A 72089-nucleotide genomic window follows, 5' to 3' on the forward strand; every position below is an offset into this window, starting at 1 on the left:
TGTTTCATTTTCTAAATTGGTCATGAGCTCTAATGGAACATGGTGGTTGACAGCCTTAAAGAATCCGAACTCTATACATGCGTTGACTATTAGTGTTTTAGCATCAGGGTGTGAAAGGTCAACCTCTGGAACACCTTTCAATACAGTTGTTGGTGTTGGTTTGCATGTGTTTATGGGAAATAAGTCGTTTAATGTGGCTTGTTGGGAAGAAAGAACAACCATCGTTGTACTTGTTTCTTTGTTCTCTATTACTATCACAAAAAGGAATACAAGAAGAGTTATATCACTAGCACGTGTGTGTGAGAGAGATTGAAAGAGAGGGTTCGGATTTATAGTGCTTGAAGGTTGAGAGAATGAGGAAGCGTTATGAACTAAAAAAGCTATCTGGCTCTGAGTGTTTTGGGGGCATTTATACTATCGACTCACATATTTAAATATGAGAATCGTTATATATATATATATTATATATATATATATATATATATATATATTATATATATATATATATATATATATATAGATATATATATATATATATATATATATATATATATATATATATATATATATATATATATATATATATATATATATATAATATATATATATATATATATATATAATATATATATATATATATATATATATATATATATATATATATATATATATATATATATATATATATATATATATATATATATATATATATATATATATATATTACAAATATCTTTCGGTTTAATTTGAGTTTTAGGAGGTGATGTATGTATTTAATAGTTTAAGATTTAGAATGATTTAATTTTGGTTTCAATTTTAATGTAGTATTTCTTGGACAGTATTCCATCACATCGATATGTGCATATAAATTTAATATCTTTTGTACATAATTGGAGTAACTAATTTTTTAAGTTGAGAATAGCACAATAAACAATAAAATTCTCAAATTTTTTTTAAGTATTCTTATGATTGGATTGATGGAACATAACGCAGGAGAGCGGAATGAAACATGACGGAGCGGAAAGAAGTGGAGCGAAATAAAATATAGATCTTACTCCATTGTTTGATTACTTTATTAAAAATATCTCATTCCATCGCATACACCTCCAAATTGGATGAACAAAAAATAGAGATTTGAATGGAATTGGATGAAATGGATTCCATCATGTTCTATTCTATTCCATACATTATTTACAAATCCAAACAATAGAATCTCATTAGTAACCACTCCACTCCATTTCATTCCATACTATACCACCAATCCAAACATACTCTATTTTTTACCATAAATACATATTCATAATTATTTTTATTATTATTTATCTCATTTTGGTATATATGTAACATTAAAGTAGATGGATAGGTACATTGTAATTTGCATACGGTGTTATAAATTGGTGTTAATATATCAATGTTTTTTTTACATTGTTATGTGTTTAGAATTGGATTATTATCCTAGTATTTAAATACATGTTGTATTATTGTAAACTCTAACCTTCATGAATAATAATAATAGATTACAATGTTAAGTTTTTAACCCCACATGTTTTAAGAGAGAAGGCAGATCCTTTCTCTTTAAGTTTAACATATATTTTCTCTTCTCTATTCACTTTAAGGTTTGTGGTGGCGGTAAAACCCAGATCTTTTTGGACCCTCTCCCAAACCTTTCGTTTAGTTCCTCTCTTTCTGTCTTCCGATTAGAAACTCACTCAGACGTGGTTTCAACATGGAGAAAGGAAGGGATGTCTCTCTGTCAAAAGAAGAAGAAGAAGGTGTCACAACGACGACTGAAGAAATTAGTGAAAAGGAGGTCTTTCAACGAATCCTAGCAGGTAATCTATGGACAAACAACAATTTCAAATGCGAGGGCCTTTATGAGTACCACGGTTGGGCCGTGGAAGCTCAAGAATCCAGTTGAAACCCAATAGCTCAACAAGAACATGTTTATGTTCAAATTCTCTACAAGATCTTGAACCAATTTTAAGGAATGGCCATTGGAGTTTTGATAGAAATCTGTTGGTATTGGCTCTGGTCTTAGGCGAACATCAGGATTGAACATGCATTACAGAGTTTTTTGGGTGAGAGTATACGATATTCCCCTTATAATTCGATCTGAAACACTGACAAAGAAGATTGGTAATATCTTGGGGTCTTTTGAGGAGATGGATTTGCAATAAGCTCACTGGAATGGCATATTTCTTATAATCAAAGTTTATATGGATCTGAAGCAACCTCTAAAGAGGGGTACAATGGTGCGGTTCAATGACAAAAATCTCAGAGTCCATTTTAAGTATGAGAAACTACCAACTTTCAGGTTCGTGTGTGGTAGACTAGGGCATCAGATGAAGGATTATGAAGCATGCTTGAACTAGGGGAAGAATGATATTGGGATCTGGATGAACATGAGCTATCAAGTGGCTTGTGGCTTAGGGCTTCACCCTTGCCGAAAGTTTTTGAAGAAAAAAAAAGAAAGGACTCCGCCTCAGGTTCATCCTGTAAGACACTTTTCAATGTTTCATCCAGCCACAGTAAATGTGATACAAACTGGAAAGGGAAAATGGGGAACTGGAAGTGAACCATGAAAAAGAAGCTAGGCATCAGGAGCTGGTAGGGGGAGGTAATAACAATCTTGAAATAAAGAGTGTTTCAGAATCTTTGGGAACTATTATTATTACTTCGGCAAGTACTAAGAAGAAACATCCTAAAAAAACTAGAACTTCTAAAAAGAAGAAATGGAAGCGACAAGTAGTGGGAAGGAAAGCAAAGTCAGGCCAATCAAAACTCTTGGATTTTGAATAGGGTAAATGATAACTGATTGATGTGCTAATTTCAGAGGGCTCGCCGGAAGATTTTGATAGTGGAGAGAAGAAAAGGAAGAATATAACTGGCCCATCGAACGAAACATCCAAATAACTAGAGGTGGTGTTGGAAGCCCAACATCTCCCATCCCAATGAAAATATAAAGCTGGAAGTGTATGTGGTTGGGGTTCCCATGTAGTCGAGCCTTGCAGAGGATCATTCAAATGAAAAATACCAATTTGGTGTTCATTATGGAAACTAGGCTCAAGGAAACAGAATCACAAGCAATTAGATTGGAATGTGGTTTTGATAATTTTCAAGTGGTGGATTGTGAAGGAAGTGACAAAGATAGAGAAAGGAGTCTTGCCCTTCTTTGGAATGGTAGTGTTAATATCTATATATCATCTTACTCCGTCAACCATATAGGTGGCTTTGTGAGGGATAAAAAAGATAACCAACTATGGTATTTCTCTAAAATTTATGGATTCCCATAAGAACACAATAAGAAGAAGACTTAGCTCCTTTTACAAAACTTGTCGAAAAATAACAGAGATAGGTGGATCTGCTTTGGAGATTTCAATGACGTTATCTATGAGAATTAAAAATGGTAAGGAACAACATAACTATGAGCCAACTATCTCGGGGAAGACATAATTTAGAGTTGTGCAGATTATCTAATATTGGCTTTAGGGTTACCTCTTCACATGGACTAATGGGAGGAAAGGAAAGGATAATATTCAGTGCAGACTCGATAGAGTTTTGGCTACGATTTCTTTTTCTAATAGGTTCAATCCCATCAAATTTCTTCACTTGCCCATATATGGTTTATACCACGCAACTCTTCGTATCGACTTAGAGGCTGACTCGCAAGAAAGGAAAAAAAGGAGAGTTTATATTTTCAGGTTTGAAGACGTGTGGGCAAGGGACATATGTGTGAGGGTATGGTCCGCCAGATATGGAGTGCAACCACTTTACAAGGGTGTCACAAACTTCAGGCAATACAAGGTCTGAAAGAAGACTTTAATGAGTATATATCAAGTGTTGTAGCTTCTGAGATTAGGCGAATTGAGGACCTTCTGAAAAAGGATAATTGATGGTCAGCAAATGAGGAGGACTTAAGATCTTACAAACCCCTTGAAGGTCAAATAAATAATTTGGTGAATCCTGGCGAAATCATTTGGAGGAAACATAGTAAAGCAAAGTGGATTCAAGATGGGGGTAGAAACACAAACTTATTCCATGGCAAGGAAGCTCAGAGTCGAAAAACATACTCGCTTGCAAAGATGAAGATGAAAATGGATACTGGTGGATAGGGGAAGAGCAATATGTCTCGCATCTCGAAAAATGTGATCTTTCACGATGGTCGCGGAAAAAATGATTTGAACAGAGTTGCCACCGAACTTTATTTATTACAATAAAGGAAAGGGAACATATTAATAAAATATTTAAGAGAAAATGGTCGTCGCAACCATATTCGTGTTCGGGGGTCGATTACACAAGGGGAAGGTATTAGCAACCCTCACGTCCGTTGTACTCAACGTGAACCTTTTAGTTAAATTTGCGATTGAATATTAGCTTATGTAATTTGTTTTCTTCGAGTGATAAAAATATTATAAAGAAAAAGAAAGGAAATCGTAAATTCTTTTTATTAATGGGGTGCTTGATAAGATTACGGGTCTCGCTCCTACGTATCCTCAGGTGTGATGAAGAATTCAAAATGACCTAGTTCTAGGCAAGACAAAAGATATTTTTGGTGTTTTTTGTTATAGTGCTTAGAGAGATGTGAATCTCGCTACTACTTATCTCCAGGTGCGATGGAAAACTCAAAACTACGTAATTCTTGGTAGAAATGAGTGCCGGTTGATTAATTTTAATGAACGAATGTTTAGATCACGTTCTAACGGTTAAGCATTGGCTTCTTTGCTCGCGATGGAAACTTAAGCGCTAGTTTGTATATGCGTTAGAAAGGAGTAAACAATGTTTGTTTGTGAAAAGGGTTTCGATCGCACGGGGCGAGAAAATATATGTTTGATTTGATGTATGTTTTTTATGAGGACAGTGAAAATTCGAGCAATATGGAAAGCGTCAATCATTCGCTTATTCGAGGAGTAGTAAGGTGTGCGCATCCCTTTCCTTTTTAGTCCAATTTAGTATACGGAAATTGTTTGCGAAATTCGAGTATTTGTGGTAGTTAGGAGAGCGCCTCCCACTTGCTTATTCGAGGGATAATGAGGCGTGCGCCACCCATTCCTTTTCCAAGTTTGATTAGAGTATTTTAATCGGAAAACGAAAATTCGGGCAATATGGCGAGCGCCAATCATTCACTTATTCGAGGAGTGGTAAGGCGTGCGCCTCCCATTCCCTTTTCATTTGAGGCTTAATTATGAAAAAGATTTTAAACACTTCGATCAAGCGGAAAGAAAACTCGATGTTGATCAAGGGTTTATCGTGTTAGTGAAAAAATGGTTTATGAAATGGTTTAATTTGACAAAACTATTCGACATCGGATCGAGCGTTATTTTTGTTTTTTTTGAAAAGTGATTAATTTTAATCTTGAGTTAGAAATAAACTAAGATGGAAAAATAGTAAAAAGGAAAGCGACAAAATTATTACGCGTCATGGGGATGGGGGGTGCATTTTTTCGAATGAGGAGATAATGAAGCGATAAAAATGCAATACCATCAAACAAGTAAACATAAACACACGGAGCTCACTGTAAGAAGTCCCAAGAGAAAGCCACGGGACCCGACACAAATCGAAATCTACTAAATTTAGCTCTAAAATAATTTAAAGTGGATTCATTTAGGAATCACTCTATAAGAAGCCGAGCAAAATTAATATAAGCTTAAACTATCATGCGACGAAATTGAAACTATGTGAAATGTTGAGCATGATAATTCATATATGAGGGTATGTACTCGGGAGAGATAAACCCTAATTACTCAACCAAATATTATTGAAATCGACTAATAAAAAAATTAAACAAATCCACTTAAAACAAAATTAATCACTTAAAGTCTAGTTAACTGAATCGAAAATAATTAATAAATTAATTAACTATTAACTTAAATACTTAAACAAAATAAATAATAATAAGAAAATAAAAGAACATAACCAAAATGGGTACATGCAAGTAGAGATGTGTATAAAGAATTAAGGGACCAAGGGCCCAAATCGCACAATCAAAATTAACCTTAATTAAAAAAATAAAAGAAAATGATAAATTAACAATAAGGAAATAAAAATCATGTTGGCAGAAAGAGGTAGCGACCATGACTTTTTTTTTCAAAATCTAAAGTAGACTAATAGCATGGTGACACGTGGCAATGTAAATAAAAAACAAAAAGAGAAACAAGCACCCTTCATGTTTTAGTAACAGCAAGGAAAAACTAATTTCTCAACCCTCTCATCCTCTCTCAATTCTTTCTCACAGCGAATGCAACAACAAAACTCAAAGCATAATTTTTTAATAAAACAAATCAAAATAAAAGTAATAAGGAATATGAATACTACAACGTCAATGACAGAGTGAAAAAGGAGTAGAGGCGTGGTTGATTTTATTGGTGCATGGTTGAGCGGTGTGCGTGTTGTTACAATTGCTTTCTGATATGTTTAACAAGAATGTGAAACCATGGAGGTTGAGTTTGAAGGAGGTGTAAACAATGTGAAGTTGTTCTATTTTTCGTTGTTTCACTATGGTTGGGAAATGAAGTGGAGATATACTGTTTTCGTAGGTGGTGATTTGGATATTGATGAGGTGGAAGACGGCGGCACATAAGTTATCACAATGGTTTAACAGTGGAGTTTGTTTGAGTTGGTTTTGGTGAGGTGTTATGTGCGGTTTGTATGGAGCTTGGTGGAGGGAGTTCAAGTCGTGGTTAAAGAAGGAGTTTACCACAGTAGAACTTGGTGGTGAAGATTTTTGTGAAGTGTGAAATGGAGTTGAATGTAACTTTCGATGAAAGTAGAGAAACATTTAATGGTGGTAGTTAATGTTGGTTTTAGAAGAAAGATGGAGGTTGTTATAGGTTGTTATTGAGAGGTAGAAGGTTGTGAAGATGTGGTTATGGAGATGAAATTGGAGGAGAAAGGTTGTAATAGAGTAGTATGGAAATTGAGGTGATGATTTTGAGAGACGATGGAGGGAGGTGACAAATGATGTAAGGAGTGTTATGGAGTGGAGGTGTTATGGTTGTTTTATGAAGAATGTGGATCTTATATGTTGAAGAAAGGGGTAACGAATTGAATGGTAAGAGAAAATTTGAGAAAAAAAGTTATGAGGGTCCAAGCTTTTGTTTATGTGAGAGAGAAAGAAGGGTCTTTGTGGGTTTTTTCAAGAATGAGTAAAAGTGAGAGGATTACTCTACTTATTATTATATTTAGAATAAGCCAAGTTATTCGCGAGTGTTCATTGTGTGAGAGAGGTTTTATTATTATGGTGAGTTGTCACACCTTTATTGCAGAGAGAGAGAGAGAGAGTATCCATTAGAAAAATGGAAAAAGGAGTCATTTGTATGTATGCGCTGGACTCTCCTTATTGGAGAGAGTTTTTGTTTTTGGTGAAATTTGAGAAAGGATGAGATTGGTGACCCAATGCTAGCTGTCAAGCCCTTGGTTGTGAGTGGTCAGTTCGAAAAATGAGGGGAGAAAAATATTTTATTCGGCACGTGGAATGCAATGAATGGCTAATATAAAAACCAAAAAGAGGATAAGACTTGTCACATTTTCTTCCTTACTCTATTTCTTACTTTTATTTTTTATTTTTTTGGTTTCCTTTTATTCACGTAATTCTAATTGGTCAAGAGGGAAAAGTATGGATGATATTTGTGAGCTCTTGATTAATTTGAATTAATGGACAATATCAAAACAAAGAAACACAAATTGTTAATCAATTTAAAATACTTAGAATGCCCCTTCTAGATGCTTTAAGAGATTTAAAATCAATTAAGACAACTCAAATTCACACATTTCTAAATAATCACAATAAAATTAAAATGACAACATGAATAGTTCTATTTAATTTTTCTGAATTTTTTGACAAAAGAATATAAATAAAAGGACTTAAAACAAATAAAAAGCACGCGCACAAATGCTCGAAAAATTAAAATGAATGCACTAAAATTATCAGCACAAAATATACTTCTGGAAAACAGACAGACTTTGATCAAATTTTAAATTAAAAAATGTCTGGTTAAAAAGGCTCAGGCTGATCAAAATGCGACAGAAAAAGGAGTCGAAAAATAAAACGAGCACGCCAGGTTAAACTATACAAGCTGTAGATTAATAAAACTGACGTCTGCAAAGTCGATCTTTAAAATTTTTGCCCACTAATTTTACTTGCATTTAAGAATTGATTCAACCGGTCTGTCTGTAGATCCAAAAATTTATTTTGGTCGAAATTTTAGGCATTATACTGGATGAAAGGCATGTTATTCTATGCAGATGATGGAAAGTAAAGTCGAGTCGGAGGCATGAAAGTTTTTAAAATACCCAAAATTGGGGTATGACAGTTGCCCCTATTTAATTACCTTGAATCAAAAGGTATGAATAAGCGGTATTCCTACTTTTGTGGTGGAAGTTAATTAAATACGAAAAGACCCCAGATTTTATCCTTAGAGGCGGATATGAAATGTAAAGATGAAATATATTGAAGACATGCAGCGAAATTGGGAAAACAAGTGAAATAGGATGGGATTCAAGATTGGCACTAACTCGTGAGTTAACATCTAGGAGAGACCAATGATTGATGTCGATTCGGGGGTCAAAAATAAAGGCAAGACATCAACTCAGGGTTGAAGATAATGGATAAAACATCAACTCGGGGTTGAGAAAACAAAGACAACATCATCAACTCGGGGGTTGAGAACAAATAAAGAGAAGTCATCAACTTGAGGGTTGAGAAAATAAGGACAACATCATCGACTCAAGGGTCGAGAACAAATCAAGACAAGTCATCAACTTGGGGGTTGAGAAAATAAGGACAACATCATCGACTCGAGGTTCAAGAAAATAAAGGTAACATCGACCCAGGGGTCGAGAATATAAAGGCAACATCAACTCAGGGGTCAAAAACAAATGAACTACATATCAACTTGGAGGTTGAGAAAATAAGGACAACATCATTGACCCGGGGGGTTGAGAAAGTGAGAGACAAAGACATCGACTTGGGGTCGAGAACAAATCCACAGTATGAAGGCAAGATTGTCATCGTCAGTTCGGGGGTCGACACTCAAAGCAAAATAAATATAGGATTGCCAATGTCAACTCGGGGGGTCGACATCTAGATCAAAAGTCAAAGGAAACATCGTCAACTTGGGGGTTGACAGGCATTGGTATCTAGTTGTGAAAACATTTCGGAAAGGACCCCCTTTGGAGGAGGTTTACTAGTCAAGCGTTGCAGGGGAAAATCTCATAAGAGACTTTTTAGGGTAGCCTCTGCTTGAGGAGAAAATAGCAAAAACACTGGGGAATATCATTATCAACCATAAAGTTGAAGAATAACTTACTGGGAAATAATTCCACGAGCACACGCAGGGTAATATCTCTTTTTAAAGAAACACTACCGACTTGAATGAGGATTGTCCTAGACACTTATGATTTCCCTGGATCCTATTATGTATGTTGATTTTAGGTATGATGTTCCATTTTGAGTGGAAATACCATGCATGGAGATGCATGCAGAGATGCAATTTTGGGGATTTTTAGGTGCATGTGGGAATGCGAATGAATTTATTCATTTCTGATGAAGCTTCCCGTTTCAGTGGGAGTGTTATGTATGCATGTATATAGGCATGTGGTGATTGATAGGATTATGTTTAATGAATATTCCTATTTCGGCAGGAAAATTATGCATGAAGTGATGCATGTGTTGCATGTGGGAATGCAAATGAATAATTGGATATGTTTTTTTTTAATTGTTCTCCTTTTTCGAAGGTGAGATATTTTATGGGTACCAATGTCAATTAGATTTGGATTTATGATGATGCCAACATGGTGTACTTTTGTTTTGGGAGACCAACAAAGATTGAACTTTTTTTTTCTAGTTGACAATATGGACTGGACTTTTGGTTTTATGTAGTTGCCAATATGGATTGGACTTTTGGCTGGTGAAATGATTTGACTTCCCGACACTCGACATTTGACGATGCAATGATCGGATGATGGATGTGGATGATCTTGGTGTCCCAAGTTTGATCCCTTGCCGATAGGTTGCATGTTTGTTCTTGAGAGAGTCTCAACTTCTTTTCCTGATATGCCTTGATGACCTGCAAACGATTTTCTTGTGCTTAGCGACGTGATCAAAGCATGACGATTATGCTTTTGCTCTACCCTAAGGCTTTTTTTTTCAAGATATGATGCTATATTAGTGTGACACTTATTTTGATCACAACGATTACTAGTGTTTGGCACGGTATGCTTGACCAACTTGAAAGTATGGGGATGACCTGCCCCATTACAACTTGTTTTTCCCTAGTTTGTAGGGCCTTTGAAGGAATTCACCTTTGAAAGGAAACCCTGGGAGCGATTATACCATGACATGGCCTGAGATAATTAGCCCTAATGTCTTAATATTTTGAAATGATTTGCCTTCTTGATCGACGGATACTTAGAGATTTGTCTTTGACCGACAAGTTCTCAGGTCAACATAATTGTTAGATGCCATTCCCCTGACACATAAGGTTATGATGTGGTCTTGATTTGGATCAATACCAACGAATCATTAAGTTCTTGTCTGATTGCTGCTTGGAGTTTCCTCGATGCCAAGTACTGACTTGCAGTTAAATTGTTGATTCATAAATGGTAATTTTAATGCGATGCTCATGCAAATTTTGAAAAATTATTTATTGGAATGATGTGGTAGTGTGTGACAAGTGGACCATTAGTACAAATGTATTGCTGATTTAGCTAGTGTGTGAAAGATATAGCGAGAATATGATATCAATACAGAAGATTAGCGAATCTCTAGGAGTCAGTTTACGCAACCTTACTATAGTATGCTTTCAGAATAAACTCTGCTTCAATTAGGTATTTAAGGTTTGTAACATGGTCTGGTTCACAGTTATTGAAACAAAGGATATAAGGCTCAAATTTGCTTTAACCCCACCCCTTCTTCGTGATGATCTCCAGTCCTACGTTCAACTAATTCTAACATTTGCATTCAACTTCCAAGAGAGTTCAACGATGCAAGAGTCAAAATGATGATTCAAGGTTCGCTTGAAATGGAAATCACCTTATTTTGTTCTTGTCATGTATGTTAATGACCCTTTAATTTTGATATGGTGATCACTGAATCTTATTTTATTTTTGTTGAGGATTTTTGCTAGGGAGTTGTACGAATTTTGATTGATTTTTTTGTTTTGATCCCTAACTTTTTCCAGGACTGCTTTTCAAAACATTTAGTCCACCGAGATTGTCCTAAATTTTTCCAGTCACCGTTTGGGTGTTCGACTTAGCGGGCTTTCTTTCCTTTTTTTCAATTTTTTCTGAAGGGTTGTGACTGCCAAGTCATTGGTCATTAAAGAACAATCGATATAACCTTTGGATTTTGCTTGGTTTCTTCGACAGTTCAGGACGTGTGTGAAGAACGGTATGTCATTGATCCATAAATGGGATGCGTTTCACTTGTAGTTTTTAATGTGTAGTATGATTAAATGAACACTACCCTTCCCCGGGTTAAACGTAATCGTTTATATATTCGAAATAAACATCTACTTCTAGGCTCAAAGTGATTAACTAGGGATTAACTCCTTATCTCTCCAGTGTTTGGGGATTTGAAACAATGAATGTATATCATCAACATGATTTTATTCGAAAGCATACTGTTAGTAATTATGTGTATTTTGTTTTCTTCATTCTCCCTCTAATTTTGCTAAAATAACAATTTGATAAAGGAAGTGAAGTGGAGAATAATTTTTTGTGATTTTTGCAATAAATGAGAAAATATGAGTGAATATGAAAGGATTCGTTCAAAACATGCATGATCACTTCATTAATAATACCATTAATAAACAATAATGTAAAACAACAAGTAGCATTTAACAAAAAAAAAAGAAATTACACATGCAAAGTAATGATATGGGCCAAAGATTTCCGGCATTGAGGAACTAAGCTTTCCTTCTTGATTTGTTGTTGGGCTAGACTTCTTCATAGTTGTTAATCGAGACCAGTATGATAATCATCTTCACACCTATTCTAGGAAATTTCTTCCATAGTATGTGTCATACCCCGATTTTGCTCCTGAATTTTTTATGTTTGTTTGGCATGCTTGGCCTAACCTGACTTTGGTTTTACATGAGGTTTGGTTTTGATCCAAAGTCATGGTGTTGTGGTTGTGGATATATCTATGGTCTGGGTCATCTGAACAACCAAGTTTCTTGTGTTTCTAGCCACTTGCCAGTCATGTTATTGGTTCATGGATACTATGTCAAAACCCTAACCTTATGGTCTTATTTCATGGTTCTGTTCATACACATTATCAGTCAAGTTATTTTCTTTTCAAGAGTCAAACATTCAAGTTATGATTAAACCAATTGTGAAACCAACTTCAAACCATTTTTGTTAATCCATTTCAATTTTATTTCATTACATTTGATTCCATACAAAAAATACACAAAAATTGACACTTTGACCAATTGTTGACTTTGGTCAACAGTTGACTTTTTGGTCAACTTTGACCGAAGTCAACCCAAATCCATTAAACCTCAATTCCATCCTAACCATTGTTTCATTATCCATTTACACAAGAAAATACAAAAAATTGCATTTTTGATCAGTTGTTGACTTTGGTCAACAGTTGACTTTTTGGTCAACCTTGACCAAAGTCAACGCAACCTCTTTGTATCCTAAAATCCTAAGTCTTCCGTCATGACCCTAATCCTCATCCCTTGCTTCATGTCCATGTTGGCCTTGACTTTACCTTGTGGATTTGGTTTCTTCACTTTAATGCCAACTTGGTCATGCCTTAAACTTTGAAGTTTCTTGCCTCCTACTGCATTTGCCTTGCTGCACCAACTGCTGTAATACCCAACCTGCACAAACAAAGTTCCAGCAACATAAAAGTCAAGCCTTGAAATTTTTCCAGCATGCCTTGAATTAAAACCACAAGTGCTGTCAATGACCAAACCAGAACCTGCTATGAAAGGACATCTTTTTTCTTCCATGAGATACATACCAACATGACCTTAAATGTGCAAGGCATCACAGGTCAGCAACATTATTCCAAGGTCTGCAATGCCAGGTCGATCATGAACGTGCCAACAGCAGTATAAAACCAGATTGAAGAGTGGTTTGTCTTGCTGCAACCATGAGGAGAAAACCAAAGCAGCGTAATAATGGATCAATGAAACCTGCAGACCACAACATGTTTGCAACAATTCATCACAAATCCTGTCAAAAAGTTATTGATTCTTACATGTGTCAATGCTAAACAACAGCCTACAAAAAACAAATGGCCAACCTGAAAAAAAAGACAGATCTGAGGAAAAAGGTGAAAGTTGAGCAATTGAATCCAAAAAGAAAGGAGACATCCAATCCCAATATTACATTCTGTCCTGATCCAGAATTCAGTTGATTTTGATAAGGTTAGGATAAAGGATCGTTTTGCTGCTGATCAATACTGGGTTATTTATGATGATACTGATTCTAGGCCAAGATTCTATGCTCGCGTCAAGAAGGTGCACTCACCTTTTAAACTGGAATATACTTGGCTGGAACCAAATCCAAATCTAAAAGATGAGATTGAATGGCATGATGCAGATTTGCCTATTGCATGCGGTAAGTACAAACTTGGAAGTACTCAGATAACCAAGGATATTGATATGTTCTCTCACAAAGTGCATTGTGTAAAAGGGAGTGCTAGAGGTTCTTATCTGGTATATCCCATGAAGGGAGAAACTTGGGCAATTTTCAGACATTGGGATACAGGATGGGCTTCTAAACCTGAAAAGAATGCAGAATATCAATTTGAATTTGTCAAAGTCCTTTCTGATTTTGATGAGAAAGATGGTGTTAAAGTTACTTATCTGAGCAAAGTGAAAGGGTCTGTTTGTCTCTTTCAGCAAACTGTGCAGAATGAAGTTGGATTATTTTGTGTTCCACCTAATGAGTTGTATAGGTTTTCACACCGAGTTCCTTCATTTATGATGTCTGGTGATGAGAGGAAAGATGTTCCAAAAGGATCATTTGAACTGGACCCTGCTGGTCTGCCTAAGAGTGTTTTTCAGGTTCAGGTCGGCGATCCAGGGGATGTGATGGACGATGGAAGGTTAAACAATGGAGTCAGTTCTTGCCAGGAATCATCCAAGTGTAAAGTTGACCAGGCAAAGTGTAACGAGAGTATTCCCAAAGCAAAATTGCGAGAAAATGGTGGTCCTGAAAGAGTTACACCTATCAATAAAAAAAAACCGCCATTGTCAAAAGCAGAAAATATGGGCAATGATCATGCAAGTACTAGTCAACATATGGTCAGAGAACCCGATAAGAACACTAGCCGCAGGGACTACAGTCAACCAGAGGGAAGTGAAGCTGTTGCAAGCCAGACCAACAAGAATTTCAAGTCACCACAGAAACCCAACAAGATAAATTATCACGTGGAGACATCGACAGTACCAAGATCACAAGTGAGCCACAACATCATTATCCAAAATACACACCTGGGAAGGCCCTGTATTACCTGCATGAAGTAACATATGAAACATGGCAGTAGCTTACGCCAAATCCTGCAACAGGCCTATAATGGAAATTCAACGGGCTATCCATTGGGCGCTCTACACCTGGTTTAATTGAGTGAGTAAGCCAACGTCAAATGTTGAAGTTGAAACCAAACCTTGATGTCGTACGCCACATATTTGAAATCATTGGCTGCATGACATGCCCAACATGACCATAAATCCTGCAACAACGGAAGCCAATCAACAAAAACTATTCTGTTTGGTTACATTTTGCTGAGATTGATAATTCAGTGTCTTCCAAAGGTCAAAGGGTCTTTGACATTATGATTAATGGTGACGTTCACTTTAAAAATGTTGACATTGTGAAATGGAGTGGGGATCGATATACTGCCCTTGTGCTTAATAAAACTGTTACTGTTAACGGGAGATCTTTAACAATAACTTTGAGCCCAAAAGAAGCAGCCAAGTCAAAACCAGGATATAACAGAAGCAATACGCAAAGTCTCCATAGTGCAGCACCTGAACCATTGGATCAAGGTTCAAGGGACCTGAGCTATTGCTGCATCACCAGAAATCAAAACTGTTAGACAACATTTATTACTGCAACAAAGAGACAGTCTAAAACAAACCATTGGAGAGATGAATGTTGAGATGGAGCACTTGAAATCTGAGATCAACAAACGGGAACACACTATTGCGGAGCATGAACAGGAGATGAGAAGTCTGATTTGTTAGGGTATGTGGTATCCTCTGGAAAATTGGTTTTGGATAAGAGGAAGATTTCTGTAAATAACAATAAAAGTGATGCTCAACAAACTTCTTTTGACACTACCAACCAAGCCTCTGTGGATGCCAAACTAACAAGCAAAGCTTTACTTTGGGGATCTCATGCGCTGCACCTTGACGATGTCATCTCGGTTTCTTATCATGCTGGTCTTAAACATTTCACAGTGCACTCGTATCCAATGAAAAAGGCTTCATGTGGTCTTTCTTGTTTTATTAAATCTCGAAGGAGTCGCAAGGACTTCCGTTTTGTGGCTACTACAATAGAAGAGGCAATTCAGTGGGTTGGTGGTTTTGCTGATCAACACTGTTTCATTAACTGTCTTCCTCACCCTTTAGTGTCTTCCAAGAAGCAAGCGTCCTCGGAATTGTTTCAAACCGATACCCCTCATGAATTGCTCTTCAGATGCAAAACTCCACCCAAGATGCTTGTAATTTTGAATCCACGCTCAGGCAGAGGTCGTTCAAGTAAAGTTTTCCATGATACCGTGGAGCCAATTTTTAGGCTTGCTGGGTTTAGATTGGAGGTGGTCAAAACAACATCTGCTGGTCATGCTAGAAATCTTGCATCCACTGTAGACATCAGCACTTGCCCTGATGGAATTATATGTGTTGGTGGTGATAGGATAATCAATGAGGGCGATAATCCATACCGAGAAGAAAATGCAATGATAATCCAAACATTGAGAGGCTTGTTTCTCGCCCCCAATTTTCCTACCGAGTCTATCTTACTCTTGATCTCTATCCTCTTATATCTACATATATCATAACATAACATAGAATGACAGCCCCACAGTCCAAGCAGCTCCATTTGTTTCAGCCTTGTGCCATAACAACTTGCAAAATTACATGTGAGTGGCAATCCAAAGCAGCTCAAGTCCATTCCTCTTGATGACAAAAGCCATTCAGCCAGCCTGCAAGGTCTCATAACAAAGGCCAATCCATTTCCAAATAACAACACCGGATCCCTATTATTTAGGTTCCAACCAATCACTAACAACCATGTCCTGCAGCATGCAACAACACACCAAAATCAGTCCAATTCCAAAAAAAAAAAACATATATTCAAGCGAGTTACAGTGGTGAATTTGTTTCTTACCAATAGTGAAGTTTTCAAGCTACTCTTGCAAGGTTGAGTGTTGTTAACAGAAGCCTCAAAGTTGCAAGAAAATTCACTGCAGTAAAATCACAACAACTCAGTAGGATGGTAAAAATTCACAAGCAACAAAATGAAACATTTTCACAGAAGAAGTACAAGGTACATGTTACCTTTTTCAGAGCAAACACCAAAATGGGATAGACAACAGAGCAGCACAAAAAAGAAAGCACTTCCAATTCCATACTCTTTTGAGCTCATCCAAACCCTAGCAATGGGATTATAAAAAGGGAGGAATCAGTAAGAAAGAAAACCCTAGAGAACAACAGAGACCTGGAGGCGAAAATCGGAGGAAAAAACCCTAAAATCCCGAAATCAATTACCTGGAGGCCAGCTTCTTCGCATCCTTCACCACCACCGCAGTGACACTTTGTAAGGACCTCTCTTTCTTTCTCTTTATCCTTTTCATATGCTTGTTGATTGAAAATATCGTGAGAGTTGAGGGAGATTTGTTTCTTTGAGTTTGAAAGCGTGAGAGGGTTCGTTGATGAGCGTTTTTGAGGTAGAAAGAAAAAACTCCGAGAGAAAGGCTTGAGAGGTCGAGAGCGGTACGCGTTTGGAAGAGAAAGGAGAACGAGGGGCTTGTTCTTCGTCTTCATTTCTTTTCTTTTTTTTCTTTTTTAATTAATTTTCTTTTTAAAACAGAGATGAATAAAAAAACCATAAAAATTTTAATATGTTTAATATTTTCTTTTTTCCTTTTTATTACATAGTGTATATTATTGTTATTTAGTATTCTACCCCATAAAACCAAGGCTACGTTTCTGTTTTATATCCCTCCATCATTCACTTAGGTTGTCCAGTAACATTAGCCTATCCCATTTTTAATTGATTTGTTTTCTAAACTATCTCTAGCTAGTTCTGTTTATATTCCCAAGTGTTTGTTAAAATGATAACTAACCTTGAGTGGTCTGGTGGAGAAAGGCAGTGTGCATGTTCTTGAGTGGGGTGGGTTCAACACCCATGTGTGACCTTTTTTTGGCATTTTTATTTCTCTTAGTTATATTATTTTTCTTTTAGCCTTTTTTATTCTTTCAGTATTTTGTTAATATCTTTTTATGTCTATTATAATTTCATTTGTTAGTAAATGCATAGTTCAAAAACCATTTTTAAAACTATAAAAAAATCATACTTTCCTCGATTTAATATCGAGCCCATTTTACGCCCTTGTAAGTCGATTGCTTTTTAAGCATCGCCATCAACCTCACATAGCTTACTCTTGGGCTTTCTTACAATGAGCCGGTTTCTTTGCACTTACACTCATACATTGTTTAATGCTTTATTATTCCATTCTTTGATTATTTGATTCGATTATATATTTGTTTATACCTTACTTGTTTGATCAACTGTGGCCTACTTGTATGATGTATGAGGCATATATTTATATTGTTTTGATTGCCATGACAACCCCCATTCATAACAAATGTATCCCTCTCCCATGAAATGTATAATATTCTTTCATTCTTTATTCATCTGTTAATACAAGAATTAAAATGAACATTCGATAACCATTTCAAAACAAGATCAAAACCTCGATCCAACGTCGAGTAATCATTTTTCAAAACCTAACAGAACCAGCACGTATTCATCCACCCTTTTGTAAGTCGATTGCTTTACGCATCGCCATCAACCTTGTAAGTCGATTGCTTCATGCATCGCCGTCTACCCTTATCCCTAACACTTCTCCTTGCTCCATTCGTCGATTCTTGTTCCGATTAGGTAGCACCCATTAGATAGAACCCTTTGTATGATAGCATAGGTAGGATTCCCATATCCTTTTGTATGATGACATAGGTAGAATTCCCATATTCTTTGCATGCTAACATTAGGTAGATATTCCCATTTGTAAATCCTAAACACTTAAGTACATATTGCATGACAACTCTAGGGCAGAGCTTCCCCATTTCTTCTAGACCTTTCGTGCGTCTCCGATCTTGTGGCATGTAATCCATCCTATTGCAAAGAGGTAACTGCCTAAGACTCGATTCAGCGAGCTGCGACACCTACTGCTAGGACGTGAACACGTTGCCCACTCTCCTTTGACACAACTGGTGTCCTCCTTTGTAAGTCCATGTTCAGATGGCAACCCCTATGTAGGGGAACTACATCGCCCTGATCCTTGTTCCAGACGAGGTATGTAGGCAGGTGGTTGTGCGAGACCACTCCGGGCACCTTTCTTTTTTCTTTTTGTGTGTGCTTCACAGTTATAGGCTCGAGTTCCCGACTCCCTATTAACTTGTTTGGTTGTTGTGTGCTTGGAAGCTGATGTAAGTCCAGTGATTGGCAGTCGGGCTCCACGTTTGCCCCTTTGTGTGTGTTTGGTTCGGATGCTGATGTAAGTCCAGTGATTGGCAGTCGGGCTCCACGTTTGCCCCTTTGTGTGTGTTTGGTTCGAATGCTGATGTAAGTCCAGTGATTGGCAGTCGGGCTCCACGTTTGCCCCCTTTGTGTTTGTTGGGTTCGGATGCTGATGTAAGTCCAGTGATTGGCAGTCGGGCTCCACGTTTGCCCCTTTGTGTGTGTTTGGTTCGGATGCTGATGTAAGTCTAGTGATTGGCAGTCGGGCTCCACGTTTGCCCCCTTTGTGTTTGTTGGGTTCGGATGCTGATGTAAGTCCAGTGATTGGCAGTCGGGCTCCACGTTTGCCCCTTTGTGTGTGTTTGGTTCGGATGCTGATGTAAGTCCAGTGATTGGCAGTCGGGCTCCACGTTTGCCCCTTTGTGTGTGTTTGGTTCGGATGCTGATGTAAGTCCAGTGATTGGCAGTCGGGCTCCACGTTTGCCCCTTTTGTGTGTGTTTGGTTCGGATGCTGATGTAAGTCCAGTGATTGGCAGTCAGGCCCCATGTTTGCCTTTGCCTGTGTTTGTTTGTGTGCGTGTAGCCGAACTACGGCAACTCTGATTCTCATGTTCAGATGAGATACGTAGGCACAAGATGCGATGTCTTGCCGAGTTTGACTAACGACTAACAACTAATCCTTGTTTGCCTTCGCCCTCGTTGCGATCCTTTCTCTCGCCCTCGTTGCGATCGAGACCTTCCCCTTCTCTTGCCCTAGTTGCAATCGAGACCTTTGTTCCCGTAGTTAGCTGAACTACGTTTTGCTCTGATTCTCATTCCCGATGAGATACGTAGGCATAAGACGCGACGTCTTAGCGAGAACACTCCTCTTTAACCCATAGGTAGCCGAGCTACGAAGACTCTGATTCTCATTCCAGATGAGATACGTATGCAATGGATGCGATATCTGTGCGAGTCATTTTTCTCTTGACCCTTTTAGTAAATAGTACATTAGATAAACATACACCCATTAGACAAGAAAAAACAAGAGTGGATCCCGTAGAGTACTACGGATGCGTAGGGGTGCTAATACCTTCCCTTCGCATAATCGACTCCCGAACCCAAGATTTGGTTGCGAGACCTTGTCTTTTCCTTTCTCCAGGTTTACTTCGAGCGTTTCCTTTCCCTCCTTTGGGATAAATAACGCACGGTGGCGACTCTTCTGTCTTTTCTTTCTCGCCGGTTGTTTTTTCGCCTACCGTATTTTTCGGGTTGCGACAGCTGGCGACTCTGCTGGGGACCTGGTTTCCCTAAGCGAGTCCCTCCTAGCTTTTGTAGGTTTCTTGTTTGTTGGGTGTTTATTCTTTTGTACAGTTATTTATTTTCCGCATTTACCTGCTTTACCTTATTGCATTCATGTACATATGCTTGCTGTATCTGTGGGTTGTTTGTTTGTTGGGTTGGGACTGTTCTATGAGAGATAAGCCCACTACCCAGGCTTGAGCATACACATAAGTGTTAGAATGGATAGTCATGAGGCTTGCGTGGCATGTTGCTACGTTAAGTCGTTCATGAGACCCACATTCCAGACGAGGTTTCTGTTGGATATATTTTGTCCTATGGGTGTTCCATAATGACAGATATTCCTTTAGAAATCGTCGACTCTGGTGACCATTTCCCGAGAACTCAGTCGAGGCCTCTCCTCCGAGACGTGATTATGTTAGCTCTGGTGGGCGCATTCTCGCTGCTCAATCCGAGGACCCCGAGACTGGGAACTTGCTTTAGGATGTCTTGTTGAGGGGAGTCAGCAGAGGTCTTTTATCCCGTAATAATGCCAAACCTTCAGTGGTAAACGTATTATTCTCGACTGAAGGGCTGAAGCTGACAAACTTCTGTTCTTAGAACCTACCTGTGAGGGGAGGGTTTGATCTCTACAAATACGGTTTCTGCCAGTGGTGCTGTGATGGTGACTTTGGTTCAGCCAAATTTATGGACGTTTATTTCTGGGACGCCGGAGTTCTGTTCGTGGTTTATCAGCGGGTTCCGTTTATTTCGGATCCCTGGGCTGAATCTGTGGGTGCTCACTCAGATGGTGACTCAGTTCTCCAGACATGGGTTCAGATGCCAGTTGATCAGATTGACTTTGGGTTTCAGATGGTTGTGATCAGAGTTCAAGCCGAAGTTTCGGATCCTGTGTGCCGAGATGCACAACCTGCCAGTCTTGGCTCCATCCTTTGCATCATAGCATGTTTATTTTCCAAAAAATAATAATGCATGAAAAAAAGTTAACTCGCATGTGCATATCCTTTTCAGGATCATTCATGATAAAATAGCATCCGCATCATATGCATATCATGCACATATCATCCTTGCATTGCAGACATGCTTGGGAGAGACTTCTCACTCTGGGTTTTGACTGAGACGGGATTGTTGATCATCGTCCGCACCGCAACCAGATTGAATCATCAGAGGAGTATTGATCAAGTCCAAGCTGAGTTGGCTGAGATGAGGGCAGAACATGGCCCAGTTCATGACCATGATGCAAGGAGTTTGTTCAGGGGCAAGAGGAGCTGCGTGCCTTAGCCCAGAGACAGGAAGCTGTGATTCTGCCGCCCAGTCGTGCTTCACCAGAGAGGGTCCCTGTCAATTATCAATTACTGCTGTCACTATTCCCGTCAACAACTATGCCGTGGGTGAAGATTTGAGGGGTATTATAATCAGTGGACAGCCCCTTGCTACAGAGACTGTTAATGTCAGAGCAACCCTGGCTCCGGTTCGCCATCCTGGCTCTTCAAATCCTTCAAGTTCTAAAAAGCCATCCTCTGGGGCACCCAGAAGGGGAGAAAGTGAAACAAATGTTGTGCACCGTCGGAGGAGTGTGAACAGAGGACAGTTTCGTCAGGCCGCTGCTGTGACTATTCCAGCAACTCAACAACAACAGAGAAGACCCACTCAGCAATATCAGCATCAGCAACATCGTCCTCAACAGCAGGCTTACCAGCCTCACAATGATAATCAAGCTAGTACGAGTAATGAGAGGAAGAAGATCATTTTTGATCCGATCCCTATGTCATACACAGAGCTGTATCCCTCTTTGATAGAGCAGAACTTGATTACTCCCAGAGACCCGCCGGCTATGCCTGTCAACCCTCGGTGGTGGTATAGGCCCGATCAGCATTGTGTGTATCATTCGGGTGCTCCTGGTCATGACGTGGAAAGCTGCTTTCAGTTTAAGAATAAGGTGCAGGACCTTGTCAGATCAGGGATTCTGAGCTTCGAGGACTTAGGTCCCAGTGTTAATCAAGCTTGAAGACAACAAGCCCCGGGCCGGCGGTGGCTTTTCTTCTAAGATCTTCAACAAAGAGGGTTGTTCAAAAGCAAAAGCTGCTGATGCAAAGGATTCTGACATTTGTCATCCCTGGTAGGATCTATCGCAATTGGGTCATTGTGGGCGTTCCTACAGTCGTTCATAAGTCAGAGTAATAATCACTTTGTTTAAAAAACCCTTCTCCCATGCCAAAAGGAGAAGTGATGACATTGTTGGCAACATTTTGTGCAATGATATTTTCATTCAAATAAATTCATGTTAAAACATTTGTTTTTCCATTTGTTTTCCCTTTTCGCTTTTCGCATGAAATTGGTGATCACAAAAAACCTTAAAAACAGGAATAAAAACAATCTTTTCATCTGCATAACGTTTGTCTTGTTTGATTTCCAAAAAGCTTTTCATATCAAAATCATTATGCAGGTTGTTTCTTAGACCCATTGAACACAATGATCTGACGTCATCTCCCAATTGTGAATTCCCTGTATTCGAAGCGGAAGAAGATGATGTTGAAGGGATTCCTGACGAGATTTTCCGGCTTCTTGAGCAAGAAAAGAAGATCACTCAGCTGCATCTCGAGAATCAGCAGAACAGCCAACTGGGGCATAAAAGAAAAAGAAAAAAGAAAATACAAAGAAAGAAGAGGGTGCAAAATCAAAAGAAATCAGAATCAAAAGAAAGAAAGAAACAAAAGAAAAAATAGCACCCTCAAAGTCCCAAGTTGACTGATGCTGAATGGATTCAGAATCACTACGACCAAGTGAATCCGATCGAAAGGAAGAGATCAACTGCCATGTGTCATGGTCAGTCATATCAGCAGAGAGTGAAAAAGCATTCAACAAGAAGGTCAAGCCTCGTGTGTTCCGAGAAGGTGACCTTGTGCTCAAGAAAGTCTTGTCTTTCGTGCCCGATTCCAGGGGCAAGTGAACTCCAAGCTATGAAGGTCCATATGTTGTCAAGAGAGCCTTTTCAGGCGGTGCTTTGACACTTACAATAATGGATGAAGAAGTTCACTCGTCCTGTGAATCCAGATGCAGTCAAGAAATACTTCGCAAAAAAAAACAAAAAAAGAACAAAAAGCTCGCTAAGTCGAACACCCCAAAGGGCAACTTAGGCAAAAAGGAGCGTCTCGGTGGATTGAAAACCCGAAAGGGCGATCCAGGCAAAAGTTAGAGACATTGAAAAAAAAAGAATTCGCATCCCGCTAGATTGAGCACCTCACACTGGGGCAATCTAGGCAAAAATTAGGGATTTGGCAAGTAACTGCATCTTGACAAGACCGTGTTCTATATCTGTCATCCGTCAGGAATCCTCGATGCGTCGTCGACTGAAGCTCTGAATACATCGAAATTCAGAATGGTAGAGTAAGGGTCATTATGTTCAATGTAGCCCTCTCCAATATATATCACCGATTTCAAACTTGTACAGATCTATGGAGTCTCGCCCTTTGCAGACTACCATTCCATCACATCAATTTAAGCTTTTATCCAATTATTTGCACTCTTATTTGTTTCAACTCAACAAACGTTTTGCATGTTTTAATTGATAAAGTATCATTGTTTTTCAAAATAAATAAATTTTTCAAAATTGTTCTCAAACTAAGTGGATATTCACAATGATGGAAGGATACTTAGGAGACCCACAGTGCTCTCCCAAGGGCGGTATGATTACCAACAGGTAAGACAATTGTTCGTATCTTGAGCATGACTGTATCTTTTCCCTGTAGAACCTCTCATGGTTTCTCCTCAGCGAGATTGCCCAGTGTAGTGTTGGTTGAAGTTGTTCATCTTCATGTCCCCGGCAGTGCAGTTTTTTTCTTCCAAGTCCCTATTAGCACCTATAGTGGGGCATCCCCAGTAGAGTGCTGTTTGAGCCCTATTGTGGGGCATCCCTAGCAAGTTTGTTGTTTGGACGCTTTTTGTGGGGCAGTCCTAGGCAGAGCATTTATTGAAGACTTCAACTTTCCTCTCTCCAGCAGAGCAGTCTTCCTCTCTCCCCCAGCATGGGTGCTCTTCTTGGAAGATTCAGTATTTGGTGGATTGACATCCCAGTACTCCATCATGTCCTCAAATAGATCCCTAGCGGAGTTGTTAGCATGAGGAGCTTTATCAATGCCTATCTATCTTCATTAGAGATCTGGTTGCTTCTGAGTATCTCTGATTTCCAGCACGAGTTGTTGTGGCGCGTCCGCCAGTATGTTGAACTCTTTTCTCCGGTTATGACTGACGATCCCTCCGGAAGCCTCTGGTGGCCTTCCTCCCCAGCAGGATGGTGTTGCTCCCTGATATCCCAGTCTCCAGTGGATTTTCTTGGCTCTCTGGTGACTTTGGTTTTCCCTCTGAAAGAGTGGTACCAGATGGTTGATTCCCGGACCTGTGTGTTGAGCACGTCTGTTTGTCAGCATTCATCATACATTTTTAGGTATCATGCATACATGCATAATCATAGCATTCAGATACTCATGATGCAGCTGTTGCCGTGTATCTGTTGATGGTTGTCTCCTGCTATTTGTTGATACAGATCTCTCCAGTAGATCCTCCCTAACAGATTTGAGATCAGTGTCTCCTCAGCGAGCCTGAGGGTTGCTGCCTTCCCAGTAGGGTTTGTGTTGATGATTTTCCCTCAGTGAGATCCCCAAGCGGATCGGGTTCGGAGAAAATCATCCCCAGTAGAGATAAGAATGGGTTGCCTCCCCTAGTAGGGCAATCTCCAAGCAGTTCGGGTTCGATGGAGTGCATCCCCAGCAAGGTTTGTCTTTCCCCAGCAGGATGGAAGTTGACATGGTTATAGGATCCTCAGCACAGTTCCTGGAGTTCCCCGGTGTTGTCTCTGGAGGAGACGTGTGTTTATGCATTCATCATTTAGATAAGCATAGCATATTGCATCATTAGTGCATAGCATTTCCAGGATCATGGGGCATTGTGTACAACAAAAAAAAATCATGCATCAACATTGCAAACATATCCATTAGCCCTAGGCCGTGGTGACCAACCGAGTTTGGGTTGTTGGAAAGAGTTTAGCATCGCGCCATTGGATCGGCTTCAGAATTGGGTTCATCAGCATGGTTGAGAAGTTGGTGTTTTCCCAACAAGTGACTCCTTAGTTGAGTGGGTATCCCCAGCAGTGTTACTCCCCGAAGTTGGCAGCATCTTGCAAGCTTGGGTCCATTCCCTTAGCAGAAGTGGGTGTGTCTGATCTCTCCATGTAGAGTCTACCCCTTAAGCAGAAAGTGTCTACCATTTCCTTCTGCGCTCCCCACCGAGATACATCCTCGTGGATGACGGTTGCTTCCGTTCCCTCCCTAATGGGATGAGTTTTCCCTATTGAGTTCTTTCCTCATTAGGATGAGTCCTGTTTCAGTCTGCCTTTTTGGATCGATCCTAAATTGGCTTCCTGTTGGCTGTCTCCCGTGCTTCCCTGGGGCATAAATGAATAGTCGCTCACTAATCGGCACTCATTCATCTAATCCTCAGCGGAATTTTTGGGCTTCTACCTACAAACCGGTAGTGGTAAGTCCTATTTCTGTGGTTTTCTACCTACTGGCTGGTAGTTTTAAAATCCCACTTTCACCCCCTAGCAGAGGTAACCTTTGTGGTTCATGCTGTTTGTTGGCTTCTACCTACAAACCGGTAGTTGTAAGTCCTATCTTTGTGGTTTTCTACCTACTAGCTGGTAGTTGTAAAATCCCACTTTGATCCCCTTGGTGGAGTTAACCCTGTGTGCTCATCCTATCGATGACTGGTTACTTTTCCGTGGTTTTCTGTCTACAAACCGGTAGATGTAATCCCCTCTTTGCAGTTATCAGTATCCAGCTTGCGGTATTGATACTCTTTTCCCCTATGGATACTTGCCTTGATCAAGCAGTTTTGTCCCCAGTGGGTCTTCCCCTTTCTTTTGGGTATTTGCTCCGAGTTAGCAACTTTATCCTCTTTTGATTGGTCATCTTTTGCATGCCTAGTCCTGGTACCCTGATACTTTTCTTTTCGGTCGATTATTCATTTAACAACCTACAACCCGGTTATGGATAATCTTTCATGCGAGTGTATTATCTTCGTTTTGACGGCTATAGATAATATATCTCATGCACTCTTTGGTCAATCTTTCGATTGTTATCCCCAGCATAGGTCTTTGGCATGCGTGCCGGCTCACGTATCACTGTTTTGTTATCTTCGCCGATGATGATAGACATGAAGAAGTTTTCCCGGTATCCAGACCGAAGTGGCATTCAGGCCAGTTTCCGATTTCCAGATCGAAGAAGTTCTCAACAATCAGGACGAAGAACTTGTGGTGTTCAGGCCAGTTCCCGGTATCCAGACCGAAGTGGCATTCAGGCCAGTTTTTCAGGTATCCAGACCGAAGTGGCATTCAGGCCAGTTTTCCCGGTATCCAGACCGAAGTGGCATTCAGGCCAGTTTCCGATTTCCAGATCGAAGAAGTTCTCAACAATCAGGACGAAGAACTTGTGGTGTTCAGACCAGTTTTCCCGGTATCCAGACCGAAGTGGCGTCCAGGCCAGTTCCCGGTATCCAGACCGAAGTGGCATTCAGGCCAGTTTTCCCGGTATCCAGACCGAAGTGGCATTCAGGCCAGTTTCCGATTTCCAGATCGAAGAAGTTCTCAACAATCAGGACGAAGAACTTGTGGTGTTCAGACCAGTTTTCCCGGTATCCAGACCGAAGTGGCGTCCAGGCCAGTTCCCGGTATCCAGACCGAAGTGGCATTCAGGCCAGTTTTCCCGGTATCCAGACCGAAGTGGCATTCAAGCCAGTTTCCGATTTCCAGATCGAAGAAGTTCTCAACAGTCAGGACGAAGAACTTGTGGCATTCAGGCCAGTGTTCCCGGTATCCAGACCGAAGTGGCATTCAGGCCAGTTTCCGATTTCCAGATCGAAGAAGTTCTCAACAATCAGGACGAAGAACTTGTGGTGTTCAGACCAGTTTTCCCAGTATCCAGACCGAAGTGGCGTCCAGGCCAGTTCCCGGTATCCAGACCGAAGTGGCATTCAGGCCAGTTTTCCCGGTATCCAGACCGAAGTGGCATTCAAGCCAGTTTCCGATTTCCAGATCGAGGAAGTTCTCAACAGTCAGGACGAAGAACTTGTGGCATTCAGGCCAGTTTTCCCGGTATCCAGACCGAAGTGGCATTCAGGCCAGTTTTTCCGATATCCAGATCAAAGTGGTGTTCAGACCAGATTTTCGGTGATCAAACCAACATTGATACTATCATATTCCGATGTTTAGTGCGGCGTTCAGGCCATGGGTATTCCTGTGTTACCATTTATTTTGGTGCCCAGGTCAACTTTCTGTTTCGGTATTCAGGCCGATTTTCACCGTACCAGACGGATTCTTCTTTCGGGATTGCTTCTTTGTCGATTCTGACAGGAATGGTTAATTATTTCATAAGGATTCAGGATCAAAATCCGGGTCTTAGTATTTAACCATCTCCCACAATGATCATGTGAAGAACGTCTTGCTTCACATTCTCTAGTTGAAGACGGTTAAATAGGGGCAACTGTCATACCCCGATTTTGCTCCTGAATTTTTTATGTTTGTTTGGCATGCTTGGCCTAACCTGACTTTGGTTTTACATGAGGTTTGCTTTTGATCCAAAGTCATGGTGTTGTGGTTGTGGATATATCTATGGTCTGGGTCATCTGAACAACCAAGTTTCTTGTGTTTCTAGCCACTTGCCAGTCATGTTATTGGTTCATGGATACTATGTCAAAACCCTAACCTTATGGTCTTATTTCATGGTTCTGTTCATACACATTATCAGTCAAGTTATTTTCTTTTCAAGAGTCAAACATTCAAGTTATGATTAAACCAATTGTGAAACCAACTTCAAACCATTTTTGTTAATCCATTTCAATTTTATTTCATTACATTTGATTCCATACAAAAATACACAAAAATTGACACTTTGACCAATTGTTGACTTTGGTCAACAGTTGACTTTTTGGTCAACTTTGACCGAAGTCAACCCAAATCCATTAAACCTCAATTCCATCCTAACCATTGTTTCATTATCCATTTACACAAGAAAATACAAAAAATTGCATTTTTGATCAGTTGTTGACTTTGGTCAACAGTTGACTTTTTGGTCAACCTTGACCAAAGTCAACGCAACCTCTTTGTATCCTAAAATCCTAAGTCTTCCGTCATGACCCTAATCCTCATCCCTTGCTTCATGTCCATGTTGGCCTTGACTTTACCTTGTGGATTTGGTTTCTTCACTTTAATGCCAACTTGGTCATGCCTTAAACTTTGAAGTTTCTTGCCTCCTACTGCATTTGCCTTGCTGCACCAACTGCTGTAATACCCAACCTGCACAAACAAAGTTCCAGCAACATAAAAGTCAAGCCTTGAAATTTTTCCAGCATGCCTTGAATTAAAACCACAAGTGCTGTCAATGACCAAACCAGAACCTGCTATGAAAGGACATCTTTTTTCTTCCATGAGATACATACCAACATGACCTTAAATGTGCAAGGCATCACAGGTCAGCAACATTATTCCAAGGTCTGCAATGCCAGGTCGATCATGAACGTGCCAACAGCAGTATAAAACCAGATTGAAGAGTGGTTTGTCTTGCTGCAACCATGAGGAGAAAACCAAAGCAGCGTAATAATGGATCAATGAAACCTGCAGACCACAACATGTTTGCAACAATTCATCACAAATCCTGTCAAAAAGTTATTGATTCTTACATGTGTCAATGCTAAACAACAGCCTACAAAAAACAAATGGCCAACCTGAAAAAAAAGACAGATCTGAGGAAAAAGGTGAAAGTTGAGCAATTGAATCCAAAAAGAAAGGAGACATCCAATCCCAATATTACATTCTGTCCTGATCCAGAATTCAGTTGATTTTGATAAGGTTAGGATAAAGGATCGTTTTGCTGCTGATCAATACTGGGTTATTTATGATGATACTGATTCTAGGCCAAGATTCTATGCTCGCGTCAAGAAGGTGCACTCACCTTTTAAACTGGAATATACTTGGCTGGAACCAAATCCAAATCTAAAAGATGAGATTGAATGGCATGATGCAGATTTGCCTATTGCATGCGGTAAGTACAAACTTGGAAGTACTCAGATAACCAAGGATATTGATATGTTCTCTCACAAAGTGCATTGTGTAAAAGGGAGTGCTAGAGGTTCTTATCTGGTATATCCCATGAAGGGAGAAACTTGGGCAATTTTCAGACATTGGGATACAGGATGGGCTTCTAAACCTGAAAAGAATGCAGAATATCAATTTGAATTTGTCAAAGTCCTTTCTGATTTTGATGAGAAAGATGGTGTTAAAGTTACTTATCTGAGCAAAGTGAAAGGGTCTGTTTGTCTCTTTCAGCAAACTGTGCAGAATGAAGTTGGATTATTTTGTGTTCCACCTAATGAGTTGTATAGGTTTTCACACCGAGTTCCTTCATTTATGATGTCTGGTGATGAGAGGAAAGATGTTCCAAAAGGATCATTTGAACTGGACCCTGCTGGTCTGCCTAAGAGTGTTTTTCAGGTTCAGGTCGGCGATCCAGGGGATGTGATGGACGATGGAAGGTTAAACAATGGAGTCAGTTCTTGCCAGGAATCATCCAAGTGTAAAGTTGACCAGGCAAAGTGTAACGAGAGTATTCCCAAAGCAAAATTGCGAGAAAATGGTGGTCCTGAAAGAGTTACACCTATCAATAAAAAAAACCGCCATTGTCAAAAGCAGAAAATATGGGCAATGATCATGCAAGTACTAGTCAACATATGGTCAGAGAACCCGATAAGAACACTAGCCGCAGGGACTACAGTCAACCAGAGGGAAGTGAAGCTGTTGCAAGCCAGACCAACAAGAATTTCAAGTCACCACAGAAACCCAACAAGATAAATTATCACGTGGAGACATCGACAGTACCAAGATCACAAGTGAGCCACAACATCATTATCCAAAATACACACCTGGGAAGGCCCTGTATTACCTGCATGAAGTAACATATGAAACATGGCAGTAGCTTACGCCAAATCCTGCAACAGGCCTATAATGGAAATTCAACGGGCTATCCATTGGGCGCTCTACACCTGGTTTAATTGAGTGAGTAAGCCAACGTCAAATGTTGAAGTTGAAACCAAACCTTGATGTCGTACGCCACATATTTGAAATCATTGGCTGCATGACATGCCCAACATGACCATAAATCCTGCAACAACGGAAGCCAATCAACAAAAACTATTCTGTTTGGTTACATTTTGCTGAGATTGATAATTCAGTGTCTTCCAAAGGTCAAAGGGTCTTTGACATTATGATTAATGGTGACGTTCACTTTAAAAATGTTGACATTGTGAAATGGAGTGGGGATCGATATACTGCCCTTGTGCTTAATAAAACTGTTACTGTTAACGGGAGATCTTTAACAATAACTTTGAGCCCAAAAGAAGCAGCCAAGTCAAAACCAGGATATAACAGAAGCAATACGCAAAGTCTCCATAGTGCAGCACCTGAACCATTGGATCAAGGTTCAAGGGACCTGAGCTATTGCTGCATCACCAGAAATCAAAACTGTTAGACAACATTTATTACTGCAACAAAGAGACAGTCTAAAACAAACCATTGGAGAGATGAATGTTGAGATGGAGCACTTGAAATCTGAGATCAACAAACGGGAACACACTATTGCGGAGCATGAACAGGAGATGAGAAGTCTGATTTGTTAGGGTATGTGGTATCCTCTGGAAAATTGGTTTTGGATAAGAGGAAGATTTCTGTAAATAACAATAAAAGTGATGCTCAACAAACTTCTTTTGACACTACCAACCAAGCCTCTGTGGATGCCAAACTAACAAGCAAAGCTTTACTTTGGGGATCTCATGTGCTGCACCTTGACGATGTCATCTCGGTTTCTTATCATGCTGGTCTTAAACATTTCACAGTGCACTCGTATCCAATGAAAAAGGCTTCATGTGGTCTTTCTTGTTTTATTAAATCTCGAAGGAGTCGCAAGGACTTCCGTTTTGTGGCTACTACAATAGAAGAGGCAATTCAGTGGGTTGGTGGTTTTGCTGATCAACACTGTTTCATTAACTGTCTTCCTCACCCTTTAGTGTCTTCCAAGAAGCAAGCGTCCTCGGAATTGTTTCAAACCGATACCCCTCCTGAATTGCTCTTCAGATGCAAAACTCCACCCAAGATGCTTGTAATTTTGAATCCACGCTCAGGCAGAGGTCGTTCAAGTAAAGTTTTCCATGATACCGTGGAGCCAATTTTTAGGCTTGCTGGGTTTAGATTGGAGGTGGTCAAAACAACATCTGCTGGTCATGCTAGAAATCTTGCATCCACTGTAGACATCAGCACTTGCCCTGATGGAATTATATGTGTTGGTGGTGATAGGATAATCAATGAGGGCGATAATCCATACCGAGAAGAAAATGCAATGATAATCCAAACATTGAGAGGCTTGTTTCTCGCCCCCAATTTTCCTACCGAGTCTATCTTACTCTTGATCTCTATCCTCTTATATCTACATATATCATAACATAACATAGAATGACAGCCCCACAGTCCAAGCAGCTCCATTTGTTTCAGCCTTGTGCCATAACAACTTGCAAAATTACATGTGAGTGGCAATCCAAAGCAGCTCAAGTCCATTCCTCTTGATGACAAAAGCCATTCAGCCAGCCTGCAAGGTCTCATAACAAAGGCCAATCCATTTCCAAATAACAACACCGGATCCCTATTATTTAGGTTCCAACCAATCACTAACAACCATGTCCTGCAGCATGCAACAACACACCAAAATCAGTCCAATTCCAAAAAAAAAACATATATTCAAGCGAGTTACAGTGGTGAATTTGTTTCTTACCAATAGTGAAGTTTTCAAGCTACTCTTGCAAGGTTGAGTGTTGTTAACAGAAGCCTCAAAGTTGCAAGAAAATTCACTGCAGTAAAATCACAACAACTCAGTAGGATGGTAAAAATTCACAAGCAACAAAATGAAACATTTTCACAGAAGAAGTACAAGGTACATGTTACCTTTTTCAGAGCAAACACCAAAATGGGATAGACAACAGAGCAGCACAAAAAAGAAAGCACTTCCAATTCCATACTCTTTTGAGCTCATCCAAACCCTAGCAATGGGATTATAAAAAGGGAGGAATCAGTAAGAAAGAAAACCCTAGAGAACAACAGAGACCTGGAGGCGAAAATCGGAGGAAAAAACCCTAAAATCCCGAAATCAATTACCTGGAGGCCAGCTTCTTCGCATCCTTCACCACCACCGCAGTGACACTTTGTAAGGACCTCTCTTTCTTTCTCTTTATCCTTTTCATATGCTTGTTGATTGAAAATATCGTGAGAGTTGAGGGAGATTTGTTTCTTTGAGTTTGAAAGCGTGAGAGGGTTCGTTGATGAGCGTTTTTGAGGTAGAAAGAAAAAACTCCGAGAGAAAGGCTTGAGAGGTCGAGAGCGGTACACGTTTGGAAGAGAAAGGAGAACGAGGGGCTTGTTCTTCGTCTTCATTTCTTTTCTTTTTTTTCTTTTTTAATTAATTTTCTTTTTAAAACAGAGATGAATAAAAAAACCATAAAAATTTTAATATGTTTAATATTTTCTTTTTTCCTTTTTATTACATAGTGTATATTATTGTTATTTAGTATTCTACCCCATAAAACCAAGGCTACGTTTCTGTTTTATATCCCTCCATCATTCACTTAGGTTGTCCAGTAACATTAGCCTATCCCATTTTTAATTGATTTGTTTTCTAAACTATCTCTAACTAGTTCTGTTTATATTCCCAAGTGTTTGTTAAAATGATAACTAACCTTGAGTGGTCTGGTGGAGAAAGGCAGTGTGCATGTTCTTGAGTGGGGTGGGTTCAACACCCATGTGTGACCTTTTTTTGGCATTTTTATTTCTCTTAGTTATATTATTTTTCTTTTAGCCTTTTTTATTCTTTCAGTATTTTGTTAATATCTTTTTATGTCTATTATAATTTCATTTGTTAGTAAATGCATAGTTCAAAAACCATTTTTAAAACTATAAAAAAATCATACTTTCCTCGATTTAATATCGAGCCCATTTTACGCCCTTGTAAGTCGATTGCTTTTTAAGCATCGCCATCAACCTCACATAGCTTACTCTTGGGCTTTCTTACAATGAGCCGGTTTCTTTGCACTTACACTCATACATTGTTTAATGCTTTATTATTCCATTCTTTGATTATTTGATTCGATTATATATTTGTTTATACCTTACTTGTTTGATCAACTGTGGCCTACTTGTATGATGTATGAGGCATATATTTATATTGTTTTGATTGCCATGACAACCCCCATTCATAACAAATGTATCCCTCTCCCATGAAATGTATAATATTCTTTCATTCTTTATTCATCTGTTAATACAAGAATTAAAATGAACATTCGATAACCATTTCAAAACAAGATCAAAACCTCGATCCAACGTCGAGTAATCATTTTTCAAAACCTAACAGAACCAGCACGTATTCATCCACCCTTTTGTAAGTCGATTGCTTTACGCATCGCCATCAACCTTGTAAGTTGATTGCTTCATGCATCGCCGTCTACCCTTATCCCTAACACTTCTCCTTGCTCCATTCGTCGATTCTTGTTCCGATTAGGTAGCACCCATTAGATAGAACCCTTTGTATGATAGCATAGGTAGGATTCCCATATCCTTTTGTATGATGACATAGGTAGAATTCCCATATTCTTTGCATGCTAACATTAGGTAGATATTCCCATTTGTAAATCCTAAACACTTAAGTACATATTGCATGACAACTCTAGGGCAGAGCTTCCCCATTTCTTCTAGACCTTTCGTGCGTCTCCGATCTTGTGGCATGTAATCCATCCTATTGCAAAGAGGTAACTGCCTAAGACTCGATTCAGCAAGCTGCGACACCTACTGCTAGGACGTGAACACGTTGCCCACTCTCCTTTGACACAACTGGTGTCCTCCTTTGTAAGTCCATGTTCAGATGGCAACCCCTATGTAGGGGAACTACATCGCCCTGATCCTTGTTCCAGACGAGGTATGTAGGCAGGTGGTCGTGCGAGACCACTCCGGGCACCTTTCTTTTTTCTTTTTGTGTGTGCTTCACAGTTATAGGCTCGAGTTCCCGACTCCCTATTAACTTGTTTGGTTGTTGTGTGCTTGGAAGCTGATGTAAGTCCAGTGATTGGCAGTCGGGCTCCACGTTTGCCCCTTTGTGTGTGTTTGGTTCGGATGCTGATGTAAGTCCAGTGATTGGCAGTCGGGCTCCACGTTTGCCCCTTTGTGTGTGTTTGGTTCGGATGCTGATGTAAGTCCAGTGATTGGCAGTCGGGCTCCACGTTTGCCCCCTTTGTGTTTGTTGGGTTCGGATGCTGATGTAAGTCCAGTGATTGGCAGTCGGGCTCCACGTTTGCCCCTTTGTGTGTGTTTGGTTCGGATGCTGATGTAAGTCCAGTGATTGGCAGTCGGGCTCCACGTTTGCCCCCTTTGTGTTTGTTGGGTTCGGATTCTGATGTAAGTCCAGTGATTGGCAGTCGGGCTCCACGTTTGCCCCTTTGTGTGTGTTTGGTTCGGATGCTGATGTAAGTCCAGTGATTGGCAGTCGGGCTCCACGTTTGCCCCTTTGTGTGTGTTTGGTTCGGATGCTGATGTAAGTCCAGTGATTGGCAGTCGGGCTCCACGTTTGCCCCTTTTGTGTGTGTTTGGTTCGGATGCTGATGTAAGTCCAGTGATTGGCAGTCAGGCCCCATGTTTGCCTTTGCCTGTGTTTGTTTGTGTGCGTGTAGCCGAACTACGGCAACTCTGATTCTCATGTTCAGATGAGATACGTAGGCACAAGATGCGATGTCTTGCCGAGTTTGACTAACGACTAACAACTAATCCTTGTTTGCCTTCGCCCTCGTTGCGATCCTTTCTCTCGCCCTCGTTGCGATCGAGACCTTCCCCTTCTCTTGCCCTAGTTGCAATCGAGACCTTTGTTCCCGTAGTTAGCTGAACTACGTTTTGCTCTGATTCTCATTCCCGATGAGATACGTAGGCATAAGACGCGACGTCTTAGCGAGAACACTCCTCTTTAACCCATAGGTAGCCGAGCTACGAAGACTCTGATTCTCATTCCAGATGAGATACGTATGCAATGGATGCGATATCTGTGCGAGTCATTTTTCTCTTGACCCTTTTAGTAAATAGTACATTAGATAAACATACACCCATTAGACAAGAAAAAACAAGAGTGGATCCCGTAGAGTACTACGGATGCGTAGGGGTGCTAATACCTTCCCTTCGCATAATCGACTCCCGAACCCAAGATTTGGTTGCGAGACCTTGTCTTTTCCTTTCTCCAGGTTTACTTCGAGCGTTTCCTTTCCCTCCTTTGGGATAAATAACGCACGGTGGCGACTCTTCTGTCTTTTCTTTCTCGCCGGTTGTTTTTTCGCCTACCGTATTTTTCGGGTTGCGACAGTATGGACTGATGGACCCACATGACTAGGTGGAGAACTGATATTCATATGAAGGCCTTAAGGCGTAAACAAAATCATCTTGGAATCAATTAGATCTTGCACCTTGCTTTTGAGTGCTTTACAATCCTCGGCTGAATGTCCTAGTGCACCAGCATGGAAGTCACATCGAGCATTGGCGCCAAAGCCTGGTGGGTATGGAAGAGGCACTGGATTAAGATCCTTTAGCTCTACCAATCCATTGTTGATCAAATATGGCACTATGCGACTGTATGGAATTGACAAAGGATCAAATTGTCTCTTTGGCCTCTGAGTGCGTTGGTGTTGCCGTCATATAGCGTATTATCGTTAGTATGGTTGTTACTGTGGAATTTGTTGCTGATACGGAAGAGGTCCTCAATTTGTAGAATATTGACCATGTGGAGAGAATGGTGTCTGATATGAAGCTTGTGAAGTTTCCCAGATTGCATTAATTTTATCCTCATCTTCCTTTTGGTAATCACTAAGGGATTCACTCTCAATTCCCTGGATATTCAAGGCGTCTTGGATTCTTCCACTTTGAGGCCGCTCTTGATGCGTTCTCTAATTAACACCAAGTTGGCGAAGTCTGATGATGCACTACTTATCATCCGTTTGAGGTAAGGGAATTTCAAGGTATCCCTCTATATGTAAACCAATTCTTTTTCTAAGAGTGGTGGTTCAATGTGAGTTAGTAACTCTCCCCATCTTTGGGCACACCCTTTAAAAGATTTGTTGATTTCCTGAGATAAACTTCTCAACTGCATGTGATCGGGAGTCATGTCCAAATTGTATTTGTAATGCTTAAAAAAGGTGTTAGGTAGGTCCAACCATGACTGAATATGACTCCTTTCTAACTTCATGTACCAACTCAACGATGCCCTACTCAAACTGTCTTGAAAACAATGAATCATTAGCTTATCATCGTGAGCATAAGAGGTCAATTTTTGGAAAAACATCACCAAATGGTGTTTTAGATAACTATCCCCTTGTACTTCTATGGCTTTAAGTCTTTTCTCCAGTACACGATATCTTTCAACAATCTCCACATCCTGCAGATGTTCATTATTCATCATCAGGCCTGCCCCTTGGAAATTTGGCACGGAAAATGCAAAGCTATGATACTCCATAGCAACATCAGATGAGGAATACCCATCTTGGACAGTGTGATGTTCTTGTATAGAAGAATTTTCATTTGGCATTCACACAAGCTAAGGATCATTTACTTTAGGTGGAATGACATTCTCAGTGACTGCAGTGTATTGAATGTTGTCCCCTCTCTTTGCCAAAACTATCACGGCCTCCACAAGTTCATCTATCTTGTTCTTCATCGATTCTACATCTCCTCTTAGTGCAACATGGCTTTGCTCCAACGGCTCCATGATCCTTTGAGAGCTGCTTCAAGTCTGATATGGGTGTCGGGGAAATCAGTTGCGGGTTATGGAAGGTTGATGAGTTTTTATTTGTTTTGGAAAATGATATGCATGCATGCTGATAAAATCTGAATGCATGAATTTTGTTCTTAATATGCAAAAATGCAATGCCATGTAATTCATGCTTTTAATGCAATATCAAATGTGGACCCAAGACTCTATGAGTAATGAAACCACATAACAACCTATCAAGGAAGTATCCTAACAACCGTATAGCTCTAAGATATTCTACCCAGCCCCTCACAGGGGATAGTTCTAGGGTTGAGTTATCAAGGAAATGACTTAGAGTCAGGGATCATATTCAAAATTTTCTCGCTATAGTGGGTTGGCCATATCGCGATGAAAACTCAAAACAAATATACTCTAGGTGGGATCTTCGTATTTCCTTAGAGAGGTGTAGACCACCCAGATTAATACTACACAAACTCCAATCCTGAGAACTAGTTTTTGGTTCAAGAGGTTCCTAGAGTCATGGACCTTAATTGGAATTTCAACACAATAGTGGGCTAGCCACATCATGGTGAAAATTCCAAATAGATATCCTCTAGGTGGACTCTTTGTATTTTTCCAACAAGGTGTAGACCCTTCGATTCAATACTACACAACTATCGTTTATAAGGTTTTTCTCAAAGCCAGGTACAAAGCTCATCCCATAAAGCACCAATAATCAGAGAGCCCCCAATAGTATCATGAGAACCAACATCATATCATGGATAACAATAACATAATGAGATAAAGAAAATAAAATAGAAGAAAACAAATAGAAACAATTAACATTCATTGCAAATCAAACTAAGTTAGGCTTGACTCTTTCTTGCTTGGAGCAAGATTCCCTAGCAGAGTCACTAGTTGCCGCATCTCGAAAAATATGATCCTTTGTTATGGTCGCGGAAAAAATGATTCGAACAAAGTCACCACTGAACTTTATTTATTCCAATGAAGGAAAGGGAAAATATCAATAAAAACCTTAAGAAAAAGTGGTCATCACAACGGGAACCTTTTAGTTAAATTTGCGATTCAATGTTAGCTTATGTCATTTGTTTTCTTCGAGTGGTAAAAAGATTAAAAAGAAAAAGAAATGAAATCACAAAAAGTTTTTTTTATTAATGAGCTGCTTGACAAGATTGAGGATCTTTCTCTTACATATCCTTAGGTGCGATGACGAATTCAAAGCGACGTAGTTCTAGGAAAGACAAAAGATATTTTTGGTGTTTTTTGTTATAGTGCTTGACAAGATGTGAATCTGGCTCCTACGTATCTCCATATGCGATAGAGAACTCAAAGCTACGTAGTTCTTGGTAGCAAATGAGTGTTGGTTGATTAATTTTAATGAACGAATGTTTATGTCGTGTTTTAACGGTTAAACATTGGCTTGTAAGCTCGCGGTGGAGACTTAAGCGCTTGTTTGTATACGCGTTAGAAAGGACTAAACAATGTTCGTTTGTGAAAAAGGTTTCGATCGCACAACGACGAGAAAAGATAAGTTTGATTTGTTTTATGTTTTTTAGGAGGACAACGAAAATTCGAGCAATATGGCAAACGCCAATAATTTTCTTATTCAAGAAGTAGTAAGGCGTGCGCCTCCCATTCCTTTTAGTCCAATTTAGTATTTGGAAATTGTTTGTAGAAGTCGAATATTTGCGGTAGTGAGACGAGCGCCTCCCACTTGCTTATTCGAGGGATAATAAGGTATGCGCCACCCATTTCTTTATCCAAGTTTGATTATAGTATTTTAATCGAAAAACGAAAAATTAGAGCAATATGACAAACGCCAATGATTCGCTAATTCGAAGAGTGGTAAGGCGCGCGCCTCTCTTTCCTTTTTCATCTGAGGTTTTATTGTGAAAAAGTTTTTAAACGCTTCGAGTAAACAGAAAAGAAAACTCGATGTTGATTGATGGTTTATCGTGTTAGTGAAATTCTAGTTATCAGACTTTGGATGTCACACTGGTTGTTATGACATCCAATTCTGCACAGACAGGGATTATGCAGAACTTAACAGTAAGTGCAGTAAATAACACAAGTAATTGTTCACCCAGTTCAGTCCAACATGACCTACATCTGGGGGCTACCAAGCCAGGGAGGAAATCCACTATTAGTAGTATCAATTCAAAGCTAAACTCACCCGTTTACAACTTATCACTTAATCCCTACCCAATGCAATTTCAATCTTAACCTAAGATCAGAGTTCCTACTCACTCCCCCTCAATCACCTCAGTGATTACTATCTTTAAACAATATTAAAGACAAGTTGAAGTCACACTTCAAACAACTCTTGATTGTGCTTCACAGCTTTAATCAAGATACACAGCACTCACGCTTAAAAGCTTTGAGTGACACAACACTTACAACTCAATGAACACCCTATGCCAAAGCTATCATCTACTTGATAATGACTTGGCTTACAAGATACGTCTAATACAAGACTCACAAAAATACAGCAGTGAAGTATGATGGACACACAAAATCTTCACGCCTCAAAATCCCTGAAACTGAATGAAGGAACGCCTTCCTTTTATATTGCAGTACCCTGGGCTTTTGCACCTGTATTCTCCTGAATTTAAGGTCACGCGAGTTCCCATAAATTCAACATTTAGGTTACTAACAAATAGGCTATTTGTTAGGTTCACTGAATGTAGCTTGATTGTTGATTTCCTGGTTTTTCTCTAAGCTGTTGACTTCCTGAAGAATAGCCTGAGAAAAAGCTGAAACAGAAAACTGAACAACCTACAATATAGCATATGCTGTCAGGCATGAATGTCACGACATTCAGCTTGACATCAAGGTCCATATGCTGAGTCTGTTTTTCCAGAAAACAGACTGTACAATTTTGCTGACCTGTACATGATCAAAATGACCATCCTACAGTAACAACTTACATTAATAAATGTCAAAGTGTCCAACTTAACATTTACACATTTGGCCTTAAGTTAGTTCTGTTATTCTCTTGAAGAACAAACTAAGTTACATGCTGAAGTATAGCAGAACACCACTCTGTCTAATGTTCAGTAGCTGCTGTCAATGATGAATGTCATAACATCCAGTTTGACATTCAGTCAGTAGGCCTTATGCCAGGTCTGGTCTTTCCTTGATAACCAGACTGGAAATAAATACTAAGTTCTAACAGAACACCTGCTGTTCTATTCCTTAGTATCTGTTGACAGGTATGAATGTCACAGCATCCAGTTTGACATTCAATAAAACATGTGTTAGCTAGTCCTGCAGTAACTACAATGTAGTCACACATACATGTCATGACATCAGTCAAGACATTAGTAACCATCTAGTGTTTTACCATATAATGCAGCCAATTAAACACCTACAAACTCCCCCTTTGGCAAATTTTTGGCTAAAACACTTTGATCCCCATAACAGAGTTCATAGCAGCGGAATCACACACCTAGCAGGAAATAATACTAGCTAATACACTCAGAGTGGCAACACACTCACACACATACAGAAGTTAAATAAAACTTCACACACAATTGCTGCAGGGGAGGAATCTGTCGTCCTGAGAGTCTGTTGTAGAGACCCATGAGTGTCTGTTGTAGAGACACCCACTCTGTTTGTTCAGGGGTTACTCCCCCTTTTTGTCAAAAATGTTGCCAAAGCCAACAACATAACCAGAGAATAACGACAGAGTTACAGACTTGGTTTTACTTCACAGTTTCAACCAAGTTACCATCCACTTGATCTTGCTTCACAGCTTTGATCAAGTAATCACCCACTTTTGCTTTACATTAGGTACCACCATATCAGATGCCATGATGTTGTTTCTGACATCCAGAACCACTCCTGCATGAACAACATCCTTGAACTCCTGCAGATACATTGGCCTTCTCACAGTAGGGTGTCTCCTTACCCTCTTGTATCCACCCTTGTTGCAGGTAGCATAGCTATGATCTGGTGACCAATCATAGCCTAGTACAAATTGTTTAATAGGCAGAGATATTAAACAATTTATCCCAAACATCAGTGGTTGCTATAAGGTCTCAGAGAGACATATTCCCAGTTTGCTCCTTAAGTTTTCAAACTGAGTAGCATCCAGAGCCTTTGTAAATATGTCAGCCAGTTGAAGATCCGTGGCTACATGTTCCAAAGTGATCACCTTGTCTTCCACCAGATCTCTGATGAAGTGGTGCCTAATGTCAATATGTTTGGTCCTGCTGTGTTGGATGGGATTCTTGGAGATATTGATGGCACTGAGATTATCACAGAACAATGTCATGACATTTTGAGTGACATTGTACTCAGTAGGCATCTGTTTCATCCAAACCAGTTGAGAACAACTGCTTCCAGCTGCTATGTATTCAGCCTCTGCAGTGGACAGAGAGACACAGTTCTGCTTCTTGCTGAACCAAGATATGAGGTTGTCTCCTAAGAAGAAGCATCCACCTGATGTGCTTTTTCTGTCATCAACACTCCCAGCCCAGTCTGCATCACAATACCCAGATAGGACAGGCTCAGACCCATGTGAGTACAGCATCCCATAGTCACATGTCCCATTGATGTACTTGAGAATCCGTTTGACTTGATTCAAGTGGCTCACCTTAGGCTCTGCTTGATATCTGGCACACACTCCAACTGCATAAGAAATGTCAGGTCTACTTGCAGTTAGGTACAGCAGACTACCTATCATGCTTCTATACAGGCATTGATCAACACTAGGCCCTCCATCATCTTTGGTCAACTTCAGATGAGTGGGAGCAGGAGTCCTCTTGTGCCTAGCATTATCCATACCAAACTTCTTAACTATGTTCTTGGCATACTTGCTTTGGGAGAGAAACATAGAGTCCTCCATTTGGTTAACTTGCATTCCAAGGAAATAGGTCAGTTCTCCCACCAGACTCATTTCAAACTCAGACTGCATCTGGTGAACAAATTTTTGTACCATTTGTTCTGACATTCCACCAAAGACTATATCATCAACATAGATTTGAGCTATCATGATTTTGCCTTCTTCATCCTTCACAAACAGGGTTTTATCTATGCCACCCTTTCTGTATCCATTTGAGGTCAGAAATTCGGTTAACCTTTCATACCATGCTCTAGGTGCTTGTTTCAACCCATACAAGGCTTTCCTCAACTTGTATACATGCTCAGGTTGGTTAGGATCACAGAACCCTTTAGGTTGTTCCACATAGACTTCCTCATTCAGGTAGCCATTCAAGAATGCACTCTTCACATCCATTTGGAATAGCTTAAACTTCAGGATGCATGCTACCCCCAACAGCAATCTGATGGACTCAAGCCTAGCCACAGGAGCAAATGTCTCATCAAAATCTACCCCTTCAACTTGAGTGTATCCTTGAGCTACTAGTCTTGCTTTATTCCTAGTAATTACTCCTTTCTCATCAGATTTGTTTTTGTAGATCCACTTGGTACCAATGATGTTGGTCCCTTCAGGTCTTGGAACTAGCTCCCAGACTTTATTCCTTTTGAACTGCTCAAGTTCCTCTTGCATGGCAGTGATCCAGTATTCATCAGTCAGGGCTTCCTTCACATTCTTTGGTTCAACCTTGGATACAAAGCAGGAATTTGAGTTTATTCCTCTTGACCTGGTAGTTACACCACTGGTGGGATCTCCTATGATAAGATCCTTAGGGTGGTCTTTCTGAATTCTGATAGATGGCACTTTGGTGGTTGCATCTACTTCACATTCAGGAGGAGGTTCCTGTACTTCTTCAGACTTGACTGGACTGTCAGTTGAACTGTCAAGGAATGTTTCAACATCCTCCATGACATCGGTTCCTTCCTATTTATCGTCCACAATGACATTTATGGATTCCATCAGGACATTGGTCCTGTAGTTGAACACTCTGTAGGCTCTGCTGTTCGTGGATTATCCCAAAAATATACCTTCATCACTTTTGGGATCTAGCTTCCTTCTCTGTTCACGATCTGTGAGAATGTAGCATTTACTTCCAAAGATATGAAAGTACTTCACAGTGGGTTTTCTGCCTTTCCATATTTCATATAGAGTGGAGGAGGTTCCTTTTCTCAAGGTGACTCTGTTGTGAACATAGCATGCGGTGTTCATTGCTTCAGCCCAGAAGTGCATGGGGAGCTTCTTTGCATGAATCATTGCTCTGGCAGATTCTTGAATAGTTCTATTTTTTCTTTCAACTATTCCATTATGCTGAGGAGTTATAGGTGAGGAGAACTCATGACTTATTCCTTCAGACGAGCAAAACTCATCAAACTTGGAATTCTTGAACTCCGTACCATGATCACTTCTAATCCGGACCATACAACTGTCCTTTTCCCTTTGAAGTCTTATGCACAGGTCTTTGAAGACATCAAATGTATCTGACTTCTCTCTGGTGAAGCTTATCCACGTGTATCTGGAATGGTCATCCACCACCACGTATGCATATTTCTTCCCACCAAGACTTTCAACCTGCATAGGTCCCATTAGGTCCATGTGCAACAGTTCCAGAACTCTGGAGGTTGTGGGATGTCCCAGCTTCGGATGTGACATCTTGGTTTGCTTGCCCACCTGGCATTCTCCACAGACTCTTCCTTCATCAATCAGGAGCTTTGGAATTCCTCTGACAGCTTCCTTGGATATTATCTTCTTCATTCCCCGTAAGTGGAGATGTCCAAGACGTCTATGCCACAACTTCACATCCTGTTCTTCCTTGGCTGAGGAGCATGTTGTGGAAAAGTTTGAGACTTCAGGTTCCCACAGGTAGCAGTTATCTTTGGACCTGGTTCCTCTCATAACTTCATGATTGTCACCATTTGTCACAATGCATAGCTCCTTAGTAAACTGAACATGAAACCCTTGATCACACAGCTGACTTATGCTGATGAGGTTTGCAGTTAGTCCTCTTACTAACAGCACATTATTCAGTTTTGGCACTCCAGAACAGTCCAGTTTGCCCACACCTTTTATTTTTCCTTTGGCACCATCACCAAAGGTCACATAGCTGGTAGTGTGAGGTTGAATATCTACCAGTAGATTTTCCATACCAGTCATGTGTCTTGAGCATCCACTGTCAAAGTACCAGTCTTCTCTGGTTGAAGCCCTTAGAGCAGTGTGTGCTATCCTAGCATACCATTGTTGCTTCTTAATGGAAACATAGCGCTTATGTGTTTTATGCTTAGGCTTAACATGCAAGGCTTGGTTAGGGAAACCATGAATCCAGTAGCAGAAGGCTTTTATATGACCAAGCCTACCACAGTGGTGACACCTCCACTCCTGGTATTTCCTCTTCTGATGATCATTCATCCTAGTTCCTCGATGTTGAGACATTGGCTTTGACTTCCGCTTGAACTTCTGAACTTTAGCCTTTGGGCGTTTGTGTTCAGTTGTGGATCTCTTCCCAAATCCAAGGCCAGATTTGGTTCCAGACTGCTGTCCCACCTTTAGAATCTCCTCCAAGGTGTCAGTTCCCTTATTCATCATTCTGATGGATTTAGTCATCTGATTCAGCTTGGAGGTCAGCAGGGTTATCTCACCATTTAGACCCTCTATGACAGACAGTTGCATCTGTCTCTCATCTTCCAGTTCCTTGATGAGTTTCTTTTGCTTTTCTCCTTGTGCACGCACTTCTGCACTGGTGGAACACAACTTCTTATAGGCTGCAGCAAGTTCATCAAAGGTCAGTTCATCTGCACTTGAGTCATCTTCAGAGGCACAAACACTGGTTAGTGCAGTGACATGTTTGGCAGATTCTCCTTCAGATTCACTTTCAGAGTCTCCTTCAGACCATGTGATAGCTAACCCCTTATTTTGCAATTTGAGGTAAGTAGGGCATTCAGCTCTGACGTGTCCATACCCTTCACAACCATGACACTGGATTCCCTTGCCGTGATTGAACTTCTCATCAGAAGTTGATCTTTTCTTAATGTCAGACGGGATGTTCTTGACATTGGGTCTACCTCTTTGATCAATCTTCTTCACGAACTTGTTGAACTGTCTCCCAAGCATGGCTAAGGCTTCTGATATACTTTCATCACCTCCAGTATATCCTGCTTCTGACTCCTCTTCAGCATTAGATACAAAAGCTATGCTTTTGTTCTTCTTCTCAACATACTCACCCAAGCCCATTTCAAAGGTTTGGAGGGAACCAATGAGTTCATCCACCTTCATGTTGCAGATGTCCTGCGCCTCCTCTATGGCTGTGACCTTCATAGCAAATCTCTTAGGCAAGGACCTGAGAATCTTTCTTACAAGTTTCTCTTCAGCCATTTTCTCACCTAGTCCACCAGAGGTGTTTGCAATTTTAAGAATATTCATGTGAAAGTCATGAATAGTCTCATCCTCTTTCATCCTCAGATTTTCAAACTTGGTGGTCAGCATCTGAAGTTTGGACATCTTCACCTTGGAAGTACCTTCATGAGTTACCTTGAGGGTATCCCAAACTTCCTTAGCTAGTTCACAGTGGTGTACCAGCCTGAAGATGTTCTTGCTGATTCCATTGAACAATGCATTCAAGGCCTTGGAATTTCCAAGAGCTAATGCCTCTTGCTCCTTGTCCCACTCTTCTTCAGGAATCTGCACACTGACTCCATCTTCACCTGTCCTCATTGGATGTTCCCATCCTTTGTTGACAGCTCTCCAGACTTTGCTGTCTAGAGACCTTAAGAAGGCTATCATACGAGGCTTCCAGTCATCATAATTAGAGCCATCCAACATGGGTGGTCTGTTTGAGTGTCCTAAATCCTTGTCCATGGTACTAGAAAGTAACTTCCCTAGATCTCACCCAGAAATTCACAGGCAGGGTGCCTGCTCTGATGCCAATTGAAATTCTAGTTATCAGACTTTGGATGTCACACTAGTTGTTATGACATCCAATTCTGCACAGACAGGGATTATGCAGAACTTAACAGTAAGTGCAGTAAATAACACAAGTAATTGTTCACCCAGTTCAGTCCAACATGACCTACATCTGGGGGCTACCAAGCCAGGGAGGAAATCCACTATTAGTAGTATCAATTCAAAGCTAAACTCACCCGTTTACAACTTATCACTTAATCCCTACCCAATGCAATTTCAATCTTAACCTAAGATCAGAGTTCCTACTCACTCCCCCTCAATCACCTCAGTGATTACTATCTTTAAACAATATTAAAGACAAGTTGAAGTCACACTTCAAACAACTCTTGATTGTGCTTCACAGCTTTAATCAAGATACACAGCACTCACGCTTAAAAGCTTTGAGTGACACAACACTTACAACTCAATGAACACCCTATGCCAAAGCTATCATCTACTTGATAATGACTTGGCTTACAAGATACGTCTAATACAAGACTCACAAAAATACAGCAGTGAAGTATGATGGACACACAAAATCTTCACGCCTCAAAATCCCTGAAACTGAATGAAGGAACGCCTTCCTTTTTATATTGCAGTACCCTGGGCTTTTGCACCTGTATTCTCCTGAATTTAAGGTCACGCGAGTTCCCATAAATTCAACATTTAGGTTACTAACAAATAGGCTATTTGTTAGGTTCACTGAATGTAGCTTGATTGTTGATTTCCTGGTTTTTCTCTAAGTTGTTGACTTCCTGAAGAATAGCCTGAGAAAAAGCTGAAACAGAAAACTGAACAACCTACAATATAGCATATGCTGTCAGGCATGAATGTCACGACATTCAGCTTGACATCAAGGTCCATATGCTGAGTCTGTTTTTTTCAGAAAACAGACTGTACAATTTTGCTGACCTGTACATGATCAAAATGACCATCCTACAGTAACAACTTACATTAATAAATGTCAAAGTGTCCAACTTAACATTTACACATTTGGCCTTAAGTTAGTTCTGTTATTCTCTTGAAGAACAAACTAAGTTACATGCTGAAGTATAGCAGAACACCACTCTGTCTAATGTTCAGTAGCTGCTGTCAATGATGAATGTCATAACATCCAGTTTGACATTCAGTCAGTAGGCCTTATGCCAGGTCTGGTCTTTCCTTGATAACCAGACTGGAAATAAATACTAAGTTCTAACAGAACACCTGCTGTTCTATTCCTTAGTATCTGTTGACAGGTATGAATGTCACAACATCCAGTTTGACATTCAATAAAACCTGTGTTAGCTAGTCCTGCAGTAACTACAATGTAGTCACACATACATGTCATGACATCAGTCAAGACATTAGTAACCATCTAGTGTTTTACCATATAATGCAGCCAATTAAACACCTACAGTTAGTGAAAAAATTCTTTATGAAATGGTTTAATTTGATAAAACTACTTGATGTCGGATCCAATGTTATTTTTGTACTTTTTGAAAAGTCATTGATTTTAATCTTGAGTTAGAAATAAACTAAGACTGCAAAATAATAAAAAGGAAAGCAACAAAATTATTATGTGTCATGGAGTTGGGGGTACATTTGTCGAATTGGGAGATAATGAAGCAATTAAAATGTAAGCGCATCAAACAAGTAAATGTAAACACACGAAGCTCATTGTAAGAAGACCCAAGAGAAAGCCACGGGACTTGAGACAAACTGAAAGCTACTGAGTTTATCTCTAAACTAACATAAAGTAGATTCATGTAGGAATCACCCTGTAAGAATCCGATCAAAATTAATATGAGCTTAAACTATCATGCGACGAAATTGAAACTGTGCAAAATTTTGAGCATGATTATTCACATATGAGGATATGGACTTGGGAGAGATAAATGCTAATTACTTGACCAAATATTATTGAAATAGACTAATCCAAAAAATTAAACAAATCCACTTAAAAATAAATTAATCATTTAAGGCCTAGTTAACTGAATCGAAAGTAATTAATTAATTAATTAACTATTAACTTAAATACTTAATCAAAATAAATAATAATAAGAAAATAAAATAACATAACCAAAAGAGATACATGCAAGTAGAGAGGTGTATAAAGAATTAAGGGACCAAGGGCCCAAATCCCATAATCAAAATTAACCTTAATTAAAAAATAAAAGAAAATGCTAAATTAAAAATGAGAAAATAAAGATCATGCTGGCAGAAAGAGGTGGCTTTGGCGACCATGCCTTCTTTTTTTCGAAATATAAAATATAAGAATAGCACGGTGTCATGTGGAAAATAAAAAAAGAAAGAGAAACAAACATCTTTCACGTTCATTCATGTTTCAGTAATAACAAGGAAAAATAAACTTCTCAACCCTCTCGTCTTCTCTCAATTCTTCCTCACGGCGAATACAACAAAAAAACTTAAAGAATAATCTTTTAATAGTACATATCAAAAGAACAAAAAGAGAAATAAGTAATAAGGAATAAGAATACTACTACGACGACGATGGAGCGGGAAAGGAGTAGTGGTGTGGTTAATTTCATTGGTGCACAGTTGAGTGGTGTGTGTGTTGTTACAGTTGCTTATCTGGATATGTTTAACATGAATATGAAACCATGGAGGTCGAGTTTGAAGGAGGTGTAAATAAGGTGAATTTGCTGTGGTTGTCGTTCTTTCAAAATTATAAAAATAAAGGCAAAGGAAAATAATAATGAAAAATAAGAGTTTGCAAGGTAAGAGGAACAATGCCAGAGAAGGTGTATGATTTATCCTGTAACAACTCTGAGTCACTATTGCATCAACAAATATCAATTACTACCAGTTCTCAAGGGTATTTTCTCCCAAGTCCTTGATGAGAAAACCTTTAATTATTCTACCCTAATTTTTATGTCCATAGGAAATTAGGGTGAAATTAAGCTTTATTATATCAAGAATACTCTGATTCATATAAGGTATCCCTAGTCCTAGGTGATATCTACTGCAGAGTAATCTAATGAAAACCTTATCAATTACGGTCCATAATTATTGATAACCATACAACAATCCCGATTGGTCCGAAAGAGAAAGCATTAAACACATCAAAAGATTATCGTAAAAATAATATTATAAATGCAATCATAAACTCATAGTCATTATAACTCTAAATCAGGGACACCCCCTAGCATCGGGAGGTTTAGCTACTCATTTTGTTCAAAACAAACTCAAGATAAAAATACACATTACAAGTAATTTGATGACTTGGATCTTCAATTGCTTCCTCTCATGAAAACCTTCTGTTCTCCAAATTCCTTGATCTCTGTAATCCTTGATCGTCTGATAATTGTGTATTTGCCTCATTCCAAGATGCCCTTTTATCTTGTAGAAACTTTCCTAATATAGTGAAAATCCCTTGGCAGAAGGTGGAAATCTCCAAAACATCCCTGCAGCTCAAGCCCGGTGAAAAAGCTCGGAAATTGGAAAATTAACGTTTTGGGCTGACACGACCGTGTCAGGCTGACACAGGAGGCCATGTCAGGCCACTGTCTTGTGGTTTCCTTGCTGACACGCCCCAGGTGACCTGACACGGGCGATCGTGTCAGGCCACTATCTTGGGCATTGCTTGGACTTTCTTGGCCTTCCTCCTGACACGGCCCGTGTCAGGTGACATGGGTGGCCGTGTCAGGCCTCATGAACTGGGAAATCTTCTTTTTTCGAACGCTGGAACTTTCCACTTTCTCGCATTGAGTCCGTTGGATCTTCTCCGTGGACCTGGAGGGCATAAACACGACAACCAAAGCGTAAAATCACGAAAACACAAAATAAAACTGACAATTAATAAAATTGCTTAAATAACTTACGGGAATGAAAAATTAAATTTAAAGGTACCATAATGCGTACACAATGTCTCAAAATCTTTGGTTTGGTGTTGGATAAACAACAAAACCATTGTGAAAATGGTGACCGATCACAACCCCAAACTTAGCTCATTGCTTGTCCTCAAGTAATATTCTATACGACACAATGTGTCACTTCCCAAAATTAGTATTCTTACCATGATACTATTGACATCTTTCGCCAACGCCTTCACTCTCCCTTTTATAGTTCCTGCTTTTCCTAATGCATTTTCTGTTGCACCTCCTCATCGAGGTACCGCTTCACCTGTCAACTTATATCACACTCTCACCAAGTCTCTCGGGGTTAAAGTGTTTTCACTCCCAATTCAGAATATGCAATATTGACTCAGAAGTTTGAATAGTTTCTCCTTTTGTATCAACTACACACAACACACACGTTTTGAGGTCTTTCGGGTTATACTGGGGCTTGGGTTATGGTGTGGTAAATACAAACAAAAGGGAAAATAAGTGGTTTGGGGTTCAAAGCCAATGTTAATATTCTTGTCACTGTGTTATATTCTTTTCTTTTTTAATTGCTCAGTTTTTCATTGATATTCTCTCTTTTTATTTTTTCAACTGAGTGCTCTTCCTTTGGTGAGTGCTTCTTTCAAACCATCGACTACATTTCATTTTCTCAATTTTTTGATGGTAATTTTTATTCTTCTCATTTTTTTCTTTCGTACTCACCTTGGTTTTCGATACTTATGGGATTTACCCTAAACTTAGAATTTAACACAACTTAATGACATCACATTGAATCTGAACAGGGTAAGGAAGTGTTTTGGGCCGCAGGTTACATTTATGTGGTTAGAAAAACAAAGGATACATGCTCAAATGGGGTTAATAAAGGATAACATTAACGTGATAACTAGAAAGGCTCAACGCTATAATCAAACAACGTGCTTGAATGTATGTACACATGCAGTGAAATTCCCAGAGAACCTACGCAAAGTTAGAGTGATAAAGACATACCTGAATATCGCTCATGATGACAAATGTGTTTGGATTTTTATGCACTCACCATGTTAGATAAAGCTTGACAACATCCACAGTACTTCGAGTATGGTGCGGCTTCTTACTCAACTCGGAATGCACAGGGAACCTACGTTAGTTGAGCTTTTAGAAGTTGCGTTCGATCTTTTATTCAGTAGTATCGGCTTTCTGGGAAGATCCTTCACAATAAGCAATAGTAGGTGGAGTGATCATTTCATCCACTACCGCTATTGATCATCACCTCATCCAACAATAATACCACGAACCTGAAATACATGCATCACATGATACCCGACAGTAACAATAAACCAAATGTGAAATGGTAAAAATTGGGAACTAATCAAATAAAACATTGTAGTGGGGTTTTCGTTACTTTTAGGTTTATTGACTAAACCAAAAGTCAACATACAATTTGAGTCGCCACCGCACTTTTATTTGTCCAAAGGAAAGGCTAAAAAGCGAACAAAACCAAGGTAAGAAGTTTTTCAAATAAAAAACTAATAAAAATGTCAGAGATCTAGGTAAGGGGGTTGGTTGTGAAATGGGAAGGTTTTACGCACCCAAAACATCCTTAGTACTCTATGGGAACCCTTTTTGCAAATATGTGTTGTAGGTTGGTATTTGTGAAAAGATTTTATAAAATATTGGAGGGATGAGAGGAGGATAGATTATATTTAAAAAGGAGGATCAAAACCTCGTAGTTCGGGGTAAAAATCTCAAAGATTGGTGAATTGATTTTAATCAAAAGCCTTAAGGTTTTTTGTTATCAAAGGGAGAAAACTCAACCTAAACCAACAATCCACCATGTGAGGAAGGCTTCAACACGCTAGTGAGGGGTTAACCTTATAATAAGCATGGAAGGCTTATAATCCAACACTAAGGATGATGTGAGATTTATATCAACCACTATGATAACTCAAACCTATGACTAATGTTTTTGAAAAGGTTTTAACAAGTGGCCATTGGAACCATAAAACAACTTGAAATGGGTTATATTTACAAGTTAAATTTATTTACAAAATGAAGTCAAAGTTGGATTAAAGTTTATTCACAATGAGTATTTATGAAAATAGTTTTGAAAAGTCAAAGGCTAAGGCCTAGGTTTCTAATTTGAAATAAAGTAAAAGTTTTGAAATTGATTTTTGGCTTGGTTAGAGTGGGGAGAAGAAGAGAAGGGTTATTCCTAAAGCAAACAAAAATAAGAGGGGAAAGATAACCCTTGGAGTTCCTTTTCTTGGAGTCGTAGAGATGACTCAAGATGCTCATTTCCTCTGTACTTAGCACATAAACAAGCAATCAACAAATTGAATTCAAGCTCCTAGGATCTCCATTTAGCTTGGCTCTTATCTTGGCTACTCATGACAATGTTCCTCTGTTCACAGTTTTAAGATGGGATCTCTATCACACAAAAGCACACAACAAAAATCTCATAACACAATAAAGAGAATGGACAAAGAATAAGTTTGAGGAAAAGTCCTTTTAGATCACTTTTAATTTAATCATTCTAAAGGCATGAGGCCTAGTTGCTCTTCAACAAATTTTGCATTCTAAAGGCATGAGGCCTAGTTGCTCTTGAACTCCTTTAAGCATGGGTAAATCCTAATTCTAAGTCTTTTCTCCTTTTGCATTTGGGTTCACATCAAAACAAACACAAACAACACAAAATAGCAATATATTTACACAATAATGGGCTCAAATGAGCAAAAGAAAAATGACATAGACATAAAATATGTGCTCAAGTGAGAAAAGATGAAAATCAAGATGAATAATAGGCAAGAAATAAATGACATTAAAAGTAAATGACAAGAATTTAAAAGCTCAAATTAAAGTTAGTAGTTAGTAAGGTTATGTTAGCTTGTCATAAGACAATGTAGCGCTATGTTAAGCAATCGTAAGTGGACTAATGTAGTAGTCACACCTATCTGAGGTCGGTAAATAAGAATATAGGCAAAGTGAAGGTGAGAAAAACAAGAAAGGGGGGTTTGAATTGTTTTGGAAAATAAGCACTTTTTAAAATAAAAACCACACAAGGAATTTATACTGGTTCGCTTATAACACAAAGCTACTCCAGTCCACCCGACCAAGGTGATTTCGCCTTCAACAAGGACTTAATCCACTAATCTTGAAAGATTGATTACAAACAACGTCTAAGAGAAAGATCTCTTAGTCCTCTCAAGTATACAGACTGCGCAGAGTCACTTGAGGAAATACAACAAAGATAAAGACTTATGTAATCTAGAGTGCTTCTAAGATAAGCAAATATTACAACAGTAAGAACAAAAAGTGTTTCACGTTCTAAGCAAAAGCTTTGTGAAGATTGAGAGAATCAAACGTTTTTATGTGTGTTGATGTTTCAGTATATTCTTGTACTCTCAATGTTGATTGCAGTCCTTTATATAGGAGTGAAGTAGTCGTTGAAATTAATAGCCAATAATTTGAATTAATGCCATAACTTATATAGCTTCTTGCCAACACTACTTTTTCTCCTCGAATGACTTCTTTCCAAATATAGTTCCTTTTCATTTGAATTTGGAGTTAACGTCTCTTTCTGTATTAGGAAATCCATTTCCAAGCCTTTATTTGAAGTTAACGTTACTCTTTCTTTATTAGGAAATCCATGATCAGAGTCTTCGTGTTTCTGGGAATCTTGGAATCTTGCTATCTAACTTCTGATGTTGATCTCTTTTGAGTTCTGATGGTTTCTTCAGATAGCGCTGAGAGCTTCTGGAGTTTGACATACCGTTGTTCAGAATCAGAACTTCTAGAGCGTACTTCTTGTTCAGATGCTTCTGATATTTTGCTGTTTTGCTCAGAGTTAGACTTTCTTGAGCGTGTTTCTACTTCAGATGCTTGTGGTCTTCTGATAATTTGTATCTAATATGATTCTGTATCTGATGACGTCATCAGATCTCTTCCTTCTTTCCTTAGAACCCTGCACACTTAGAAACTTTTCGTTAGGGTGCCAATTTTGGTTTCATCCTTTGTTATCATCAAAATCATGGAATCTATTGTAGAACAATTTTTGTTCTTACAATCTCCCCCTTTTTGATGATGACAAAACAAACTTAATTAGTAGATGAAACATAAACAATATCAGATCAGATAGACAAGAGCTCCCCCTGAGATAGGCTAGGGAGTTCAGAAGTTCTTACCAGAGCTTCCAAGTAATGAGGTTTCTTGATACCTTATGCAATTTCTTAAGTCTAGTGTTAGATAAATGTATTTTTAAGAAAATTATGTTGCAGAGTGCTTAAGATATTTAGACAGTATTTTCATCAGAGCTATTAATGACTTCTCCCCCTTTTTGTCAGAATCAAAAAGACATAGCAAAAAAATAAAATTCAAGAGAAAAACATTGTATTCAGATAAAAAGATAACAAAGACAAGGGCAAAAAGAACAAGTAAACATCAGAAACAAGGAAAGCAAAACAACAGGCAAACAAACTCCTAAGTGCCTAGGGGTTGGGAGGCGGAGGCATTCTCTGAAGCAATTGAGCTAGCATGTTCTGAATGTTGTCGTTGACAATATCTTGTTTATCCATTCTGGCACGGAGTTCCTGCTGATCTTTCTTCAGTTCTTCCAGCGTCTGGAGAACCATAGGAACAACAGATGAGGACTCCCCCTGAGTCAGAGCCTGCTGTGCTTCAGCAGCGGCCTTTGCTTCAGCTTCAGCAGCGGCCTTTGCTTCAGCTTCAGCAGCAGCAGCAGCATCGGCCAGAGCTTTAGCTTCAGCTTCCTTTGCCCTTAGGATTTCAGCTTCCCTTGCTCTTTCTTCCTCCAACCTTCTGGCTTCTTCTTCAGCTTCTCTTGCAAGTCTCTCCTGTAGTCTTGCCTCAGCATCTCTGATAAAGTCGTTTCTGACTTGTTCAGAGATGTGCTTCAGTTTAAAAGCCTCAGAGGTCATCCAGCTAATGACTCTGTTCCAGTGTGTCCTTACAGAATCGGGATCATCACTGATGCCAGAGTTACTGGTCAGAGACTTGACCTTCTGAACTGAAGCCCCTGCGAACAGCATGATGGCTTCCTTAAGGGTAGGTATAGAAAGGTCAGGTATAGAGGTATGAGGTGGAGAGGTTGGAGGGCTGAGATTTAGTGTTAGAGGTTCAGGTTCAGCTTCAGGTTCAGGTTCAGGTTCAGGTTCAGCTTCAGGTTCAGGTTCAGGTTCAGCGGAGGTGTTTGGCGGGGTGATATTAGAGGTGTGGAGGTCAGAGGGTTGATCTTCAGAGGGTGTGTTTGTTGTTTGTTGTGGTGGTGAAGTTACTTCAGGTTGTGTTGGTTGTTGTGAAGCGAGGTTTTGAGCCTGAATTTGGGCTAGGGTTGGAGAGTTAGGGTCAGAGTATTCTGGGTCAGAGGAGAGGATAAGGTATGGAGGTGATTCTGGGGCTGAAGATGAAGAGGAAGTGGTTTGGTTCATTTCTTCAGCTTCAGATAGAGGTAGTGATGTATGGGCAAGATTAAATTTGGGTAGAGGTTGTGAGGTTCTGGTTGTAGAAGGTGGGGTTTCAGAGGATGTGTATATAGGTGGTGTTGGGAGAGGATTAGAAGAAGCCATAAGATGTTCAGAGGGAATAGAGGGAGTAGACTTACCAGTAGTTACATGCAGAGGCGCTGGAGATCTTATTTCAGAGGTTTCTCCTAGCCTTACTCTTTTTGCCTTTGAAGACTTCTTTTTAGAGGGACCTCTTTTGAACTTGACGAAGTCTTCTTCTGAATCTAGACAATCGTCCAGTCTGAAGTCAGAGATATCGACTCCTTCATCTTTCATACGCTGCATATAGAAGAGGATAGCTTCTCTGGGTTCATTCTTGTAGAACCTTGCAAGACCATGGGGCAGTTTCCTCTGATCTTTCAAGGCGTCCCAGGAGGTGTCCAGCGTGGGTCTGACTTGAATCTTCTTCAAGATTCCCATGCTTTTCAGATTTCTGGCGTTCAGAGGCCTTCCAGTATCTATCGCCAGATCTTCCATAAGCTTGTTCTTCTCTAGATGATCTACAAGCCCATTTTCGATGAAGACATCAGACAGAAGTCTTCTCAGGGGGATGTAGGTTCTGGGTTTCATGTTGTTTCTTGTCTCCCTTACAGAGTCTCTGAGATATCTGAAGAGTAGTGCAGGAAGGCAGAGCTTCAAACCCTTGTGAATGCAATACAGAATGCAGTTCTGATCTGTATTGATGTAGTCAGAGGAGTTTGATGCTGGACGGTGATGAATGGTTCCCAGAATGATCTTGAGCCATACTCTGAGGTTCTGATGAAGTTCTTTGTTCTTTGATGGATTGCCTTCAGTGTTTTGTTTGAAGATGGTGGGATTGATTTCTGAAGCAATGCGCCTTGACCTAGGGTTGATGTTGTAGATCCTTCTTCCTCCATCTTTCTCCATGTTCAATAAAGAAGCAATTGACTTTTCAGTAATCACTATCTTTACCCCCAATACGTAGGAGACGATGAAATGGTCATCAGCGTCAGCAAATCTCCATAATTTTTTGATGAGATTTGGGTAAACAGGACCATAAAGCCTTTGGAAGTAGTTTTCCCACCCTTGTTGACGGAGTTCTTCAGTAAGATCTACTCCATTCCTTTTCATGTTGTTGAAGTCTACCAGTGTTTCACATAACACTTCTAGTCCCTCAAAGGGAGTTGCTAGGTTTATATTGGGTTCACGATCAAGAACATGGGGTTCCTTGTACACTGGAGTAATGGAAACGCCTGTAACTGTTGGAGTGGAAATGCTTGAACTTTGGGCAGTGGTGTTGGATTCCATTTGTTGAGAAAAGTTAAAAACTTGTTGTTGTTGAGCATCCATAATTGATGAAGAAGAAGATGAAGATGAAGTGTTTGTAGAAATGCTTCAGAGAGGGTTTGAGAGTGAGTGAGAGTGATAAGTGTGTGAAATGTGAGAGGAGTGTTTAAATACCCTAAACGAAAACATATGCAAAACGACACACAATTCAGCGTTAGCACATAACTCAAGTTAGCACGCTTGGGGGAAAAATGATTAAGGCTCATTAATGAATGTCTAATCCCAACAGTATGCACACTGCTCGAGGAGATCTCAATCGTCTGGCCTTTGAATTTCTTCTGGACAGCTGTCTAGAAGTTCCAAGGTTAGACGCTAAGTGCTCCACGTGTTTTGATGTATCTGATCTTCAGGAATACCAAAGGATTGGTTCCTGGAGATTTCTAACTCAGATATCTTCTTAACTTGGTAGAAGTATCAGAGTCAGAGACAGAGACTTGTTTGTTTATGTCAGAGTCTCATTTTACATCTTCAGAGGCACAATTTATTCAGGGCAATTTTGAATGTTCAGATTTTCTAAGATAAAAAGAAATCTATCTTTAGCTAAAGGCTTAGTAAATATATCTTCCCATTGATGATCTGTATCAATGAACTTCAATATTACTATCCCTTTCTGAACATAGTCTCTGATAAAATGATGTTTTATTTCAATGTGCTTAGCTCTGGAGTGTAGAATGGGATTCTTACTTAGACAAATAGCAGCAGTATTATCACAGAAGATAGGAATGTTACTCTCGAAGATTTGCAGATCTTCTAACTGATTCATCATCCAGAGCATCTGAGTTGTGCACAATGATGCTGAGATATATTCTGCTTCTGCAGTAGATAGAGTAATAGTTGACTGTCTCTTGCTGGCCCAGGATATCAGATTGTTTCCTAGAAGCTGGCAATTTCCAGATGTGCTTTTTCGTTCTAATCTATCTCCTACATAATCTGCATCACAGTAACCCGAAAGTCTATACTCTGATGTTTTCTCATACATCAGGCCCAGGTTAGGAGTTCCTTTCAGATACTTGAGAATTCTCTTAACTGCTGTTAAATAAGATTCTCTAGGATCTGATTGGAATATGGCACAGAGACAGACACTAAAGAGAATATCAGGACGAGTAGCAGTCAGATAGAGAAGAGAGCCTATCATACCTCGATAGAGCTTCTGACAAACCTTTTTGCTTACTTCTTCCTTTTCAAGAATGCATGTCGGATGCATGGGAGTTTTTGCAGAGTTGCAGTCAGCCATATCAAATTTATTTAGAACATCTTTAATGTATTTGCTTTGATGAACGTATGTAACTTCTGAAGTTTGGTTAATTTGAATTCCCAGAAACAACTTTAGTTCTTGCATTAAGCTCATTTCAAATTCTGTCTGCATTAACTTAGAGAATTCTTGACAAACAGAGGCGTTAACTGAACCAAAAATAATATCATCAACGTATATCTGGCATATCATGAGATCATTGTTAAGGTTCTTACAGAAGAGTGTGGAGTCAACTTTCCCTCTGATAAAATTGTGTTCTAGAAGAAAATTGCTTAAACGTTCATACCAAGCTCTGGGAGCTTGTTTAAGTCCATATAAAGATTTTTTAAGTTTAAAAACATGTTCTGGAAAATTTGGATTTTCAAAACCTGGAGGTTGGTTGACATACACTTCTTCTGAAATATAACCATTAAGAAATGCACTCTTGACATCCATTTGATATAATTTGATAGAGTGGTTTATAGCAAAAGATACAAGAAGACGAATAGATTCTAACCTTGCGACTGGAGCAAAGGTTTCATTATAGTCAATACCTTCTTGTTGACTATAACCTTGAGCTACCAGTCGAGCTTTATTTCTGACGACTTCTCCTTTCTCATTCAGCTTGTTTCTGAATACCCATCTGGTTCCAATAACGTGAGTGCCTCTGGGCTTTGGAACAAGATCCCAGACATCATTCTTTGTGAATTGATCTAATTCTAATTGCATGGCTGAAACCCAGTCGTTATCTTGAAGTGCTTCATCATAGGACGTAGGCTCAATCAGAGACACTAGTCCCAGAGGAGTATCTTTAGAGGTCCTGAAGGTAGATCTGGTTCTGACAGGTTCGTCCTTGTTTCCCAGAATCAAATCTTCAGATACGTTGATACGAATTTTAACTTTCTTTGGGATTTCTGGGGATTTAATTTCTTCAGAGTTCTGAGTGACAGTTGCTTCTGGAGTTTTATCAGATCCTGCAAGAGTGATTTCTAAATCTGCAAAATTTTCAACTAGCTTTGACTTTTCAGGGTCAAGCTTATCATCAAATCTAACATGAATTGATTCTTCCACAATTTTGGTTTCTGTGTTGTATACTTTGTAGCCTTTAGAGCGTTCTGAGTATCCTAACATAATACCTTTCTGTGCTTTGGAATCGAACTTTTTCAGATGTTCTTTAGTGTTTAAGATAAAGCAAGAACATCCAAAAGGATGAAAATATGAAATGTTTGGTTTTCTTCCTTTACACAGTTCATAGGGAGTCTTTTCCAGAATAGGTCTTATAGAGATTCTATTCTGAATGTAACACGCTGTATTTACAGCTTCTGCCCAAAAGTGCTTTGCCACATTAGTTTCATTGATCATGGTTCTGGCCATCTCTTGGAGTGTCCTATTCTTCCTCTCTACAACTCCATTTTGTTGTGGAGTTCTAGGACAGGAGAAATCATGGGATATTCCATTAGAGTCAAATAATTCCTCAAAATCTTTGTTTTCAAATTCCCCACCATGATCACTTCTGACTCTAATAATTTTAGAGTCAAATTCTTTTTGCACTTTGGAGCAGAAACTAGTGAATACAGAGTGAGACTCACTCTTGTGCTTTAGGAATTTCACCCATGTCCAGCGGCTGTAATCATCAACAATGACTAGTCCATACTTCTTTCCATTGACTGATGCTGTTTTCACAGGACCAAATAAGTCAATGTGGAGAAGTTCCAGAGGCTTAGAGGTAGAAACAACATTTTTCTTTTTGAAAGACGTTTTTGAAAATTTTCCTTTCTGACATGCCTCACATAGAGCATTTGAAGAAAACTTTAGTTTAGGTAGGCCTCTGACTAACTCGAGTTTATTTAGCTGAGAAAGTTTCCTCATGCTAATGTGGCCCAAGCGTCTATGCCACACCCATTGCTCTTCGTGAACAGTCATCAGACATTTAACATTTTGTTCTTTTAAATCAGAAAGATTGATTTTATAAATGTTGTTTTTCCTCTTGCCTGTGAATAGGACTGAACCATTGTTTTGATTTATGGCTTTACATGTTTTTTGATTAAAGATCACGTCATAACCGTTATCACTTAATTGACTTATGGATAACAAGTTATGCATTAATCCTTCTACGTAAAGAACATCAGATATAGAGGGAACAAGGCCATTACCAATAGTTCCGGAGCCTCTGATCCTTCCTTTCTGATCTCCTCCGAAGCCTACGAATCCAACATCTTTAAGTTCCAGGCTTTGGAACATAGACTTTCTTCCCGTCATATGTCGCGAGCATCCAGAGTCCAGGTACCATGACTGGTGTCTGAACTTTGCTGCATAGGATATCTGCAACATAAACAATCTTATCTTTTGGTACCCAGAATCTCTTGGGTCCTCTTTGAATAGTTTTCCCAGAGTTTCTTATAACTTTGGGTTTTCTAGCTTTTTCAAATTTTTGTTCTTGTGTGTGCGTATAGTGATATGAAAACGGAGATTTAAGTTGGTCACCAGTAGAAATTTTATCTTCCTTAGAATCATACCCAATTCCCTTTTTATTGTTCTGACTGACTCCATAAATCATGGATGCCATGACACTCCTTCCTATCCCATTTTTCAGAAATTCTTGAAAGGCTTCTTCGTATTTATAAATTATTGCATTTGAAGTCTGTGGAGTTTGAGATAACACTTCTTCCAGTTCTAAACGTTTTTTATTCGCTGCATCTCTTTGTAATGTTAAGGATCTGATTTCATCCTCTCGTTTTAGAATTGTCATCTCAAGTTTGCCACATTCTTCAAATTTTGCTTCAAGACAGCCTTTTATATTTTTAAACTTTTGTTTTAATTTCTGATATGAGCTAAGAGTTTCTGACAAGCATGATTCTAGATCAGATCGAGAGAGTTCAGAAAATACCTCTTCAGATTCTTCATCTGAGCTGCTTCTGGATGTGGTAGCCATAAATGCCACATTTGCCTGTTCATCAGAGTCAGATTCTGATGAGCCAAATTCACTATCATTCCAGGTAGCCATTAATCCTTTCTTTGTCCTGAAGGTATTTTTCTTGAAGCTTTCTTTTCTAGAATTGTCTTTCTTTAGCTTTGGGCATTCATTCCTGTAGTGACCTATTTCTTTACATTCATAACAAGTAATATCTTTGTTAGTTTTACCTTTTGAGGTTGATTCTGATCGATCCCCTTTGGGTCTTGGTCTTCTGAAGTTGTTGTTCCTCTTTTTCCAGAGTTGTTTAACTCTTCTGGTCAGGAGGGACAATTCTTCTTCATCATCAGAATCTTCTGGTTCAGAGTCATCAGCATCTTCAGTTTCTGCCTGGAAGGCTTTGGTTCTGTCAGATTTGCGTCTTTCAGATATGGACTTTAATGCTACAGACTTGTTCTTCTTCTGAGGTTCATCTTCCTCTAGTTCTATCTCATGGCTTCTGAGAGAACTGACCAGCTCTTCAAGACTGATATTGTTCAGATCCTTAGACAGCTTCAGAGCAGTGACCATGGGTCTCCACTTCTTTGGCAAGCTTCTGACTATCTTTTTGACGTGGTATGCAGTTGTGTACCCTTTGTCTAGAACTTTGAGACCTGCAACAAGAGTTTGGAATCTAGAGAACATTACCTCTATGGCTTCGTCATCTTCCATTTTGAAGGCGTCATATTTCTGGATAAGCGCCAGAGCCTTTGTCTCTTTGACCTGAGAGTTTCCTTCATGAGTCATCCTCAGAGAGTCAAGTATATCTTTGGTTGTTTCTCTGTTGGTGATCTTTTCATACTCGTTGTAAGATATAGCATTGAGGAGTATGGTTCTGGCCTTGTGATGATTTTTGAAAACTCGCTTCTGATCATCTGACATCTTACTTCTGGGAACTTCTGATCCATCCTCTGTGACAGGAGGTTTGTATCCATCTGTGACAATGTCCCAAAGATCAGCATCATAGCCTAGAAAGAAACTTTCAATTCTATCTTTCCAGTAATCGAATTTCTCTCCATCAAAGACAGGAGGCTTAGCATTGTAACTATCCTTTTCATTTGTGTGGGCCATAGTTTTTCTCGTTCTGGATCTCTCTACACTGTTAAGTGTTTGATTAGAAAATCAATAACAGAGCCGGAGCTCTGATACCAATTGAAGGTGAGAAAAACAAGAAAGGGGGGTTTGAATTGTTTTGGAAAATAAGCACTTTTTAAAATAAAAACCACACAAGGAATTTATACTGGTTCGCTTATAACACAAAGCTACTCCAGTCCACCCGGCCAAGGTGATTTCGCCTTCAACAAGGACTTAATCCACTAATCTTGAAAGATTGATTACAAACAACGTCTAAGAGAAAGATCTCTTAGTCCTCTCAAGTATACAGACTGCGCAGAGTCACTTGAGGAAATACAACAAAGATAAAGACTTATGTAATCTAGAGTGCTTCTAAGATAAGCAAATATTACAACAGTAAGAACAAAAAGTGTTTCACGTTCTAAGCAAAAGCTTTGTGAAGATTGAGAGAATCAAACGTTTTTATGTGTGTTGATGTTTCAGTATATTCTTGTACTCTCAATGTTGATTGCAGTCCTTTATATAGGAGTGAAGTAGTCGTTGAAATTAATAGCCAATAATTTGAATTAATGCCATAACTTATATAGCTTCTTGCCAACACTACTTTTTCTCCTCGAATGACTTCTTTCCAAATATAGTTCCTTTTCATTTGAATTTGGAGTTAACGTCTCTTTCTGTATTAGGAAATCCATTTCCAAGCCTTTATTTGAAGTTAACGTTACTCTTTCTTTATTAGGAAATCCATGATCAGAGTCTTCGTGTTTCTGGGAATCTTGGAATCTTGCTATCTAACTTCTGATGTTGATCTCTTTTGAGTTCTGATGGTTTCTTCAGATAGCGCTGAGAGCTTCTGGAGTTTGACATACCGTTGTTCAGAATCAGAACTTCTAGAGCGTACTTCTTGTTCAGATGCTTCTGATATTTTGCTGTTTTGCTCAGAGTTAGACTTTCTTGAGCGTGTTTCTACTTCAGATGCTTGTGGTCTTCTGATAATTTGTATCTGATATGATTCTGTATCTGATGACGTCATCAGATCTCTTCCTTCTTTCCTTAGAACCCTGCACACTTAGAAACTTTTCGTTAGGGTGCCAATTTTGGTTTCATCCTTTGTTATCATCAAAATCATGGAATCTGTTGTAGAACAATTTTTGTTCTTACACAAAGAACACAAGTTAGAGATCATGACTAGTAAGCCAAACTCCATAAACTTGCCATGCCAAACAAAAGGGGAAGGGCCTTCTATTGACTTTTGATTATTTGCTTGACCAAGAAGCAACCTATCTTTGACACAAAATAACTCACTTGATCATGGATCAAGTTGAGTTTGGTTTGGATCAACGAAGGTTAAACTTCTCATTTGTAAAGACCAACCTCAAGACTTTAACTTATTGGCCATTTATGGAAAGAAAGGGATTGTAAGACCCTAATTTTGACCCTAAGATCCCTCATGGCATCATAACATTGCACTTGCATAGCCTCAAGGATCATATGCATCTTGGCTCCTTACCATTAGGGTGAGGTCTCTTGTGAGTGGTTTGAGATCACCAAGCATACTTGAATTGTATATTATTGCTTTTCTCATTTTATTTACTAACCAAAAGCACAAAAATATGTCACTAACATTTCATGTGTGTAGCTTGAGCAGTCACAAGGTCCAAAGCTTCTAGGAGATCCTATGTGCATTGATAGGCCAATTGAAGATGAAAGCAAGCATGATAATGGTTCCCAAAGCTATCATGCATCAAATATGCCTCCCAAGTATCTAAATTCATCATTTTGATCAAATAAAATCAAAGGGTTTGAGGCTTGTTTTCCAAGGAAACCCTAATTCATCTGTTCATCATCTATGCCTTGCTCATGACGCAACCTTAACCCATGGTCAAATACAATCAAGGGAAGTTCTTTAATTCATCATTTCATGCATATTTGAACTTATGTGAGTGTCCTCAATCATCAATTCATCAAGATATGAGGTGTGAACTTGAGAAGTTGACCAGTCAATTCATTTGGCTATTTTGAAATACACTGAGACCTAACTTTTTATATGTTGGTCAAATGGAGATGACCCTAAGAGAAAATATGTTCTTAAGGAAAATATGAATAACCTTAATGTTCATCAAAAATTGATTTGAAGCTTGGAAGATCATCATCCATTCCAAGACATTATAGGTCATTTTGACTGAAACCCTAATTTTGAGTCAACTTCCCAAGAACATAACTCATTCATTTTTCATTATTTTGAGGTGAGACTTAATGAATTGGAAAGCTTAATGTGTCTAATTCAAATGCTATGTTGAGAAAAATTGCAAAATCTCAAAATAAATACATGTGATAATGCAAAACATTGAAGGTCACTTTGGACCAAATGCATTGAAATGTGAAAAAGTCCAACTTCAAGTGCCCATAACTTCTTCATTAAAAATCCAAATGATGCAAACGTTGAGTCCAAATTTATTGTCTTGAAACGATCTACAACTTTCATGTTTAAGATTTTGTCATTTGGAGCTTGCATCATTGAAACAGAAGGGCTTGAACATTGACCAAATTTTGAAATTTCACATAGGCATGTTTTGCACCCTACACTTCAAGCTCAAATTTCATTAATCCAATGCCCAAATGAAGTTTTGATCAACATGACATTTGTTCCTTATGCAATAAGTTTTCCAACCATTACTCATAAGGTTGCATTTGGATTTTGGACATGGCATTTTCGAAAGCTTCAATGAAATAGTGCATTTTATAAAAATCATTCCAATTACCATGTATGATCCATTAACATCCAATCTGCACGTCCAATTCTTATTTGGTGATGTATATCTTGCAATTCCATTCAGAATTGGGCCCTCCATGCGCCTGTACAGGCCCATGCATGGAGGTCCTCTTCTCCCATGCACACGAGTTAGCTCATGCATTCAACCATCTCCATCTATAAATACCATGCCATAGCTTCACAATTCTTCAACCTAATGGCGCCTAAATCTCTGCTGAATTGAATCCACACCCATACCAAAGGAACAAATCTCATTTTTCTCTAAAAATTTCAGATCTGAATTTTGATTTTCTCGATTGAAATTTCAGATCTAAAGTTCCTAGACCTATTCACTTTGATCCATAGAAGCTTCTGCTTGTAAAAGGAATCAAAGATCGTAACTCAATTCTTCACAATTCAAAGGTTTCACTCAACTGCATTTTGCTTCGAAACAACTCATATATTCTTCCATTTGCCTTAATTTTGTGTTGTCTGAAGTCCTTTGCATAGAGGCATCATTATTGTGTTCTTAATTTTTGAAATCAAGCAAGTTCAGTTGAACACCACCAAAGTTCCATCTCTGATTTCTCTCTCAATAGGGATCTAGAGTGGAATTGAGTGGCATAGGAGTGATGTACATCACTCCACCTTTCGAATGGTACCTAGATCGTGGCTTTTCATGCAATTTTTTCCTCTGCAAATTTGAACCCTCACCGGAGCTAGCCGGAGAAGACGGTGGTGCTGGCCACCGTCCGTTGCCAGATTAAGTCATGGCCGTTGGATCATACTTCCAGATCTAATCAGATCCATTGGATGTTATGACTTATTTTAATTCATTATGTGATTCAGTTGACTTTGGACCATGGTGGATGCGCGCTTGAGAGCCATGTGATATGCCAGCTCAATTAATGAGCCATCATCCAACGCCTCTCCTTTTTTCTAATTTTTAATTTCTGATTTCTATTTTCTTTTATTTCTTTTAATTCCATTTTATTTCTAAAATCCATATCTCTTTCATTATTGGTCCAAAAATTATGGGACCAATTGCATTATTTCTCTTTTAATTTCTAGTTTCTAAAACTGATTTTTAATATTTTTTATTTTATCATTTGCTATTGTTTAGTAATTTTCTCTTTTCTGGTTATTTTTAATTCATTTTAAATAGTTTTTGATATTCAAAAAATACAAAAATATTTTCTCAACCTCTTTGAATGATGATAGATCTATGAAAAATATTCTCATCAATTTATTAATTGATTTGAGATTTATTTGAGATTTTAGTTCAATTAGGTTATTTTTATGCATTTTTAATTGATTTAGAATAGTTTCTGACTTTTAAAAATGCTGAATTTTTTTGTCAAACTTTGTTTGACCTTGTTGAACTTGGGATAATTCACTTGGACTTTTCAAAGTTGATTTGAAGTGAGTTTGAAGTTTGACCTTTCTTTGTTATTTTAATTCAAGTTTTATTTTAAATATTAAAAATGCCAAAAATATTTTGTTTATTTCTTGACTTCTAATATTCATTTTGCTTCTATTTACTATTGTTTGACCTTGATCTTCCCTATCTTTGGTCAATATTTGTTGATTAGTACATTCCATTTCATTTAATGCACTTTAATATTCTTCATCTTCTTCTTCTCCTTCTTCTTTTTCTTTTATTCATCAATGAGTTAAAGATTGGTTGTTAGCATTGATTAGGGAGGTTTAATCTTCCTTGATTCAAATCTAATTCATCTTGATCATGGATCAAGTGAATGGCTTTGCATTAAGGATAGATTGCTTTCTAAATCATGCAAAGGACCTAAATCAATACAAGATCATTTCTCATCTTCTTTTTGGCATGGCAAGTTGTTGGAGTTTGATTCACTAATCAAGACCTCTAACTTGTGTTGTTGCCTACATTATTATTGACCGACCTCAGATAGTTGTGACTTCTACATAAGTCCAATTACGATTGCTTAACATAGCCCTAAATTTGCCTTATGGCACACTAACTACTAACACTAACCATTAACCATTAACATTTATTTTTTGCTCTTTACATTTATGCAATTTACTATTCTTGTACATACTATTCATTTGCTTTTCCCCCTTTGCTCATTTGAGCACATGTTTATGTTAATGCAATTTGCCTTTTGCTCACTTGAGCACATAATTGTGTATATATTATTGTGCTTGTGTTTTGTTTTGATTGTTGGGGACCAAATGCAAAGAAATGGACAAATGGACTTATTTCTAGGACTTTCCCTATGAAAATTGGAGTAAAAGGACTTTAAAAGTTGAAGATGGATTAGAAGGACCAAACATCTAAACTCACTCTTGTCCATTCTTGATTTGCTTCATAAAACTCTTTGATGTGTGTGCTCTTGTGCTAGGGAATCCTATTAGGGCTCAAATTGAAGAACCATTGCCATGTTCATCCAAAGTGAAAGATACAAGTTACATTGGGGATCTTCTGAGAAGCTTGTTTGATTGTGTTGATTGCTTGAGATTACTATTATTTTGCTTGCATATTCCAAAGGATGGGATCTACTTGGATCATCAATATGATCTCAAGAAAGGAACTCCATTTGTGGTTTTGTTTCTTATCCCTTATCTCTTGTATGATTAGGACTTTAGTCATTCTTCTTCTTCCCTCCACTCTAACCCAAGCCAAAACTCTTTGTGCAAACATTTAATACTTCTTATCAAACATTAGAAACCTAAGCCTTATGCTTTTGATCTTCAAACTTTCTTTTTTATAACACTTATTTTGAATTGAACTTCTAAGTAAACTTTGACCATATTTTGTACATACTTTTCATTGGTAAATACCACTCATTCAAATGTTTTTTTTGTGGTTTCAATGGCCACCCTCTTAATCAAATTTTTCATAACCTTTAGCTATTAGGTTTGAGTTATCCTTGAGGTAGATGTAATACTCACCTATATCCTTAGTGATGGACAATGAGTCTTCCATGCTTATTATAGGGTTAACCCCTCACTAGCATGTTGAAGCTATCCTCGCCTGGTGGATTTCTGGTTTTAGGTTGAGTTTTCTCCCTTGGATAACAAAAGACCTTAAGGCTTTTGGACCAATCAATTCACCAACTTGTTTTGATATTTTTACCCCGAACTACGAGGTTTTGATCCTAATCTTTTTTTAAGATGGTACGTAGGCAATGGGTTATCCATCCAAACACAAAATGTAAATAACTTGTATATTCTCTTCTCATCTCTTCAATCATGTTTGCACAAACAAATTTTTCACAAAAATACCAACCTTACAACAAGTGTGAAAAGGGCTCCCTAGGAGTACCTAGGATGTTTTGGGTGCTTAAAACCTTCCCATTGCATAACCAACCCCCTTACCCCGATCTCTGACATTTTTACTAGTTTTTGATTTGATAAAACTCTTAGGTTTTTGTTCGCTTTCTAACCATTCCTTTGGATAAATAGAAGTGCGATGGCGACTCGACTTGTATGGTTTACCTTGGATTTAGTCAATATCTCTAATGGTAACGAATACCCCGCTACAGAAAAGTGGCGACTCTGCTGGGGATATTTGCCTAGTGGATTTTGCGTACTTTTCATATTTGTTGTATTGTTGTGTATATTATTTTTGTGATATATTTTTGTGCAATTTGGGATTACTGTATTGTATGTAATGATTGAATTGCTTGAATATTAATTCCTTGTATGCTTGGTGATCTTTGTGAGATGAGTTCTATACCCGAACTCGAGTGCACTTAGGATAGGAGAATGGCATAGTCTTGTTGACTTGTGTGGAGTTATTCCTTAGCAAGTTGACTTGCAAGCCCATTCACTTGGTGGAGGTCATGTTGGGATCAATAGTGTCACATAAGTAGTTGTGGTTAGACATTACTCTTTCCAATATAGACCTTAGAAGCCCAGGACCTTAGTTTGCCAAGCCCATCTTGGCCTATTCTTAGGACGTAGTGCGAAAGTTGTTCAAATGTAAGATTTGATACGATTGTTACGCGATACTACACTCATAAGAGTCTCTCTTGAGAATATTTTTGGAATACGAGTAGTCGTTTCTCCAATAATATCTGAAAGATGGGATGATGACTATGGGAACCTCTTGTAGAACATGTTTGGCAGGTTTAAACCCTAGTACACTCCTTTTGGGTGGTTCTTAACCGAGACTCCATGCTCGTGACTTGCAACAAACCCTTAATTCATGGTTGATCCGTTCATGTATACTTAATATCAATGGAACTTGGGTGTTGATAAGGTGTAAACCATAATCCACCAAAATGGATGATTGATATTAAGGATAACATGATCCATCCCATGACCTTTGTTTGGTGTGCTTTGCTTGATCCTTGAGTGTGATTGTTGAATCCATGCATTCATGCACCCATTTGCATCCATATCATCAAAAATGAGAAATTTTTTGAGGAACTTAAGAGGTCTATTTGAAAATTTTCAGACATGGAAAGACAAAGAAGGAATACGAAGAAGTACAGTTTTAGACAACCCGACTTGAAAGAGCTAAGGAATTTGACATCCTATGTAGTAGATCTCTTGGGTTTCAAGGCTCGTTTTAGGAAGCTTCTATCTATTCTGACTACCCAAGTGGATGAAGGATTGATGAGTGTATTCGTGCAATTCTATGATCCCTTGTACCGTTGCTTCACATTTCCGGATTTTCAGCTTTTGCCCACGCTTGAGGAGTATGCCTACCTTGTGGGTATACCTATTCTAGACCAGTTGCCGTTTAGTGGCTTAGATAGTATTCCTACTTCTCAAGAGATAGCTGATATGTTGCATATAGATGAATCTATGGTTGGTGCTCATATGACTACCAAAGGTGGAATTCAAGGTCTCTCTTCTGAGTTCCTCATTGCTCAAGCTACTATGTATGGGAAAGCCATGACTGAGGACGCCTTTGAGCCCATATTTGTACTTCTCATCTATGGGCTAGTGTTATTCCCCAACATCGACAAGTTTGTGGATGTGAACGCCATTAGGATTTTCTCTATCTTAATCCCGTTCTTACTCTGTTGGGTGACACTTAGTTTTCTTTGCATATGAGGAATGCAAAAGGTGGTGGTACCATTATGTGCTGTTTGCCTCTACTGTACAAGTGGTTTATTTCGCACTTGCCGCAGACGGTCGCCTTCAAGGAGAACAGAGGATGTCTACGGTGGTCCACGAGACTTATGTCTCTCACTAATGATGATATTTTTTGGTACAACCGCGTGTATGATGGTGTGCAGATTATCGACTCTTGTGGTGAATTCTCCAATGTGCCTCTTCTTGGTACATGTGGTGGGATTAACTACAACCCTACTTTGGCACGTCGTCAGCTTGGGTTCCCCCTAAAGGATAAACCCAATAACATTCTGTTAGAGGGTGTGTTCTTTCAGGAGGGTAAAGATCCCCAAGGCTTGAAGGGCAGAATGGTCTGCTCTTGGCGCAAGATCCATAAGAAAGGAAGGAAGGAGCTAGGTCCGAAGAATTGTATCGCTTTGGAGCCTTATACTTCTTGGGTTAGGAGGAGAGCTTCCGAGTACCTCATGCCTTACGAGTATCCAAGACCTACACCATTGGTTGTGACTGGGCCTTCAACCCTTCCTGGCCAAGGAGTAGAGGAGTTGAGAGACGAAGACCATTCGCGTGCCTGGATCCGTGAACGAGAGGAGTTGCTTCAGCAGATCAAGGAGAAGGATGCTTTGATAGAGTTCCTTGAGCACCAGGTTATTGATGATCCTGATGATGCATGGACTTCTCTACTTCCTCAGTCTTCCAAGTTTTGGAAGAGGAAGTATGATCGACTCGCCAAAGAGAAGGCAGATATGGAGGCAGCCTATGAGAGGGAGGTGAAGAGGCTTCGTGCATCTTATCTTCCTGTGTCCAGAGCTTTAGATGATTGCTTCTAGGGTTCCATAGGATGTTCATCTTCCTTTCCTCTTGTATTTGGTTACCAAGACTATACTTCTTTGGTGTAAAAATATTTTCCAAATATTATTGATATGATATTTCCATATGCGACAAATGTTTAATATTTCCAAAATTTGCAAATGAGACTCTAAAAGTTCCTCTGATATAAAAATTAAATCATATGCATGCATCATGTGCATCAACAGGTTTTGTTCCAGGCTTCTTGTTCTATGGTCTAACTCTGTGTTCTTCATTTATTTTGAAGACAAGCTGACTCACCGGTACTACACCAGAGCCAACATTTCAAGACTGATAGATCATTTGGAACAAGAGAACTGCGAGCTTAAGGAGGAAGTAGCCAGATTGACTGCCCTGATGGAGTCATTCATGGCTGCCCAGAGTCAGTCTTCTCCGATACCTTCAACTCCTCCCCAGAGGACAGTCATCTCTGAGATTGTCTCTTTAACTGTGCCTGCGGCCAGCGCACACTTTGCTCCAACGGTCATGCCAACCGGGTTTTCGTGAGGGATGCCTCCCAATTTCATGCCTGAGGGTCTTGCACCCACTTTTGCTTCTCTGCCGGCATCTAGCCCTGTCCTTGTTGTTCCTCCTCCTGTCGTCCATACTATGCCCAAAGTAGACGACACCATCTATCATTCTGAGCCGTCTGAGGGCCCAGATGTCTATGAGAAGATGGACGCTATGAATGATCAATTTCTTGAGCTTCGCAAGGAATTGAAAATTCTCAGGGGAAAGGACCTCTTTGCCAAGTCTGCTGCTGAACTCTGCCTGGTTCCTAATGTGAAGATCCCTGTGAAATTCAAGGTCCCTGATTTTGAAAAGTACAAGGGAAATACTTGTCCTCTCAGCCGCCTGGTCATGTATGCCAGGAAAATGTCGACTCAGACCGACAACGACTAACTGCTCATCCACTACTTTCAGGACAGTTTGTCCGGTGCTGCCCTGCGTTGGTATATAGGCTTGGACAATGCGAACATCCGATCCTTCAATGACCTTGGAGAGGCCTTCGTCAAGCAATACAAATATAACATGGATATGGCCCCCGATAGGGATCAATTGAGAGCCATGTCCCAGAAGGACAAGGAAACTTTCAAAGAATACGCCGAGAGGTGGCGAGAGGTAGCAGCACAGATCGTGCCCCCGCTGGAGGAGAAAGAGATGACCACGATCTTTTTGAAGACCTTGAGTTCTTTTTATTATGAGTGGATGATTGTCAGCGCTCCTTCTGACTTCACCGAGATGGTGAATATGGGGATGCGACTAGAAGAAGGAGTCAGGGAAGGGCGCCTGACCAGAGAAGAAGGCTCTTCTACCAAACGTTATGGGACGTTTGGGAAGAAGAAAGATGGTGAGGCACATGCTGTGACCTCCCATGTGAAACCAAGAAGACCCTCAGTAAGGAGGAAGACCGTGCGTCTTGCCGGTAACCAGCGCCAGGTGGCTCATATAGCACCTGTCTTTAGAGACAATCAACAGTTTCAGTATCACAATAATAATCAGCAACAACCACATCCTCAATATCAACAACAACAACATCGTCCGCAACAGCAGGTCTACCAGCCTCGAAACAATAATCAAGCCAACACAAGTTACGAGAAGAAAAGGGTCACCTTTGATACTATTCCGATGACATATGCAGAGTTATATCCCTCTTTGATAGAGAGGACGTTAATTACTCCACGAGACCCACCGACTATACCTACCAATCCTCAGTGGTGGTATAAGCCAGAATTACATTTTGTTTATCATTCCGGTGCTCCCGGACATGACGTGGAAAATTGCTACCCTTTTAAGACTAAGGTTCAAGACCTTGTGAGGTGTGGTATTTTGTGTTTCGAGGACG

The 72089-nt window shown here is 39.3% G+C and overlaps 2 protein-coding genes and 1 pseudogene across 2 annotated transcripts in view; 2 read left to right on the forward strand and 1 right to left on the reverse strand.

Annotated features, from left to right (window-relative positions):
* Positions 1–382, reverse strand: part of LOC127104068 (gibberellin 2-beta-dioxygenase) — a 2223-nt gene extending 1841 nt beyond the window's left edge. The window contains exon 1 of the mRNA XM_051041283.1: positions 1–382. This exon is cut by the window's left edge and continues 191 nt beyond it. Coding sequence (XP_050897240.1) covers positions 1–222 — 222 coding nt within the window. The 5' untranslated portion in view covers positions 223–382.
* A 12864-nt stretch (positions 383–13246) lies between these two features.
* On the forward strand, positions 13247–16021 carry LOC127102568 (uncharacterized; annotated as a pseudogene).
* A 14275-nt stretch (positions 16022–30296) lies between these two features.
* Positions 30297–31526, forward strand: LOC127102569 (sphingoid long-chain bases kinase 1). Its single transcript, XM_051039923.1, has 2 exons — positions 30297–30510; positions 30685–31526. The coding sequence occupies exons 1-2, from the start codon at positions 30297–30299 to the stop codon at positions 31524–31526; spliced, it is 1056 nt and encodes a 351-aa protein (XP_050895880.1).
* The last annotated feature ends 40563 nt before the right edge of the window (positions 31527–72089 follow it).

This window comes from Lathyrus oleraceus, chromosome 7, assembly GCF_024323335.1.
Source record: "Lathyrus oleraceus cultivar Zhongwan6 chromosome 7, CAAS_Psat_ZW6_1.0, whole genome shotgun sequence".
Taxonomy (NCBI): domain Eukaryota; kingdom Viridiplantae; phylum Streptophyta; class Magnoliopsida; order Fabales; family Fabaceae; genus Lathyrus; species Lathyrus oleraceus.

Excerpts from the sequence above, each read along its gene's own strand:
- LOC127102569 (XM_051039923.1), top strand. The coding sequence starts at position 30,297 with ATGATTAATGGTGACGTTCACTTTAAAAATGTTGACATTGTGAAATGG. Across the intron at positions 30,511-30,684 it reads ACCTGAACCATTGGATCAAG|GAGATGAGAAGTCTGATTTG; the intron begins GTTCAAGGGACC and ends GAGCATGAACAG.